The sequence below is a fragment of the Rousettus aegyptiacus genome, unplaced genomic scaffold, assembly GCF_014176215.1.
Source record: "Rousettus aegyptiacus isolate mRouAeg1 unplaced genomic scaffold, mRouAeg1.p scaffold_m13_p_17, whole genome shotgun sequence".
In the NCBI taxonomy this organism is placed as follows: Eukaryota; Metazoa; Chordata; class Mammalia; order Chiroptera; family Pteropodidae; genus Rousettus; species Rousettus aegyptiacus.
Window position 1 is genome coordinate 30,093,262 of NW_023416292.1, and position 67,967 is coordinate 30,161,228.

At 56.9% G+C, this 67,967-nt stretch overlaps 1 protein-coding gene across 2 annotated transcripts; it reads right to left on the reverse strand.

Annotated features, from left to right (window-relative positions):
• Window positions 1–21,449: 21,449 nt before the first annotated feature.
• On the reverse strand, window positions 21,450–42,222 carry TENT5C (terminal nucleotidyltransferase 5C). Of its 2 annotated transcripts, XM_016160892.2 has the most exons (3): window positions 42,101–42,186; window positions 40,494–40,609; window positions 21,450–26,878 (listed from the first exon to the last, which is right to left on the reverse strand). In XM_016160892.2, exon 3 carries the CDS (start codon window positions 26,852–26,854, stop codon window positions 25,679–25,681), a length of 1,176 nt encoding a protein of 391 aa, XP_016016378.1. In that variant the 5' UTR covers window positions 26,855–26,878; window positions 40,494–40,609; window positions 42,101–42,186; the 3' UTR covers window positions 21,450–25,678. The 2 variants fall into 2 exon arrangements, with proteins under 2 accessions (XP_016016378.1, XP_016016379.1); XM_016160893.2 differs by lacking the exon at window positions 40,494–40,609 and having other exon boundaries at window positions 42,101–42,222.
• Window positions 42,223–67,967: the final 25,745 nt, after the last annotated feature.

Sequence of the window (67,967 nt, forward strand, 5' to 3'; positions counted from 1 at the left end):
ACGAAAAAAAAAAAAAAAAGCCGAGAAAGCTCCTCCTTTGATTTATAAGGTCGTCTTCAAAGATCTATGCAACTGGCAATATTAACTTTCTCTGGGGTCTCAACCTATTAATGCAGTCACTCAAAGGTACATGCAGTGGCCAGTGCTGAGTTTTAAGAACCAAGCACAAGGAACTCTTGCTAGTCGGGTTCTCTGGAAATTCTTATCTAAGGATTGCATGCGTTGGGGCCAGAAAAACAGACCTGCCCAGTGGGTTTAGGGCGGGGCTGGGCGAGGGGAGAAGAGACAAGCCTGTAGATTTCAAGCCCTGAGGACCTTCTGCAGTCTTTATCTGCTCCTTCTGGAACTGCCAGGACTTAGCAAGACCCAGGGGGCTACCAGCTGATTGTCAGAAAGTGCTTCGAGTTCTCCACCAGCACACACAGATGTGAAGAGGAGAGGGTCCTGGCCCATCGGAGCTGCCAGCGTCCCCCGAGAAAACGAAGCGGCCTCAGGAAAAGCAGGGAGGAGAAGGAACCTGTCAGGATTGATAGCCTGGGGGGAAGGTTCCTGGGGGGCTGAGCAAGAAGGCTCCTGGCTAAGGATTTCTTCATCCAACCCCTCAGCTCCCCCAGGAAGCCAGCTTATGACCTGGAGCAGGACTTCTCTGACTTCCAGGACAGGGAGGGACGTCCCTTTCCACCTGCGAAGACAGCAAGGTACTGGACACTCTAGAGTAATTTTAGGTGGATTAACTGTAACTCGACAAACACATTTTGAGTTCCCACGACGCTGCATGTGTGGGTCCAGGTAGCCGGGAGACACAGCTGAGTCTTTGATTGTAAATCAGTGGATCGTCCAGGGCGGTCACCAATAATCGGTCACAGCCTCTATCCTGCAGGACCAAAGGCGGCCTGTGGACTGTCACTGCAAAGCCAGCCAGGTGGCCACTGCCCGGGACCAGAACCGGTGTGCAGAGTGGAACCTGCTTGGCATCCTGATAGTGGGTGTGTGCCCGGGCCCGGTTTCTGTGCTAACTTCGGTAAATAAGGCACACACGCGAAGCTCCCGCACCCTGAAAACCCATAAGTAGGGGAGAAACAAATGGCTGGGAGGGTGACGGGCCCCTTCCTGCCTGCCTCGCTGCCTCGGGCCCACCTGCCGCACGGTGCTGAGAACGAGGCGCATTTCAGCCCAGGAAACCAGAAAACCACAGCCGTACACACAGAACCACAAGAAATACCGAGGTTCTGATCCAGGGTCCCCACACGCCCCACAGCGAGACTCGGCTCGCTCAGGGCGCTGAGTCCCTTCCCGAGGTCCCTGTCCTTCTAGGCTGCGGCCCAGGCGCCTACCCTGGCCCTCCCCACAGCAGGAGGCCACGCCCTGGGCGCCCACCTCCCCATCCTCGCTCTGGTTTCGGTGACGACGCTCCTGAAACTCCTGAAAGCTGCAGCAGTCAGCGAGACGCAGGTGCTCCCCGCCGAGCTGCCACCCCGGGCTCGCGACATCAGCCATTCTCCCCAGGAGCATCCCAGAGGCGGGGCACACAGCAGGCTCCTCAGGCCCTGGAGTGGATGTGGGGGGCGCAGGGGCGGCCTGGGGGCGCTTGCCAAGAGCAGCCTCCCTGGGGATCTCGCATGGCCAGGCACAGAGTGGGCGGGGAGGCCAGCAGGGCACCGTCTCCGTTCACGCTGGCTGGGCCGTCACCACTGCCCCAAACGCTCTTTACTCTCTTTGGCATTGTCCCCAAACGTGCGACGAGCCCCTGCCTGGGGCACATGGCTTCCCTTTCACAACTGTGACCGTCCTGTGGAGGTCAGAGGTCGTCCACATAACGTGAGAAAAACAGTCCAACGGAGACCGGCCCAGACACTCCTCAGGTGCCATGCGTGTGGGGAAGCATGTTAAAAAATACAAATTAAATCAGCATCTCAATCGGATTTCCTTTTAAGTTACCCACATAGTTGGTATTTCTTATATTTTCCTTAAAAAGCTATATTGAGTCTTCTGGCCTCAGGGAACAAAGAATTACTAGGTAAGATTTTTCAATTTTCTCTTTAAAAAGGCAGCAAATCATTTTACAATTTGAACTAAAGGCTCCATTACAAATGTCAAATTTTAAGAGTTTGCCTTAAAAATAGCATTCTGTCTCCCGGAGCCTGTGATCTAGGTTTTCGGGAATGATGTGAGAGACTCGGCTCAGGGGTAAAACTGAAGAAACACATGGAAATTTTGCATGGTTTCACCCACCTCTGTGCCAGCTCACCAGCTCCCACAAAACGTCAGCTCCCTCCTCCTCCTCCCAGGACGGAGACTGGGCCACTCAGATTATGGGACGGGGGGGACCAACAGCCGGGTCCGTCTGCCCCTGGAAAAACCAGACGTTCTGATCGTCTAAACAAATCATGTTCACCCCCAAAGGGTCAAATTGGCAGCACACACACTCTCTGCAAACAGCTTTAAAAGTGTGTCACCGAGATGTCTTTCCCTGCGTCAATCATGTCCCGCCTTGGCCCTGCCGTCACTTGGATAATTCCCGGCCGCGCGTCTGGTCTTAGCTTAAAAGTCACTTCTTCCAGGAAGTCTTCCCAGCCCCCAGCGTTACACTCCTAGACATCGCCGACCACACTGGGCGCCCCGGGCTCAGCAGCGCTGTGTTCTCTGAGGGCAGGGACACGGCTGCCTGTCTCGCCGAGGCTCAGTGCAGTGTCTGCCACGCCGAGTGAGTGAATGAATGACCGAATGAATGAATGAGCAAGCGAGCAAGCAGTGCTCGAGGACTAGGCTCTCTGCTTACTTTTCAGGCATGAGGTTCTCAGGGGCCAAACCCTCGGGGCTCAAACACAGGCCTCCCCACGCACTCACGGCTCCTCTCCCCCGCGGAGCAAAGGCAAAGGGGCGTCTGCGCGGTGGAGGCCTTCAGTGCTCGGCCCTAGCGCGCCGCCCGCGGCCCCCTCCGCAGGCGCTCAGGGCAGCTTGGCTGCAGCGGCGTGGGTCCGGCCTGCGAAGCCTCAGGTAGTCACTCTCAGGCCCTTTACAGAAAGGGCGCGGGCCCCGCCTTAGGGCCTCGGAGCAAGTTGATTTCTTCTAGATCCAGGTTCGAATCCTGACTCTGCCTCTTGCTAGCTCTGGGGCCCTGGGACACGCTCAGCCCCGTGGCCCTGTGTCCTCACCCCATGCAAGAAGGGACAACGGTCCGCAGCAAGACCCTGCTGCAAGGAACAAACAGCGTACGCGAGGAGGAGTCGGCTCAAAACCTGGGCCCGGGAGGTTCTCCTTGCTGTGGCCGTGAAATCGTCAAGCACAGACTCCGATCCACGGTGGATGCTAAATAATTGACTTCTTTCCACCCTTCCTCCTGCACGTGGGCAGGACCTGGCACTGGGAACCCCCACGCTTGCCCTGCTGACAACCTGCTGTGTGACTTTGGGCGACTCAAGGGGACTCTCTGCGTCACTAAAACTGGGCTTACAAAATGAAGGCATCGGTAGTGATGTGTTTCCAAACTCTGCTGGCGATAAAAGTCTCTTGGGTGTCTCATCAAATGCCTAGTATCCCTGGCTTCTTCCTTAGAGATTCTGGGCCTGTGGCCTGGAATGGGGCCCAGGCTGGAATTTGTCATTTAAACAAGTGTTTTTTCTTTAAATGACATCAAAGTGGTTTGGCAATGAGCTCTAATGTCTTTTGGTTTGTAAAAGTCCCATAACCCATGGCGAGTGTGTGTGTGTGTGTGTGTGTGTGTGTGTGAGAGAGAGAGAGAGAGAGAGAGAGAGAGAGAGAGAGAGAGAGAGAGAGAGAAGGCATGTCTTCAGGCTAAAGAAACTGTCAACTAGGCATTAAATTTCAAAATGATATTAGGTTTGAGAACTAGTCACTGCGTTATCATTCTGAAGCCCAGGCGGGCAACGTGCAGATGTGACCTGCTTGTCTCTCTTTTCTGACTCTCATTTGCTTTCCCCCAGAGACCTCTGCTCCTTCTGAGAAGGTCACTGGACCAGGACCTGCAGCTGGGATGTCCCCGTCAGCCTGTCTCGAAAAAGGCACTTTCGTCTAGAAAACGTGCCATCCCCACAGCCCCCGTCAGCACAGATCGGGGCTCCAGGAGGCCACGTGTGAGGGCGGCGAGCATCTGCAGCCCGGATCCGGAGCCCCCAGAGGCAAGGGCCACGCTCCAGAGTGAGAGGCAGAGCTGGCGGGGGAGGTGAGGCAGAGCTGGCTGTGGAATCAGAAGCCCGCATCGGGGTCCCACGTCTGCCAATCGCAGCGGCGCGCCTTGGAGCAAGTCACTTTACCCAACCCGGTCTCTCTCGGTTTCCTCGCCTGCACGTACCTCCCACACAGGGTTGCTGGGAGGGTTAAAAGAGGTCGCCGCGCGGGTGAGCTGCTACGTGACGAAACTGCCCTGCCTCCCGCTTCCCTGTCCTCTCGAAAGCCACACCTGCAGCCCAAGCCTTCAGGACCAGGCCTGGTTTTTCTTAGCTCTTAGACTGTGGGGATGCAAATAACTGCACACCTGGAGGGTCATTTAACTTATTCTTCCTTCTCGCCCTGTTTTTGACCTCAAGGAGAAGGCGTGGACCCCACCTCCTCCCCGGGCCTGAGGACACAGCCTCGGGGTCTGCTGAGACAGGGAGGACCCAGAGGGGGACAAAGCCGATGGGGGAGGGACTCCCCCGGCTGCCGACGGTGCGCGGGGAGACCTCTGCGTGCTCGAGCGTTTGTCCTTGTAATGGCGAATCTGCGTTTGTCTGCATGCGATGGGGGTGGACGTGCGGGTCTGCGTTGACGAGGCCCCGCGCTTCCTTGCTCCCTAGAAACGGACTCAGCTCCTGGTCTAACAGGGCTGTTAGACCTACTACTCCTCACTGAACGGACGCCCAGGCACTGAAAACGCAAGGCCGCTGTTCTGATCGTGACTGTCCCCTCCCAGCTCCTGCCCGTCAGGTCACAAGTGGGCCCCGCGGGTGGGCAGGCCTCACCGTGGATGCTCCCCTCTTCGACCGCGGCCCCCCGGCCTCTTCCCAGTGCCCCAAGCCCTCCCACACGCACTGCGCAGTGACTCCTGGCAGTGAACCTGGACAGATCCTGGAGGTAGAGTAAATCACTGGCACTGAAGAAGGTCTTAGCCGCAGGCGGTCCTGCTCCCGCACTCCCGGGGAGGAAACCGGAGCCCGACAGCTCCAGTCGACTGTCCGAGGTCGGGCGGCCAGTGTCGCGTTTCACGCCTCACTTGGTCACGGACAAGTTTTCACCGAGTCCCCATTACTCGCCCGGAACTATGCCGGGCACTGGAGAGGATCGCGAGGGAGCCCGACTTAGGCCGGGGGGTCAGAGGACACGTTCGGAAGCGATCTTTGAGCCGTCACGTAGCGGAAGGGTAGATGAGGAGGAGACAGCCGGGCAGTGGGCGGGAGGGGCGTCCCACGCGGGGCAAACTCCTCGCGGACAGGTTTGTTCAAGGTGTGAGAGGCACCGGTGAGCATGGGGAGGTAAGCGGAAGCCGGGGGTCACGCTCTGAGCGGCTCCTCGCCGCGCGGTCACTGGCACCACCTCGTTTACTCCTCACACCAGCAGAGGTGGCGACGGCGACCCCTGTTCTTTGGGGGCTGTGGCGGCAACAAGGGAACAAGGCTCGGAGAGGCCGTGGCTCGCCCGGAGGCCGCCCGTCGGGTGAGCCTCACTGCCCTCTCTGTGAACTGCCTGCATGTGGCCATCATCCCCCATTTACTCTTCGACCCCCTGCCCTAGGGCTCTGTCCCTCTTTGCTCCCGGTAGCTGGCTCTGCAGTTACGGGGACACGCCATGTCCACGCCCCCGTCCAGCCGTGCTTTGACACGGCCACCCCTCCCCCACGGTGTCCCCCCCAGGGCCCTGTCCACCCGGTTCTCCGCCCGCCTCTCTCGCGGCTCCTTCTCAGCCCTCCAGGTGTTTCCTCCTTTTCACGCTCTCTGTCCTCGGATGGTCCTCCAGGGATCTGTCCTGGGCTGACCTGCTCGCTTGGGTGCTTTGAATGCACAGGGAGACTCCAGTTACCACCTTCCGACTCTGACTCCCATTCGTCCATCCCTCGCCCTCACCCTCACCCTCGTCCTGAGCTCGGACACTCTCCCGGCCGCTATAAACATCATCGTCTCAAAATCGGCATCGTCAAAGTCCCTAAACCTTCCACACACATTTCTTCTCTCCACCGATGATATCACCGTCTACCTGATTCTCTCCTCTGACGCCATTACACCTACATCCGATCAGTTGTGAGACCTTTAACATTACCTTCGAGACCCCACTCCAGACTTTCCCTAGAGCCACCGCACTGAAGGGTGTCCTCATCGCCCTCTTTGGCAAGGCGCACAGGGCCCCAAGGGTGAAACCGGGCGACAGGGCCTCGGCCCCTTCCTCACGGCCCCTGAGAACAGCAAGCCGCCGCCTAGCTCATGGGCGTCTGGCCTTTTCCCAGAGGTAACGCGTCGTCCCAGGGCAGGGGTGCACGAGAGAAGGCCAGTGCCCCCCACGCCCCCCGCACCAGCTGGGGGTTGTTCCAGTCTCTCCTGGGAAGGGCTCCCCGCCATCTTTCTCGCCCAGGACGGTGCTTCCCTCTGCAAAGGGAACCATCCCTGCCCACTCGCCCCGCACCTCACGCCCACACGACTTACGACTTACCGTTGCCTAGCGCAGTGGGCGGATGCTAACCCGGCTCCGGGGGCCCCGCCTCCTGGCACCCGTGTCCTGGTTTCATCCTCTCTCCTGAGTGCGGGCCAGACCTGTGACTCGCTTCTAACCCACACGCCACCGCGAAGGTGATGGGAAGGCCTCGCCATGACTAGATTACGTGCACCTGCGACTTTGGTGTTGCTAGAGGACTCGTTCGATTGCTGTCTTGGCTCGCCTGCCTCTGAGAACGAGTGACAGCTGTGGAGGGCTCCGCACCCAGGGAGCCGGGGCGGTCTCCAGCTGATGGGCGGCGAGTGTCCGAGGGCCTCGGTCCGACCGCCCGCGGGAGCTGAACTCTACCCGCAACCACACGCGTGACCTTGGAAGTGGATTCTTCCCCAGTCGAACCTCAGATGAGACCCCAGCCCTGGCCAGCCCTTCGACTGCAGCCTTGTAAGAGACCCCGCATCTGAGGACCCGGGCAAGCTTCACGACCTTCAGAAACCGTGTGATAACAATACATGTTGTTTTAAGGTGCTAAGTTTGTGCTAAATTTTCCATGGCAACAGGAAATGAATACATTTACAGTGTCTTCCTGTGTGAACAAACAGGGGCGATCTCTTTCTGCCGTAAGCAGGGGCGTACGGCAAGCAGACGCACCCCAAACCCGCTGGACCAGCCCAACCCACCCCACCGGCCTCTCCTCCTCGTCTCCCCGCCATACTAACTTTTCCATCACGCGCCGAACCTGTATTTTCTCTACCTAGAATATCTGCCCCCTTTTCTTGACCCGTGAACTCCCTTTTATCCATCCTGGACTAGCTCAAATGACACCTCCTCCATGAAACCCTCTGAGGTTGACCCCCGCTAGGGGACTTCACGACGCGCGAGGCGTCCCCCACTCTGCACCGGCCACAGCATCCTGTGGCCGCCTGCACGCAGGCCTTGCACACCGTACAGTGTCCCACACCTCATCTTATTTGTCATTTTACATCCAGGGACTATAAGTTACAGGGAAGCAGTAAGTGTGGACCGAACGCACGGTTAGTTCAGCCTGGCACGTCTCCTCGCCGCCAGCGAGGGGGCTCTGGAACCATCTCGGGTAGAGGACAAGGCCTCGCCGTCACCACGGCGGACCGCCTGAAGAGGGCTGGCATGTGACGTTTCCGTCGGCGGGGAGAACGGCCTTCGCAGAGCTGACGTGGAACAGAGTCGTCACTGCAAAAAGCCCCACCGAACAGTGCTCCTCTGGGGAAGCTTTAATTCATCAGGACTGCTGGTTTTAAGAAAAATAAGCCTGGGCTAAACCAGTACCCCTTGCCCCCAACCTCCTCCTAGCTGAAACGTTCTCCCAACCCAGCAGAAACTGCTGGGGGATGATTTAACGTCCATATGCGACACCAGGGAGGCTGCTGGAGCTCAGGGTGTGGCCCGGGATCTCTCTGGGCATTCTACGTATTCATGGCATTGTCCCGCCAAACCTAGCAAAGGGCCGTGACAACGAGAAGCCCTCGCGACTGCCCGGCTGAATGCTCAGGGAACAGGCGCTGTGGGCCATGGTGTGGTGACCGCAGGGCTTGGGGGATCGCCTGCTGAACAGGGAAGCTTGGAGCACTCGGGGGGAGGTAGACAGAGATGGTGGGTAAATGGGGTCATCGCAACCAAGTTCCAGTTCTATTCACTCCTTCAAACTGCACCCTCCCGTGGGGCACATGTCCAATTCCGGCTCTCTTAGGGGAGGTGTGGCTTCTAGAAGGTGGAGCGCCCCACGTCTGGGCTGGGCAGGGTGCATGGCTGGGCCGGAGGAGAAAGGAGTCCGGGCTGCGTTGCAGCCACCGCAGTCTGGACCCCGCGGGGCTGAGCCGAGTGCCGCCGGGTCTGACGTCTCTGTTCCAGACGCGTCTGCTGCGGGGCCTCCAGGGGCTCAGGACCTCTGGCCCCCTGTCCGACCCGCTGGCCCCAGAGCTGCTGACACAGCAGTCCTTCTCCATGCAGGCGGCCTGATCCCCGCTAGAGAGAGCTGGGCGCCGTGCGAGCCGGTCATGTGACAGCCTGGAGCCGAGCGTCAGCAAGCAGAGGTCCAGGCCGCTGGAGTGGACGGGCCGTGCCCAGCAGGGTGCGAACGTGAGTCGGAAGCTGGCTGAGCACCGGCACCGGCCCAGAGGACAGACTGGAGGCAGAGGGACTTGCCGTTTGCGGCTCCGAGACCAAGTTCAAAGTCACAGACAGTATGTGTTATGTAACCAAAGGCAATTGTTCCTCTCGGCCTCACTCCAGAACCTCATCGTTAAAAACGTCTAAAACCCTTTACTGAGTTGTTACTACATTCCAGACATTCTGCTAAGTGCCCCCCCCCACACACACACACATCTGGGTCAATCAACCCTACCTAAATGTAAGTATTTTCTCCCCATTTTATTGACTGTCAGCCAATACGGATCGGAATGGCTCCGTTCAATCTACCGAATTATCGACAGCGATCACACTGCTTCACGCTCAGGGCAAGCTCGCCGTGGCCGCCACCCGTCACCTCAACCTCCACCACCGCCCCACCAAGCTTCCCCCACACCCACCCTGCTTCCAGCTCCCCGCTCTCCCCTGCCCTCATCAACCTCCCCCCGATTCATTTTCTGGGAGGCCCCTGCATGGCTTGCATGGTGAGCAAAGGCTGCAACACAGGGTCCTTCGCGAGCCCCCAGAGAAGCTCAGTTTGGGGAACCCCAGGTCGGTTCTCAAACCGCGAGGGTCTTTCACATGTGTGTCCACATTCGTGGCAACAGTTCGATGTCTGATGATCCTACTGATAGCTCTGGGTTATCCAGAACAGGTAAAATTATGCTCGGTGATTGGCGTACCACGGACAAATAATCTCCCAGCACATGCTCCCTCATCTATGAAATAAGCGTAATACTTGAACACACCTCACAGGGTTTGTCGTGAGGATTAAACTAACTCATGCATGCAAAGCATTTAAAACCGTGCCGAACTCATTAACGGTTGTCGTTATTATTGGGATTGTCACTGTGTTACTATTACTAAGGCAGGAAAGTATGCGGTGCATTTTAGAAATAATTCTGTCAAGAAGGTCAGAGTTTTTGGAGTGCTGGCATTCGAGGGCTAATCTGGTATTTGAGAAGCAGGCCCAGCGACTCCCCGCGCCTGGGCTGCAGGATAAGTCAGGGGGACCGCACCATGGGCCACTGGAAAGAAGAGATAAAAAACCAGCGAGTCATCCCGTTAGCTTGGCCGTCTTTGGATTGCCAAAACAGATTCCCCATTGAACAACAACCCCCCTTCCAGACTCTTAGAGAGATTGAGTCGTCCGATGAAGCCTTGGAATCAGAAAAACAGCATCGATGTTTATGATCTCTTTCTCCATCGGCTTCACTGCTGCTCACCCTCTTTGCTGTACTTCCCAGAGACAGCGAGCGGCCTCTGGCCTTTGGGTGACATCAGCCTCTGCTGTTGATTCACCGGCTCCATCACTGCAGGTCCCATGCTCGGGGAGGGTGTGGGTAGATGACGTGGGCCTCCTGGGTGACTCAACCAAAGCTGAAACCAACCACAGACTGCAGAGTTGTGCTCGCTAGGTTTTATTTATTTCACGACCACAATGGCCGTAGATTCTACCCATTCTGAACACGGCATGAATAAAAGATCTATTTTTAGTAATAACTGGTTCAGTCGGAAAGAAATCTCCAATACATGAAGGAAACGACGGCAAAAAAAAAAAAAAAAATCCAGATCTACACAAAGGAATAAAGAGTAGTGGCAATGATAATTACATAGCTAAATAAAGATTTTTTCCTTTCTTATCATTTCAACCTCTTCAAAATAAATTTCCAGGGAGCCTGGCTAAAGAAGGTTAAGAGCATATACCGCTGCCTTCACTTCAGAAAAAAGGGTAAAAAAGGTAAACATTCAAAGTGCCAGCGAGGATGGAAGAAGGCGTGCACGACAGCTGTCGAGCGTGAGCCACACACTCTCACAGGTGGGGAGGCAGCTGGCCGAGTGGCTCGTGACCGCGCAGACTCGGGGAAGCTGAAATCAGAGCGAGGAAGATGCAGGTGCGAGCCTCGCAGCCTCAGCAAGGCGTGGGAATGGGAGGCTCTCGGTGTCTCTGCGAGTTGCCATTTGGGGTGGGCAGGAAGCCAGAGGATCTGTGAAAGGGCCTCCAGGAAGGGCGGCGGTACCCCATAGCTCCATCCTGAGCCTGTGCCGTCTCACCACGGTGGACGACTGGGAGTTTATTCCCTGCAAAAGGTGAGCTGGAAAGGCCCTGCACTGGGGGCCACCCGCCACTGCTAAGGGATTGGCCGAGTCACTCTTCTGACAATGAAGATCAAGTGAAAACCCACATACTTGACCTTGATTCAGGCTTGTGCCTCCAGACACATGTATGGCTGAAAGATTCCTTTTGGGAAAACTCACAGCTCAAGAGAAGATAGCTACAAATGGCCACATTGGGGGGCGGCGGGGGCAGGTGGGGAGAGGTTCTTTCAACACAGCATAGCTGAGTATCTGCCTTGTCCCTCTGCAGAGAAGGCTGCAAGCCCTAAGGAAGCCGCCCGCACTGACTGGAACTCCTCGTGAATATTTAAGTGACTCGTGTGAGGTATCGGCCTTCTGAAAAAGGCCTCTAAAATGAAAGATGGGATCAAGCACATAAACGGAGAAAAAGAGCTCGGAGGAAAGACGAGTACACGGAACGTGAGGCAAGGGCAGCAGAAATGTCAATAGTCTTAGGGCGACAGAAACGACGGCCTCTGCGAAGCAGGAAGAGGGGTGTTCTAGAAAGGAAGTTCGCAAAGCTGAGAACTCGATGGCGAAAATCGAAAACTTAAAGGAACGTTTAGATGGTATGTATGTTCAGGATGGCACTAGGTGAAGAAAAAGAGAGAGAGATGAAGGGAGGAGTGAAAAGGGGAGCGGGAAGGAGGGAGAGAGGGAGAGAGAGCGAGAGAGCGAGCGACCGATTTCGATTGAACATCTGAGAGAGGCAAGAGCATTCGAGGATTAACCCAGGAGTTTCAGTATCTGAATGATCGAAATAGAGAAAGGGAAAAGAAGAAAAACATTTTTAAGCAAACAATAAAACAAACATTTCCCATAACAAGGACATAACTTTCGGAGTGCCTAGCACATGGATATAAATTCACACACACAAGCACACACACACACACAGGTCACTTCGTCGTGGAATTTCAGAACCCCAGCAGTAAAAAGAAGACCCTAAAAGGGCAGGGAATGGGGGCAGGTCACACACAACGGATAAAAAGCTAGTGCGGCATCCAACGTCTCGACGGCGATACTGGGCCCTTAGTCGACCCTGATTTGAGGGCTAGTGACATGTCTCTGGATGGTCTTTTAGGGGATGGCGGAGAAGGAAAACACTGGCTTCCAGCTGCTGCCTGGGAGGCAGACCCGTGTGTAGGGGCGGGAGAAGCCATGGATGGAGGCCTGGTCCCCCAAGGGGAGCTGGGAAGCACAGGGGGGCCCTGTCTGCCCTGATTCACAGGGGATGCTACAGCCATCTAGTTCCCCAAGGGCCAGGATGGGAAGTGTCCTGCAGTGCACCGGGCAGCCCCTCCAGAAAGGAGTGTCCTCCCCATAGTCCCAAAAGCACACCCTTGAGAAGTGCTGAGTTAGACACCTTGGTTTTCACTCTGAGGCTGCTTATGCTGGAAGGGGGGCCGAGAGGGTGCAGAGGACTCTGGGGGTGGGTCGGGCGCAGTAGAGGAGGTAGCCGAGTTGGGACTATCCCGGAACAAATTCCATCGGATTGTCTGGATGAGGCTCACGCTTGTGAAGGGCCCTGTCGTTGTTCTGAGTCCGAGTTCAGGTCCGCGCCCGGGCCGTGTGCTCTCTGGACCACAGCTGCAGCCTCCCCGTGGGTCTCCTTGCTTCCTGGGTCACCTCTGCTCCTCTGGCCATCACAGCGATCCTCCTCAAACTCAAATCGGGTGGTGTCACCCCCCCTGCTCAAACGCCCCCTTCCCGGGGCACGGAAGCCAAACAGACCTGTCCCGCACAGCTCAGCTCCGAGCCCCGCGGTGGTGGGGCTTCTCCGGGTGACAAAGGCCACTGTGGCTCAGGCTCGGCTTGGAGCTGTGGGCTGAGAGCCCTGCAGATGGGCTCGCCCAACGTCTACATTTTGCAGATGAGGACATAGGCCTAGTGAGAGCCGGTGTCTTGCCTGAAGCTCCCTGGTCACAAATGCCGGGGCAGGACGTGGTTTGCCGGCCTCCAGGCCAGTGTCCCACCAGCTCCCGCCCGATGTGTGACAGGACCGGTGGGAAACTGGAGACCATGCCACAGAGGAAGCGAGTGCTTCGCCACCCTGCCTCCCTTCCCGCTGCTGTGGGAGCTTCGGCGGAGGCTGTGAGGACGGGGACCCCGGAGACAGAGCAGGAAGGTGACTTGTGGCCGCGGCTGCAGGATCATGAGCCTCGTGTACAGGAAATGAAGGCTTCTGAGAACAGGCTGACGTGACCGGAGAGGGGGCACAGGCCGGCCGCCGGGGGTCTGCGAGCGGAAGATGCTCCTGCCCCCAGCAGGACAGCAGGAAGTCTGTCCTGGGCTCGCGGGTGCCGCGGCCCGCAGTGCACAGCAAAGCAACAAGGTCTGTCTGACTCTGCGCCGGGAACTCTCTCAGCAGAGTGGAACACGGGAAGGGAGGTCCTCACACAGAGCGGCAGGGTGTCTGCCCCGGATTCTGTGACCCGAACCCAGGAGGGGTCAAGAGGTCAAGGAGGTGGCCCGAGCATAGTGGTGACGGCAATCTCATGCTCCGCCAGTGGAAGCTGGGGTGGAGAGCTAGGCCCTGGGCCTTGGGGGCGGCGTCGACGGCAGCCTGAGGCCCGGGTCACCTCGGGGGGCACCCAGGGACAAGACTCTGCAGCTGGTCCAAAGTTTAGAATTCCTGCTCTTTTATCTTTACTCTTGTTCTCCTTTACCCTTTAGCAAAATGTCCTCTTAAAACATTTGGCTTGCCCCGGCGGGCTTCAGGGAGCCTCAGGTGTGCGGTGGTGTCCCTGGGGGTGGGGTGGGGGACAGTCCTCGAAGAAGGCGCAGCGGGGCCCTGGGCCCGTGGCCTGGCAGGGTGAGCAGAGCGAGGGCTCCGCAGGGCGGGGCGGGGGGCAGTGCCGGATGGCTTTCCCTTCCCCCTGGAAGACCCGCCCTCTGGAGCTAAACCCCGGGCCTGGGGCCTTCGCCACGCCATGGGGAGCGCGAGCGCGGGAATCCCTCCACCACCCTCTGAGCTGACTTCCGTTCTTGGACTCGGCTTTGTTCTCTGAATCACTGACCCTCTGGGTTTCATCACCATCCGGGACAGAGCTCCTCCCCAAGCCCGATGACTTTCTTTTTCTTCTTTCCCAAAATCCGAAGTAAAAATGCGATGGTTTAAGTATGGTCAAGTAAAACCGCGGAAACCAAACCGTCCTTCTACGTTCCGATCTACTCATCGAAGAACATGGCAGCCACGCTGGTGTCTCTCGGCGACTGTGTGTGGGTGATTCGAAGTGTAGAGGTTGAGCGTGTCGTCGACCTGAGGTTTCTGGTCGCCTTTCATTCTCGCTGAAAACTGTGACACGTGCTCCCATCTTCAAGTATTCTGAGAGCCACTGGGACGTCCTCTTCTGAGGCTGAGCCTCATTTTCTAGCTCCTCAGGGCCCTGACTGCCCCTGCTCCGAGGGTCCACCTCCTCCTTACCCCTACGGCCGTGGGGTCCAAACTCCAGGACACAAGAGGACCATCTGTGGATGAGTCCCTGGCCCCACCCCGCGCCTACTAAATCAGAATCTCGGGGCGAGACCCTGGGACTCCGAATTTTTAACTAGAACTGAAGGAGATTTTGATCAGGAAATCTGAGGACCGAAATGAAGACCATTACTTTACCGAAGAATCACTCGGTTTACACACACACACACACACACACACACGCACGCACACGCACGCACACGCCAATGAGTTGTTAACGATCTGCTTAGGCAGAGGCTCTCTGCTAACTTTATCTCCTCTAATCCTATACTAACCAGAGCAGGCAAGCGTCCCCGTTTTGAAGGCCAAGGACACAGAGAGAGAGGTTAAAGAACTTAGCAAAGGTGGCGGAGTTGGGCAAAGGCCGTGCAGAGCCCACCCCGTCCTCAGCCTCGCCCGCAGCTCCCTCTCACTGCCTGTTCCCCCGGGAGTGGAAAAGACGGGCGCCCAGGGGTGTCCCTGTCCTTTTTAGTGAAGATTGGCATCTCTCCCCGTACTTTCCTCCTCTCCTGGCTTATTCTTGGCAGGGTGGAGCCTCCTCATTACGGCCCCACCTCCTTGTCCCTTGAATGCCTGTGTGGCCTGCTGAGTCCCCCTGATCTCGCTAGCACCCGCCCTGGCCCCCTCCTACGGCAGTGACGCATAGCTGCCACATTTGGACCCTCCACCCTGCTCGAGCAGGTGATCCGTCAGACCCTTGTGTCTCCACATCTCTGACCACCTGCATGCTCGCTGCAGACACAGAGCTCCCGGGGCAGGCGGGGCTGAGCCAGGTGGGGCAGACTCAGCCAGGCATGCCTGGCCAGGGGCTACAGTCAGCAATTAGCCGTCAGGCAGCCCAGGCGCCCGAGAGAAGTGGTAAAGGGCTCAGGGGTCAGGGAGTCAGCCCCCAGAGCACCAAAACCACACACTGCCGTGAGCCTTGGAGGCGTGCCTTGGGACCCGGGAGCTGTGGGCAGGCAGGACGCACTTGACTCAGCGCTGAGGGCTGTGCCTTGGAAGTCCGGAGCAAAACGTCCCGAGGTCTTCGAGAGGCGTTGTAAGGAGCAGAACCAGCCTCTCTCGTGTGAGGTGCAGTATTTGGGGGCTCTGTGAAGACCTGAGGCAGGGGTCACCCTTTCTGGGAACATAGAATCGACCCTGACAGGGAGAGGGGCTCCTCCAGCTGGGCGAGGGGGGTGGTGGAAGGAGAGCCAAGAGCACAGTGCTGTCCGTGTGGTTAGCACGTCCAGGCCCAGGTTCAGAGTCGCGGTGCCAGCAGGTGCAGCGGGAAGCATGCCACGACCCCGTGAGGTGGGGCGGGGGCAGCAGACGCAGGGAGCACGCAGTGACAGGCACTTCGTTCCACCTGGCGGTGGGGGTGGGCCAATAAAAGGAAGAATGTTCGACTGTGACATGGCCGATCGTCCAGCGCAGGGCCCGGCAAAGTCCAGTGCCTGTTCACCTACAGTCGGCAAGTAAGAACGGATTTTACACTTTAAATGATTGGGGAAATCAAAATCATAACATTTTATAGAATACGAAAATCATATGAAATTCAAATTTCAGGGTCCCTAAGTAAAATTTTATGGGAGCACGGTCATGCCCATTTATCTACCCGTTATCCGTGGCTGTTTTCGTGAGAATAGCAGAATCGTGTACCGCGACAGAGACCGTATGACCCCCAAAGCCAAATCAGTGACTCTTTGGTCCTGTAAGGAAAATATTTGCTGACCCCTGAGCTAGAAGGACCCTTCGAGCGTCCCCAGGACGTATCGTCTCTGATCGGCGCCCCCGACAGCTGGACGGGAGACTCGCCCGGGCTGACACGGCGTGGTCATCGGCAGCGGCTTCCCACCCGCCATTCCTCGCAGGTCCTGGCTGCTGACCCTGCCAGCGGGCGGCTGCCCCTCGGGGTGGGGGAGGCCCTTGGGGACGGTGCAGGCCCCGCCCCTGCCCCTTCCACCCCCAGGGCTGCCTGGTCCCCCGTCCCCGGGGTGCAGGCCCCGGTGAGGGACCCGGGACAGGGTAGGGGGGGGGGAGCTGGCTCCCAGGCTCGGGGCTGGAAGAACGTCTGAAACAGCAGCTTTGGAGAGAGAAACGCCCCTTCCATGCAAAGTCCTCTTTGTTCCTCATCGCCACTATTACAAATGTGCACACCCCAGCAAAACCAGCGGGTCACACACACTGACAAAAGAGCCAGCCGCACTGGGGCAGGAGGGTTCTGGGCTTTTTCGGCCTGTAGGTTCTAATTCCTGGTGTGGGGAAGCTGTTCAGCGAACGAGCAGAATGACTTCATTGTACTGTGAGCTCCCCGTGGTCCTCCAGAAGTTTCTCTCTAGGCTCACCCCCACAGGGGCCTGAAGTTCTGGGGAACTGCGTGAGCTGGCAGCGCCTCAGGGAGGAGGCTAATTGGCCGGTAGTGGGAATGACGATGGCATGGCAACCCCTGGGCCAATGGGCAAGGAGGCGGGCTGCCGGGACGGGGACCTGGCACGCACCCCAGACCGCCAGGCCGGCCACTGGGCCTGGTCCACACCATGGACCAGGCTTCAGGTATGAAACGGTTCAGCCCAGGCTGTGTGGCCTGGGGCACGTCGCCTAACCTCTCTGAGCCTCGGCTCCTCATCTGTCAAGTGGGAGGTGGGGCTGGGGGAGACACTACAAACTCGCCCGTCACCAGCATTAGCGATAGTGTGGGTGACACCCTTAACCAGCCTCACGGATTTCGGATTTCGATAAGCTGTAGCGAGTGTTACTGTTTGTCTCCCGAGGTCTGGCAGAGCCAAAGACTCTGTGGCAGCGAATGTTGATGTTTAACGCCACTTTGTTTCTCTTAGCTCCCCGAACCCATCTGGACCTCCTGGAGGGCGGAGGACTCCTCCCTGGTACCGGGCCTGCGGCGGCTTCAAGGCAAACGCCTTGCTTCTCGAATTGTCAGCAACCCGAAGTCGGCGAGGATCGCAGGGCAAGGAGCACACAGGGGTGAGGGCGGCCGCTGCGGCGGGAGCTCTGGCCCCAGACCTCCCGCCCTCCTCACCGGCTCAGGCCCCCTGCCCCTCTGAGCCATCGTGTCCGCGGACGCCCTGCTGGGTGCAAAACTGGCACTCAGGCGAGAGGCCGGAAGCGTGGCCCACGGAGCCTCGGAGCCGAGGACGGTGGCATCGAGCCTCTGGGTTGACGGTTCCCGAACCGGGCGGGGGCTGTGCCCAACTCAGCAGCAGCCCAAATTTCAAAAGGCAAAGAATCATTTTCCTTTCAGTAGCGTCTAAGGTCAGGTGGAAAATAAAGCTGCTGAAAAAAAAAGCGGCCTCTGCCGCCAGGGCGGGGGAGAGGGGCTCCTCTCTCCTCCCGTGCCGGTCACACGGGAAGGCCAAGGAAACCGATCCCTCACGCGGGGGCGGGGACAAAAGGCACGGGGACAGTCAGGTACACGGAGTCGACCTAAGAGGAGGGGAGAGGCCCAGAGGGACCCTAAAACAGCAGCGGGGGGCAGAGGAGCGAGAGGGCGAGAGGCGGCCTGGCCGCCGGCCTTCCCTGCCTCCGGCTTGCACAAGCCAATGTGAGGATTCTCAAAAATAAAAAATAAAAAAAAAGCCTGAGCGGGAGTGTTTATTTAAGGATAAGGCGACCGGACTGCCGCTATATTTAGCACATGGAAATCTGCAGGTGTTTGACTCTAGGAATGGCTTCGGGTCTTGCTATCAGTTTTGAGTCCCCGCCCTTCTCGGTTTCGTTTGTTCCGGAGCTGGGGACCAGCTGGCTTCCTGGCGGCCACAGTGTCCTCCCCAAACCCCCACTCGGGTCTCCAGCGCGCCCGGGGTTCAAGCGCCCCTCTACCACACAGCCGCGTGTTTGGGGAAACGAGGGGTGCTGTTTCCATTTCACTTCTAATTTAAAGTTTTATGCCGACCTCAGTCCCACTGAGGCTCCCGGTGTGAGCTTAGTCGGGCGGCTTGATTTTTGTTTTCAGCTGATCAGTTGAATGGCCCCCTTCGCCCCTTTGCCCACCCCCCCTCCATTTAACGTTCTGTTTATCAGCCACAGAGTGGGAGGCGTGTTCATTTCTCTTCAAGGGCCCCCGTCGGAAGGCGGGGGGTGTTTGTTCTCCTGTGCCCCATCCACGTGCCACCCTGTAAAAGAGCGAGTCTCAGAGGGGCCCACAGCTTGAGCCCCGAAGTCCGACGCCCCACAGCTCGGTCCTGGCTCTGTGTGGCATTTCGGTTTCCTCCGTGCACTTAATTGTCCTATCTCTGAGGCGTCGGAGGTCACATGCTAATGTGTAGCACAGGACCTGGCACTCTGCGATAGTCCCCAAACGTGTTCGTGAGCCCGGAGGTGTCCTCCACACGCCCAGCCCCTCCCCGATCGCCGAGGGAGGCTGTCCGAGAAAAGCTGCCGGCCCGTCCGAGGAATTCCGATCCTGTGTAAGGGGAGGCGGATCCATTACAAATAACTCAGCACCTCGTCGGCCCTCGGGAGCGGGCTGGCGTGGCGCTTGCATTCGCACGGGGATCGGTGGCCTACGCAGCCTTCGGCGTTGGAATCGTGGGCAGAACAGGGCCTTGGAGTCAGGCCGTGGGGCACAGGCTCTGCCCCTCACAAGCTATGGGATCTCGGGCGACTCTGGGGCGCTCGGAGGTTCTGGCCCCTTGTCTGTGAGGTGAGTCCGCTGCCGCCCGCTGCCCAGGCGTCGGAGGCCCGCGAGCTGGCTCCCCGTGTGACGCCCGAGGCCGATGCGAGCAGCTGCCCTTCCGCGTTCCCACGGCTTCGGCTTCCGACGGGCAAAGTCACCACACGTGCACACACATCACACATGCACACACACACACGCCGCACATGCACACACACACACGCCGCACATGCACACACACACCGCACATGCACACACACACCGCACGTGCACACACACACACCGCACATGCACACAGGCACACACCGCACATGCACACAGGCACACACCGCACATGCACACACACACACGCCGCACACGCACACACGCCGCACATGCACACACACACCGCACATGCACACACACACCACACATGCACACACACACACCGCACATGCACACACACACCGCACGTGCACACACACCAGCACACGCACACACGCCGCACACACACACACGCCGCACATGCACACACACACACGCCGCACATGCACACACACACCGCACATGCACACACACACCGCACGTGCACACACACACACCGCACATGCACACAGGCACACACCGCACATGCACACACACACATGCACACACTGCAGCTTCGGACCCCTCCTTCCCAGACGACCCTCTGAAAGAGGACAGTGACTTGCTTCTCACGCCTTCCCCTAGGGCCACTTCTAAGAAACGTGCCTCAGGAAAAGGCAGCCTGAGTTGGGACTGGCTTTGATGAGAAGCCCTGGCTTGACAGGCCCGTGACACAGCTGTGACCAGAACAGGGAGGCCGAGTGCTGCTGCGAGCTAGGCGAGGAGTTACGTACCGAGGCGTGACGCTGAGCCCCCCGACACGGCCCAGATCCCCCGGCTTCCTGATGGCGCTCACAGAAATCCGCGCGAGGGACGGATGCCAGCCAGGCGGCCGAGCGGCTGCGGTTCCCCCGCCAGGCCAGCACGTCCTTCCAGACGGCGTTTACCCCGGGAGAGGGACACAGCCCGGTGGTACAGGAGAAAGCACCGGGCCAGGCGGCAAGAAGCCGGCGCTGCGGGCCCTGCTCCGCTGCTGTCGCTTGGGGCAGGACGTCACCTGGTCTCGTCAACTCCCCCTCAGCTTTAGGGCAGGGGAGGGAGGAGGACGCTCGCTCGCCACGGTGTCACCCAGCTTCTCGCCTTGTCCCAGCTTGGGCTCCGCCCGTGACTTTGCTTCTCCCAGAGGTGGTTCCGAAAACCTTCCGGGGCTCTGTGAATCCTCTTTGCCCCTCCCAGTGGGTATTAATCCCAACTCGCAGCCAAGGCTGTCCCTGTCCCGCCCAAGGACGCGAGCGTGTACTTCTGGAGCCCCGGAGACGCTGGCGGCGATGAGTGTGACCCCGTGCAGCTGAGGAGCCGCCACGCGGGGTGACGTGGCCGGACTTCGACGCCAACGGCAGACGCGGGAGCTGTCGGGGGGTTAGGCGGGGAGTGGGGGCGGACACAGAGGAGTGTGTGCGACGACCGCCGTCGCCAAGTGTTGGCCTTGCTCGGGAGGTCGAGGGCTCGTGACCGCCGTGTTGGTGTCCCGGACGTGACTGCCCGTTCGGGGGCACCGAGCGCCGCCGCTTCCCACACACGCTGACCTGCGGGGAAGCCCTGGACAAGACGATGCCTGGGCTGCAGTGTTCCCTGGCATCGCGACACACACAGGTTCCTACCCGGGGTTCGGCCTCCTGGCTGCTCGTGCCCCAAGCCCGAGTCCTCCGGGGACAGAAACACCGAGATCAGCAACTGAAACACCAAGTCCATGTCCCTGGTGTGTGTGTGTGGGGGGGGGGGCATGAAACGCACAGATGTTTCCGATCCAGGTGAAGAACTGATACAACCAGTTAGTGTGTAACAGAACCAGCAGGCGGGGCAGGCGGGCTGGGAGGCTGGGGCAGGTGTAATGCCTCGGCCGAGGCTGCAGAGGCTCCCTGCACGGCAGGGGTGCATGGGAGGAGCTGTGCGGCCTGGAACGGGGCGGAAGTCTGCTTGGCAGAGCAGGTAAAGGGCTGGGAAGGGGGGGCGGGCGCTAGCCATGAACATGAACAGCCCCTTGCATTTCTAAGTCTGACACCTACTCCTGAGCAGTAGGGTCTTCAGCAGGTTTCGAGGCACGGGAGGGCAGAGGCGCATCTGTGCCCATGGATGAGTCAAGAGAAATGGAGGGGAAGCAAGTGATGAGACTCACGGAATAGCCCAGGCGAGCGCCAAAACTCCATTTAAATGAGTCAGGCGCCTCGGAGAAGTCCGGATACTTCAGGGATGAGGACTCCGGCGTGACCATAGACGCACCTACGGCAACTTTTGATAACCACCCACCACCCTACGGCACCTTTCCCGAAACTTAAAACAAGTTCACCACTGAGGAGACACAAAAAAATACGCATAACTGACTTTTTTTTTTCCAATATATCTTTATTTCTCAAACTCAAAGCTTTATCTCGGCAAGTTCTAACATTTTGCATTGACAAGTGATTTCACCTGCATCGCATAAGAAGGCCTGTGACCACTACACACCAGAGAGGAAACCTCACACACTAATTAACATTTCAGAGGCTGTGCAAATCTAGAGTAACAACAAAGCTTCCAATTTAGTCTAATGAGTATCTCTTTACCTGTATTAATTTAGAAATTGATGGATAAAAACTCTTGATTTCCCTAAAGCGGCTAGTTTTTTTAATCCATTGAAAAGAAAACCAAATGGCTTGAGTTTTAAAACACCCACAGACCCATGTTATTTAACGACTTCCTCTTTAGTGGCTGGCGCACTTGCCTTCCTATGCAAACACTCACAATTTGTACCAACTCTTACTAGCCCAGAAGAAACTCCAAGCATTTTCATTTATTGACACTTTTTTTTTTTTTTTAAATTAAGTGATAGGTAAACAAGATTTAGGACTGAACTCACAAAAAGGCATTTCCTTTCCTGGTCCTCACTTTGGGTGTCTCCACAGATAAGCCTGAGAAGTTGTCAGGCCTTTTAAAATATAACCCCCTTCGGTCCTCCTTGGTCCTATGAGTTTAATGGGCTGACCTGGAACATGTTCCAAAGTCAGCTGTGACATGCTGGTCTCTGCATTCAGCCTGGGCGGCTGGGAGTTCTTTCGCATTATGCAACCCGCCCCCCCCCCAAAGGGTTCTCCCTAGCGTGCGGCCCCAGTCGGGCAGATACCCCCGAAGTAATGGCCCCCGTGAGCACCAGGGCTCCTGTCTCAACTGGATGACTATCATTGATTCTCTGGAAGAGGACGTTTGAACTCAGAATCTAGCTGCATCTGAAAAGAAGTCACCAGCACCAGAAAGTTAACTAGGAAGGAGGCATTCTGAAAGTTGGGGAGTTGCTTTTGAGTGGCACCACCGCCCAGAGTTGAGGCAGCGATACCAGTGGAAAGTTGAGCCTACCGTGAAGGTGAGTCCTAGTGGAGAGGCTGAAGGACAGGCAGATTTTTAGCAATTTGCTTATTAACGTGTCACCACACACACACACACACGCACGCACACAGTTTCTCTCACACGGCTGGCTGTAACTCAAGGCTTCAGGGAAAAATCAAACTGGGGAGAAGAGGGGACAAAAACGGAAATGCCGAGCCACGTTTGTCACCGTGTATCAGGAATCCTGACTCCTCCGGGACCGAAGGTGTGAGTGGTACAGAGTTTAGGTTCAGAGTTGAAGCTCTTGAGTCAGGAATAGTAGAGGGGAGAGACTGAAGCTCAGAGCCCCCCCCGGCTCAGCGAGCACCCTCCCGCCACACGAGGAGAGAGGGTGCCGTGTTCATCCCGCTGCTGCTCGGCCGAGTCCGAGAGCCGGGGCGACGAGCTGCACACCTGCAGGAAGCATCGGAGAACCGAAGCAAATGAGTCCGCTTACATGTATATTAGAACTTGCACTTGAACTTCGGTGTCCTTGGTCACTGCCGAGTTTCATGTTACTCAACTCAGAGCAAAGAGGAACCACTGGACTCGGTACAAGTTCAGAGCAACTGGTGCTTGTGGGAGCAGAAGGCAAGGCAGGTTTCAGCTAGAATTCTAGACACCTCAAATTCAAGGTTACCTGGTCTATTCTAAGGCAGCCAAAAGGCACCACTGGACCAGGGAGGTGTTTCGAAAGTGCAACTTTTTACCCTGATGGGTGGAGAACACGTCTGTTCTTGAACTCCAAAACAGCTGGGCTAAGCATTTCAGGTGCAGAGAGTCTACCGAGCTGGCCATCATGAAGCGTGGTAAAGAACTTGGGGGGTGGATTTCTAGCAACTTCTGTGCCTCCCTTCACCCTCAAAGAAGGACCAATACCAGATCAGCTGGGTTGGGGGGAGGGGAGGGGGGCAGAAAGAGCTCTAAGGACAAACTGGAAGTTTAATTACTCGATGCGGTTCTGATCCCACCTTCGTCTGGAGCCTCGTCGCCCTGATCCCCAAGCCTTCCAGCAGGTGCGGCGTGCCTTCTGCGACCAAGTGCTTTTGTTGGCAACTTCGGCACATTGCAAAGCTTTGGTTCAACAGACCTGTCATTTCTGTGCAAACATGCTGCCATTTGACCACAATGGCAGTCTTTTAAAGTCATGGATGACCATGTCACTTTTAAAGTTGAGATTCACTTTTCATTGTCCCCCTTTTAATACTGAAGCACCCCATGCCACCCCATCCCTGCCCCCCCCCCCATGTAGAACTAGCCTTGACTCAAAGCCAGTGAATTCAAATGTAACTGGCTCACAGGGAAACAGGAGCTGGTCACACTGAGAAGTGGCTTCTAGTCACCTACTGCAGCACACCCTGGATACCAGCGAAGCCTTGGGGTTCGGCCATGCCCCCATCTGCTTTAAAGGGGACCAAGACATAACATCCTAGGAAAAAACCCTGAAAATATATAATCTTCAGAAAAAGGTAAGCCACTCATTTTCTATTAAGCATTTCTGCATTAAGGTAACTTCGCTGCTTAAAGCAGGAGAAAACACTTCACCCAGGGCTTGGGAGGTTTACGGCCACAGGAGAGATTTAAAATCGGGAGTATGGGCTTGATTAAATCACTTGAGACACCAAGCTGGCTGGCAATATGGAGTCTCTTTGCTTTTGACATCCTGAAGCGATGCTTTCTAAGAGATCCCACAAAAAGTTTCAAAACACGAAATCCCTTATTTAATCTATCGTCGAAGCAACAGACGCCTAGAAGTCTCCCGTTCATTCAGCTTGCTTTAGACTAGAGATTAACACTGTTTTTCTTCTAAAGTGCAGAATACAAACAAACATAGTCAAATCTACCAGAATGAGAAAGATTAGCCTTCATTCATTCACTCAAGTCTTCCCCCAAATACACCAGAATTGATCATTGCAAGGAGCCTCAGTCCTGCCGACGCACCTGAGGGCCGGCCAGACACTAAACTCGACCTCGCACAGGGCATCGGGGCAACAGTTTCCATCCTAAAGCAATTTTAAGCCAAAAAAAAAACTCTGCCCACAGGAGCAGATCATGCCACAGGTCACTGAGTTCCACTGAAAGCCCCGAATTTCACCTGCTGTCAAAAAAATCTGGAGGAGGAAGTTGCTGCTCAAACACACACACACACACACACATGCACACACGCACGCACAGCCAAAGGGCTCCAGAAAAACAGCTTGTCATACTTGGAATGTGACCAAAACGGGTTTCCAATTAAAGCACGGGAAGACCCTCCCTCGGCACCTGCTGCCGTGACTGCAGGCAGACTCAGCACAATCCTCAGGAAGCACAAAGCGAAAGTGATGAGCTGATGAGGAAAAAGGAAGTGTCATTCAATGATCATTCCTTAAAGGAAAAAAAAAAAATTTGGACATTCATGTCTCCTATTTACAATCACCCGCCACCACCACCACGATTCTATTCGAACATCATGTTCCACATTTTATTTTATTTTCAAGTTACATTTCAAGAAAAGTTTTTTTTTTTTTTTTTCTTCTCAGCAATATCTCACGCAATTCCTTGTGATAGCACAGCATCTAAACCATAAACCACTTGCAACCAGACCTCAATCCTCCAGCTATAGGCTTTGGTTTATTGATGAAAGAAATCCTCAGCTCTGCTGACAGGGAATAAACATCAGTGATGTCGTCCTTGGAACAAAAAGTCGGTCCCGGGGACGCGCCCTCGTGTCTACCATGCTCTGCCCGACTGAAGCCGACACAGCGAAACACACCATCAGCACAGCCTTCGCGTGACTGAGACTCCCAGGTGAGGGCCGGCGTCGCCACCCCAGGCTCAGGTGAGAAGCCCAGGAGCTGACGCGTCTGACACGCTGCCCGAGCACCCCCGCCCCCCCAATCTCAACTACCGCATGGAGCTCAAGTCCCCCTGTGCTGGTGTTCGGGACGCGCCACGTTCGTGTCTGTCTTGGAAAGGTGTGGAGAGGTCATACTTCCTTCGGCGTTTTCCAAAGTGGCACTGGAATAATGGGGTCCCCTTAGGGTTGGCTCATGATACACTGTAGACCCATTCCAATGGGTATACATACAAAGAAAAGAAAAAAAAAAAAAAAGCAGAATCAGAGCTGAGTTCCCCTTTAAAAGCCAAACACCTACATCTAGCAGGCGGCTCCCCTACCTGAGAGCCCTTGCCCTACAGGGGTTCCTGCTGCGGAACCCGCGGGTTCGAGGTCAGTTACAGGGCAGCCAGGTCGGGTACGGCTGGCTGTAGGCGGCCGGGGGCTGGGCGACGTAGTAGTTGCTGAAGTTGCCGTCGCTGACGTAGGGCGCGGGCTGGTAGTAGCAGGTGACGTTGGTGGCGCTGGGGATGATGTTCTGCTCGGCCAGCACGCGCAGGGCCAGCAGGGAGATGAGGTTCAGCGTCTGCCGGCGCTCGTGCCCCATGAGGCACACGGTGCTCTCGTTGACCACCCTGCGCAGGATCATGAGGTAGTCGTACTTGCTCCTCTCTTCCTCCGCAAAGTGGTTCTGGAGGTAGGTCTCCAGCTTCCTCTGCTGCTCCAGGATGTCCGGGAAGTCGATGAAGAACCTGGAGCACATGTAGCGCTCAAGGGTTTTGATTTCCTCCTGGTCTGTGGGCCTGAAGTCCCGCACGAGGAGGTTGCTGTACTTGAGCAGCCCCCCGCCCCTGATCTCTTCGGGGTTCTTGGTGGCGATCAGTCTGTTCTGCAGGTGGTCGAAGGCTTCCTCGAAGTCCCCGTACACGCTCTCCCCGATCACCGTGGGGTGCAGGTGCTCAGAGAGGGGGCCGCTGGAGCAGTCGTAGAAGAAGAGCAGAGAGTCCAGGATGATCTGGAAGGAATCCACGCTGAACTCGAACTGACGCCGGATGGAGTCGACGAACTTCAGCTCCACGTTCCTGCCGTTCTTGTTGGACAGCGAGATGAGGCTCCAGCGGTCGGCGTCCGTGCAGACCTTCACCAGCTTCTGCACATAGGCCTCCTTCAGGGTCACGGGGCTGATCTTGAGCTTGTTCACGCCCTCCGGCAGGAAGTTCAGAAGGGAGCACAGAACCACATCTCTGACCAGCTGAAACTCCGCCTCCGTGGGGAGGGCCACGTGGAAGATCAGGTCCAGGTCTTTGCAACCCAGGCCATTGTCTTTGACCAGGACGTGGCCAGCTGCAGAGCCATTCAGCCGGACGTCCTGAACCTTGATGCCCGCCTCCTCCAGCCGGCCGCGGACGGTCTGCACGATGTCCTTCAGAGTGATCTCCAGGGTTGGGAAGTTGCCTCGCCCGTGGACGGGCACGACCTCGGTCAGGACCTCGTGCAGCCGGCTGACCTGGTCCCAGTTGAGCACGCTGAAGGACACGCAGTCCCCGGTACTGCTGCTCTCCTCTGCCATCCTGGGCCGGCCTTGCCAGGGACACTGAAAGTGAGCGGGTGAGAAAGAGAGTTAGGACTCGCTTCTAACGACGAAGCAGGTCGAGGGGCTCGGGGAAGGTGCCGATCTTCCTGCGGACACTTTCCTGTGAGACAGCGAGAAATGACGCCTACTGCTGGGTGTTGCCGTGAGGATTAAATGAGATAAATACGTAAAGAGGAGAGCCTGGCCGAAGGAAGGCCAAAACACACGGGTTCACCCTGTATCAAATTCGGCACCTTCGTAAGTTTGTCCTGTGTGGGCTGAGGGGTTGGCTTGCTTGTGTTGTCTGCATGAGGTTGGGGGGGAGGGTTTGTGCGAGGGAGAAGCAGACGAACTTATTAAGTCAACTGCACGCAACACGATTCACTGGGGGGCCCACGGGTTTTGCTGATTTTCCTCTCCGGCTCTGGGCTCCCTGACTGCTGCACCCTGAACTCAACGCCCACACCCAGAACCTACACGGTCCACAAGAAAAGACTCCCTTCGCCCCGCGCATGGACGAATTCTCAACTCCCGGCTCCGACTGTCCCAAGAAGAGGAAGTCAGATGGGTCCCGCCAGGATCCAGCACACTGATGCCCTGTCAGCAAGAGCCCCGTCCTTTTCCCTGTGGGGGGCGGGGGAAGGGGTCTGTGCGACAACAAACACTTTCGTGAGGCAGGGTGAGAGCGAGCAGCTATCTGACCGAGTCCCCGGCTGACGCCAGGTGAGGCCAGCTCCGCGGTGGAGCAGCTGTGCCCAGCACGGAGGCCCCACAGGACACGGGACACTGCCTCAGGGCAGGGCGCTCTTTCGACCGCAGTTTGAAACGTGACTTGAAGCTGCCTCGAGAGAAGGAAGCCGGCGTGAGGTCCCAGGAGAAAAGCATCACTTCTCGCACTTCACCTGCTACAGACACAAAGTTACCAAAGTAATCTTCAACCGAGTCATGCTTTTCAGAAAATGAAACCAAAAGGTTCCTGGAAACCCTAATACATGAAAACAAATACTGACGTGTCAGCGAGCCAAGGGGCCTGTGGATCCACATGGGTCAAACATTAGCCAGCTGGATGCAGAGCCAAAGCAGCAGGTCAAGGTGCTGTCATCAGGCCACATGGGGGGCGGACAGTTCCCCCTTCCCCTCCCCCCTCTGACCTGCTGGACACACGCAAAACTCAGCCCAGGGGCCCCTGCAGCTCCATCCCTGGGAAGCCACTGCTTCTGAAAGCACACCCAGCATGTGCCATCCTGAGGTTCCAACTTAGCCTCCTAGCCCGCCCTGGTGCCAGGGGACGGTCCGTGAGCACTGAGCCACGAGGAAGGCGCGTGGGGACCCAGTATATCAATGTGAGGCAGCGTGCGGTGGAAAATGCCGTACAAAGGCAGGAGAAAGGAGTGTCCTTTGAGCGAGGTCAAGAGGAAGGCCACAGAAGAGCTCACTTTTGGGGAAGGACATAAGCCGACTGAAAGGGAACACGAGCTCTTGGCTGGAAGACAACATGTCACCAAGACCCGGCCAACTGGCTAGTCTGGCCATCGGGCACCTCTGCTGGAGCCGGTCACATGCTGAGCTCCCCTCAGCATGTAGGTCAAGGCATGGCATTTGCCGGGCTGGCAACGTGAAGGCCGGGTTCCAGGAAGACTGGTCTGGGGATGTGCGCGCCCCTGCTCGCTCAGGGAAAACACCTGCCAAGCGGAAGGGAAAAGTCTCCCTCCGAGCCACTTTGGATGATGGTGAAAAGCCCTGAGCCATGTCGATCATCCTGCCCAAGCACCCTGCGCTCAGGATGCCAGACACAGTTTGTGATAAAATACTCAGTGTTTGCTGTGGCTGGAGGCTGGCTGCAGGTCAGAATTGGGACAGCAGAGTTTTCTGTTTGACGTGCTCTGTGGACACCTGGCTCTTTGTGGCCCCTTTACGACGCGTCTGCAGTACACTTGTGTCTGTTACATAGGGCACTGCACGATTAAGTTCAAACGATGACAGAAAGGCACCACTCCAGCTTTGTTTTGAGCCACCGTTGAACTATGACTTGATAACAGGTTTCGGTCAGGTGTCCGAGCCACCTATGCACAGGCGGCTTGCTTTACTCTGTGCATCATTCGGTACTGTGCCTCCAGGGCTCACGCTCCCCATACAGGTATGAGAAGTCGCAGCAGATGCGGGGGTGGGGGGGGGACAGGAGAACAATTAATTTTACGAATATCTCCAGAAAGAAGCTCAGTAATGTTGCAGAGGGGAACAGCTACAGGAATGACTTTTGACTCACGCCTTTCTTTTTAAGGAACTATTAAAAAATAATAATAATAAAAGTCATCCGTAAGTAGAGTCTGGTCTACTCCTGCCTCTGGAATGGGGCTTCGCAAGGCTAGAGGAGGGACGTCCAGACCAGTGAGAATCTGGTGGAAGCGGTCACTCCTTCTCCTGGCGGAAAAAGCTCAGATGCATGAAAATTTTCACATATTTCTAAATCTCTGAACTTGTACTAGGTTCAAAGTTAGAATGTGTTTTAGACTGAAAATACGTAAGGTTCATACGGGAAGAAGGGAAGGAACAGGCAGAAAAGTTATGAAAAATAAGAATGACGTCCATTACCCCACGAGAGAGATGGTGAAGCCACACTTGAAACAGTGTGTGGTACTGACATGAAAAGCAGACAAATCGATGGGACCGAATTTTTTAAATCTAGCAATAAAATCTAATACGTATGGGGATTAAGTATATGATAAAGAGGCATACGAAATTGCAAACGGAAAAAATGGAGACATCTGGATAGTTATCTAGATTTTAAAAAAGTAAAGGTAAACTCCTTATCTTGTGCCAAACTAAGATCTAAAAGGATGAATCAAAGAGTTATGTATAAAAGATGAAACCCTAAAAGTACTAGAAAAAAACATGGAACTTATTATATACACTTACATAGAGTAAGTAGTCCTTTCTAAATCATGTAAAACCTAAAAGTCAAAATTAAAATATCTACATGGTAAAAAAAAAAAAAAAAAAGCCATAAAGAAGTCAGAATCCCAAGGAAAATATTTATAGCATTAGGCAAAGTCCCCACTTCCAGGTGAATAACGAGCTCCTACAGACCAGAAATACGAGAACTCTAACAGAAGGGTCAAAGGCCACGAACAGTGACTCAGGTGCATAATGCAGCCAACCTGATGCTAAAGGACAGGTGGATGAAAGCTTCGACGTGTCCTTTTCACCTACTGAACTGGCAAAGTCGCCTTGGGTGCACTGCCCATGGGTTCTCTCTGGAGAATAACATGGCACTCTAATTCCCAATGGACCTACCCTTGGAGATAGCAATTTTACTTCTAGGAAGCCTACTTTGGACTTTACCCCATGGGTATACTTTCGAGTGTGCGCAAGGCTATTCATTGGAGAATCACTTGTAAAGCTGCAAGTAGTCATTAAGAGAAGGTTAAGTGACTTGACACATGTAGACGGCAGCTCTATCCATATGAACGTGAAATACCCGTCAGGATTTGTTAATAGAAAAGCAAGTGCAAAACTGTGTGTAAAAGCACAAGTCTCTGCTTATGCAATCAGAAGCATCTCTGGTGGGATACACGGCAGTTCCCTACACCAACTATCACCTCTAGGCTGGGAGATAAAGGACAAAAAAAATGATTTTATCCTTTTTTTTTTTGGTTAGAACCTGTGCATGTTGAAAGATCTTAAAATCCTATGAACTGTGTTCTACGATATTTCCCCTATGAGCCTTCTACGCATCTGCCACCTCATCTGATTCCCTCCGTTCTTCCCGGCCCCCACCCCGCCATACCCGTATTCATGTGCCCAAATCAAATACACTTAGAAGCTCCCCCTCCAGACCTCAAATGCTGATCTCCAGAGGAGTGGGCAAGGGAGGAGGGACTATTTTTCCTCTAGAATGACTTTTAGTCAAATGCCTACTAAGGTGTTCATTGTGTGTATACAACCCAAAACTTTCGAAATAATGGATGAGCCATCCCATCTAGTCCCAGGCTACGTCTGTTATCCGAAAACGTTTTTTCATAGTTTTACAAGAATTGCTCTTTCTCATTCCAGGCATATCATCGCCACCCTCCTGTGATCCTCTTGATTATTAGATGCAGTCGCAAGAACCTTCACAAATGCCATCCCCGCTCTTTCGGGAGCGTAAGCTGCCTGTGGCTGCCTTCTCCCCACGCTGCCTTCTTCTGACACAGGTACAAATAATGGAGTCAACGTTTGGAAAACAGTCTACATAAAAGCACAGAGTGGGACATGGCAAGTGCCGAGCCCAAGGCATGGTTTCTAATTCTCCCAGTTTACCGTGATTTAGACGTAGGCGCTGAAGGCCCAGGGTTTGTATTTGGTACTTAGCTCCCTGGAAGAGCCCAAAGGAGGTTACTGATGCCTATTAGAAAAGAACCCTTTGTCTTCCCTTGCCCATCTGGACTACTTCAAATAGCAAAAGTACATTTTCCAGTTACTTAGACAAACATTGGTATTATGAGAATAAATCCAAGTCATAGGCCCTTAATGCTTAGAGAACACACCAGAGCTTGGCACATGCTTTTAATTTTAGTTAACCACTTGAAATCAACATTGATATAATCCTCCTATAAAAGAATCACACAAAACACACATTCCCAGCTCACGAAAGGCTCTGGCTAAAGGCAAATTCTAGTTTAAAAATAAAAAAAAAATTAACGAAATCATGACTAGAAAAAAAGTCGAAGCCTGGTAAATTAAAAAAAAAAAGTGTTTGACTTTCCTTTTACTGTCTCAGGAGGGAGAGTCATTGTATTTTACACAGAGGAAGCTGAGAAAGGTGGAAACCGTGATTTCTCATCGATTTGAAGATTCAGGCACCTTTTTACGAATAAGGTGACCGCTGTCCTGCTCAGTTCAAGCTAACCTTCCCCAGTGTCTGACTCGTGATGAACAAGTATCTTAGGTACCCTCGAATTCCTTTACCTCTAGCATCTGGCTATAACAGGAGGGTAGAATACACGTGTGAAAAGAACACAAGTTTGCAGAGACAGTAACCAGAGTGAGGAGGAAGAAACGAGCTGGGCCAGACGATTAAACCAAGCTCCCTGAGGACAGGCTGATGTCTAACTCACCTCTATTTCCCCACAGCCTGGGACAATGCCACTCAAGGCGGGAGGATCTGAAAACTTACGCTGGAGCCTATTTAGGGGGTGGGGGAAAAAAGCTATCTCTAGTCTTGCTTCATAGCTTATCTAAATGCCAGAAACAAGAGCGACAGAGGCCATGAAGGCGTGCGGGGACCCAGCTGGACAAGCGAGACGGACGAGCGCCTCCAGGTCTCAAGGTCAAAGGCTGAGGTCGAATCCACACTGATTCCTACTCGTAGCTGGCATTCGAGGGACACCGCCCGAGGTCCCAGTATACGCGGAGACGGACCTCCGTGGAGTTGAAGACGGTACGCACGAAGTCCAGGCCTGCGATATTTAACCTGAAGGCTCCAGAAGCTGTCACCCCACGGTTGCCCGGGGACACTCAGGCTGCGCTGTGCCTCTCCTCCAGGGCAGCCCCCCACGCGGCCCAGAGACCAGCGAGCAACACCCTGTGCCTCTGCCCCTGCCGCGGGCTTAAGTACACGAAAGAAACTCAAACCGTTTCAGCATTCCCGCGGCGACGGAACGCCCTTTCACTGTCCCTGGACGAAGCCTCAAAAGCCCAGACCTTCCTAGTGACCATTTCCAGCCAGCGTAAGAGACCAGGCCTGGGGAGCGAGGCTCGGGCAGGGTGCACGCAGGACAAGGACGCCTGCTGTCCCTGGCGCCCGGCCACAGGGGGACCCGTGCCCCCGAGGCTGGCCGCTTCCCCAAACTCTCCTCTGCCAACGACACAGAACGCCCTAAGCAAAGACGCTTCCTTGCACACAAGAGCCCAGAGAATTCAAGCGGAAGCGAAAGTGGACGGCAACGCGCGCCCGCCCCTTCCCTCTGCGGAGCGCACGAGAACCGCAGCCCGGGGTCCGTTTCCCTTTCTCCAGAAAAAAACAAAGGTGTAGACATGTGTGTACAAGCAAACGAAAGGGCTCTCAGTGTGAGCCGCTTCCCATCAGTCCTCATTTAATCCTCACAAGCACTCTGGGAGGCGACAGCCGTCCCTTTCCCACAGATCAGGGAGAGAGGTCAGGAAAGATGAAGCGACTTGACCCCAGCTCCCGGATTAGGGGTCTGCGTTCTCAGTTCTGGGAGCGGCGACGACTCCCACCAGGTCTCGCTGCTACTAGCGATCGCCTCTAAAACAGAGATTTTTGTGGTCCTGTCCCACCGAGGCGACAGCGGCCTTCTGCTGGCAGTGCGACAGTGGCCGCTTACCTGCCCTCTGCCCCCACCACGACACCTGGGTCGATCGCCTTCTGCTGCAGATTCCTGCTGAGCACAAAGGACAGGGGTCAGTGGTCACCTTCGAGGACACCGAGGTGGCTTCGCGGTGGCCCTCGGGCAGGCTCCGGAGGAGACAACGCGCCGGCCGCAGTGGGGGACACCGCATCTCTCAGTGGGGACGCCCACGACTGCTTCGTCATGTCAACATCTTACTAATCCTACCCACATCCTTTTCCCCCCGGGGCCGATTCTGCTGCTTCCTCAGATGCTCAGGCAGGTGCCGATCCACATGGAGCCCTCGGGCCTCTCTCTGTGGCCACGGCCGTGGTCAGGGGACACCAAATGTGACTGGATGCTTGGCCGGGTACCCTAATCTGAGCCTCAGAAAGCTACCTGACAGCATCTCCAATAGGCAGTGAGACAGAGCTGTAAGGGCTGTATCTGGGTAGCCCTATTTGACTCCTTCGGCACCCCTTGTGAGGGAGCTACTGTGACCCCTTTACAGATGAGGGAACTGGGGGACAAAGGATACCACACACCGCTGGCAGGTGATAGGAATGGGACCGAAGCGGCTCCAGGGAGGTGTCTGCCTGGGGGCTGTGCCGGGGTGGGGGTAGGGCTGTGAGGACGAGCGGGAGGAAGCAGCTGGCAGTAAGAGGAAGGAAGGGAGGAAGGAATAAGGGTTTTCTTATAAGATGGTGGGAAAGAAGTCGGTGAGACGCGCCAAGGCCCTGGAGTGGGGAGAGAGGCCACACGGCAGGCGCTGAAAACGAGGCAGGAAGAAGCGTCAGGAACTAAACTACCTAAGGACTGTCAGCACAGGGACACTTCCCCTCACCCCCCCCCCCCAGAGCCGCCAGGGATTTGGGGGCACAGGCAGCCTGGCAGAGCCCGGCACTGAATGTAATTAACGGGCAGCAATACTAATGTCTGTTTTAAAGGAACGATGGCTGGGAGACGAGGGCCAAGGGCCCTCTCTGGAGGGAGCTCCAGGGCGCTGGCTGGGCTGCAAGACAGTGGCGATCGGAGAGGAGAGAAAGCGCGTCCAGACGCGGGGGAGGGAGGACCCAGGAGCCGGAGAAGCTGGTGCAGTCGGCTGGCTGGGCCAGCCCGAGAGGGAAGGGTAATGGCACGAGAGGGAGATTTTAGGAATGGGCTGATCTTTGTCTGGGCAACTAAGGCACCAGGCTCCCTGCTCACGGAACGAAGGAGCAGCCGCCAGGATTCGCTCTGGTGGCTGGAAGATCAGGACTGACCATCTGTTGATAACGCGACAGAACAGGACACTCCCTGCAGACGAGGGGGCACCTCTATCAGCTCCAGGAAACAGACAGGCCGGCTGGAGCGGCAGAGGAGGCAGGTCCATTGCAAGCAGTGGCCAGGACCCCAGCGGCTGGCTGAGGAAGGAGAGCTGGAGCAGAACCAGAGGGGGCAGCAGCCAGGCCCAGGCCGACCCGCGCGCGCACGCTGGACCTGGGCCTGGACGCCGGCCACTTTTCCCACCTGTGTACGGTCTGACCCTTGAGATTCCTTCACCCTCGAGAAGAGAGCCCGGCGCTCTGAGTGACCGTGGGCCGGGTATATGCAGTGGCAGATAAGACGGCGGAAAGGTGGGCCTGGCCTTCTGAAGAGCGAGCCTCCCTCACTCCTCGAATTCCTGGAGGGGTGAAGGCCGGACATTATCTAGGACCAGGGGACAGCTTGAGAAGGCCTTTTGTCCGCGAGCTGCCAGCCCCCTCACCAGGGCCCCGGGCCCACCACCAGGGAGGCGGCTACATTCTGGAGCCTTCTCCACTGCCCCCAAACACACTGAAAAGTGACAGATAGCTGAGGCCCACACCTGTGTTTATTGTACACGGAATAAAAATTTAGATTAGTAGACGACCCAGAGCCATAGAACCAGATAAAATAAGACCTTGTTTGTTCAAAAAAAAAAAAAAAAAAAAAAAGACATATATTGTGTTTACTTTTTCCAAGTTGTGTTTACAGCTCCCTACTCAAACACCCACAAACACGTTCTACCTCAGTTCAAACAAATAACCACATGTCACAAAGCTGGGCCTAGAGGAAACACTTCCAAGTCAGCGACACAGCGAACCTCTCAGGTGGTCTTTTCTCTCGCTCTTGAGCACGTCTAGGTCTCAACCTATTTGCTCAGGGTCCTCAGCCTTCTCCTGGCCACTTCACACCGATGTTTACCAGAGCCCCCGAAACCTGGTTAGGTTCCCACTGCCTGTGCTCAAGGAAGAGAAGGTCCCAGACAGAAGTAGAAGCTGTGCCAGGCTTTTCGGGTCTGAGGGCCCCTCCCGAGCCCTCCCTCCCCACCGATGCTGACACAGTCCGCATGGTTATCGCTGACCGGCCCCATCCACAGACACCCGCCCCAAGGAGACGCCAAACAGAAAGCTCTTCTGAGCCGTCTTTCAAAATAGGATGTTTCAGCAAGTGTGGCTGGGGAGATAATGCTGGGGCTACGAATCAGAACCAAAACACTGGCCCACATGCCGTAAGGAGGACGCCACAGAAGTTCAAGTGCTTAAAGGAATAGCTGAGATCATTGCAGATGTAAACATTAGCAAGGTCAGGACACAGACGCCATCAGATGTGAGCTAAGCAGAGAAGCCTTGGGTTTGTTTTCCAAGGTGTCAGCAGTATTAAGTGCTAACTACACAACTTGAACTGGAAACAATCCTTGTTGTTACTGGGTGCCCCAGTCCCTCCCACCAAATGCTTCCTTTTAAATCAGAGACGTTACTGGCCTGAACACATTCAAAGATCCCCAGAGCCTGTCTGACAGATTGGCCAGACTGAGAAAAATAGGGCGATCCCTAGAAGGCGACCACTTACTGCAAGGGTCAGGGTCACACACGACCCACAGGGTTTAAGGGCTGACCACCGGGGTTTAAGGGTTGCTTCCACAAGCTACTCTGCCATTGAACGTGCCAGCTTAGAGCCCTGAACAGTCGTCAGCTGTCCAAACGAGGACCTCTGTCCGCCATGGTCCTGTCTAGTCACTAGCGACACCCCTGAACCTTCTCAGGACAGGCACGAGCAACTCCCGCCTGCTCGGACACCGCGCCTCCGACGCCGTGGCCACAGACGCACGCCCCGCTCGCGTGCGTCACGATGTTCGTCACCCGCACGGCTCCATCCAGGTTTCCGCTTGGCACACGTCCTTCCCCGGGGAGTTACCTTTGTGCAGCAGGTGCCTGACCTCCGGGTCTGCCGCCCGAGCGAAACAGCCCCAGGCTCAGCGGCCCCTCCGATGTGGTGAATGCGGCCGAGAGCGGAAACGTGGGCAGGCGGGCAGGGTGGAGGGGTGGGAGCAAAGCGAAGGGGCGACACTGCCGGATGGCCCCTGCTTCCGCACTCTCTGGGCCTGCGGTGGCCTCGCCACCGTCCCTGGTGTTCTAAGTCGGCGCTGGCCAAGTCCCGTGGCGCTGTCATGAGGCACCTCGCAGAGACACCTTTTACTTGTAAGTTATTTCCTACTACGTTTTCAAATTTTAATTGTTGAGAATGATGGCTGGAGTCCTTGTCCTCTGCCGGACTTAACCCGCAGTGTTTTTTAAACTCCATTACCTTATGATTGTTCTCTAAGAAGCTACAGCAAAACAAAAAAGCACGCATGGGATTAGAAATCAAACATCCAGGGTTCTAGGGTCAGGTCTGACTCATGGGGTGAAGGCGTATCAGTAAGTCAGCCCGATGACAGAATTCCCTTTCACTCTTTCACTTAGCTGAGTGGCTATGTTCCCAGGGCCGTTACAGGGACTTATGATCCATCGGAAATCAAGAGACAAGGGTCTCTGCCCTCGGAGAGGGCATGTCCTAGCCCACGCTTCCACAACATGTGTTGCTAGCTCTTGCCTCACACACACACACTATCAGAATTTTTCGAGAGTCAAACACCTGCAGAGATGGTCAAGACCTGTGCTGCCCACTCCTGCAGCTACAAACCTCACGGGAAATGGGACAAGTCCAAACTGACATGACCTGGGAACGTAAAATACACACTGGACTTCGCATCCTCAGTGCGAGAACGAAAGGAAAGTATCTCATTCATATTTTAAGATTGATCACAAATTGAAATGATATTTGATAGGATGAGTTAAGCAAAACTATTAAAATTATGTTTATTTTCACTTTCTACAATGACTACCAGGAACTTCTGTGGCTCCCATATTTTTATTGGACTACTGTCCTTATGACCATGAAGAAGCCGAAACCTTAAGAGGCAAAGGTGCTGCCTGGCCCAGACCCCGGGTGTCCTCGCAGCAGGGAGGCGGCGGGAACAGACCGCGAAGGGCCTGGGCACGGGAGGCGGCAGCCGCACAGCCCCGGGCCAGCGCCCGGACACGCGGCAGGTGCTGTCAGCGTCCCCCTCATCTCTGCCCCCGGATCAGCGCCCTTCGCACTTCTCACGGCCACTCTCTGTGAATGGCGGAGAGGCCGGCGCAACGCAGACCAGCTGGCTGCGGTGGTTCTAACGGCACCTGTTCCCTGTGGCGAGCACAGGTGAGGGGCAGACAAACAGGATGTGTTTCGGGGTCACGGGCAGCCAGCCAGGAGAGGTGGAGGACTGTTCCCTCTCCCATCAGCCTAAGGGCTAAGCAGAGGGAGTGGGACAGTTCGAGACTCATGGAAAATTTTCTTCTTGAAAGGTGTTCACACAGAGCTAACATGGAGACAGAGACGGGACTTTTTGTGCTCATCCAATTGAACATAAAATTTGAAAAACTAGAAGACAGGCACAAGGCAGAAGCGTAAAGAAGCACTGGGGAGGGGAGGCACGGGCTAAGGAGATCCTCAGGCAGGTGAGGCTGAGGCCTCTGAGAAGGGTCCAAAGACGAACTAAAGGGTGGTGAGGAAGGAGTTCGAATCTCTGAGTATGTGTCCCTTGAGGCAAGGCAGGGCCTTGGCAAGACTCCTTCGCAGGAGGTCAAGAATAAACAGGAGGTCAGGAGGCACAGGTCCTGACAAGACACTCGGCTTCTCGAGGGACAGGCAGCTCCCTTAAGTTAGGGTGGTGGTGTTCCAGGCAGGGGAGGAGCCGGCTACTGCTCTCACCCAGTGGCTGTCTGCAGGGCGCTAAACCAGGTCAGTGATGGCAGTGGAAAACAAAAAATTGAAAAGACCGAGAATCAGCAGAACTGGCGACCGAGTGGGTGTGCAGAGAGAAAGGCTGAGCGAGCGTGTGTGTGTGAGGCTGGGACGGGTGGGCAGCACGGGCAGGACCGGAAGTGCTTGAAGGGAGCGGGTCACCGGCTTCAGGGGTTTCGGCCGCTGACCAAATTAGTCATCACTGCCCCTCAGCTCCAAACCTACACCCCTGAGGCCTCCACTTAGAGAAAGGCCCAGAAACCACCCTGCACTTTGGGCTAGGAGCTTTTGATCTAAAATGCTCCAGCACCCGGGCCCACCAGACACCTACTTAAGGAAGGCCTCCGTCTCTGAGAGGATGACAGTCGAATGCCAGCGGGGTGCTGTGTCCAATTCACAGGAGCACCTCCCACGTGGCAGGCCCTGCCTGCTCTAGGTGCTGGGGGCTCAGCAGTAAGCACGGAGTCACCTTCCAGGGGCTCAGGAGCAGGCTCAGGAGCAGGCGGCCGGGACAAACAGAGAAAACTGAGTGCCTGGAGGACGCTGTGACGCTGACCTGGCTCCCCCTGCAGCCAGAGCACCTCCTCAGGCCTTTTCACATACCATTCCCTTGGCCTCCTCAGCACCTGGCACAGACCAGTGCCTGGGAAGCACTTAACTCCTTACTGACTCAATCAGTGCTCTCCAGGAAGTAAACAGCTTACGCCGTTTAGTGGCCAAGACCCCAGGAGGCTCCAAGACTAAACACATCCTACACCGACTGCTGCTTAACACCAACAATTAGTTATCTCTTTATAGTACTTTTCTTCTCTTGTTTCAAGAAGCTCTGTAGTCGGTTCTAGAGCACGCTATAGGGGCCAGCTGTAGAAAATCTATTAATTCTAAACAATTCATAAAACTCTTTTTACACGGTTGGGTCACACAAACACACAGATACTTCCTCTAAACCATTTAAACTGCAAATATAAGCTTCCTTATAATGCATGTACTGAAAAGATAAAAAAAAAATAAAATAAAAAAAAAAAAAAGGCCTGAGACCAGGAGTCCTGGAAGCCTCACAAGAGGTCAGCACCTCTGCCGCGCCCCGGTGGTTTTAAACACACGACCATTTCTTTAAACGCAGAGGAGTCCGCTCCACCATAACACAACCTACGCCAATTTAACGTCCTACGGTCAAAACACCGAGACAGCAGCCACGCTCTTGCAATATTGCCTTGTTTACCGCAGTGACAACACACAAAAAAGCAATGAACCTTATCTAACCAGAGTAATGCTTTATCTCAAGCAACACCTAAGACGCTGCGCTGCTTCCCCTTAACCCCGCGCCCCCCACCACACACACCGCCACAAAACAACAGATAAAGGCCAGAGTCCAAGAAACCCAGAGACAACACGCGCTTAACTTAACTTGCAAAACTAGTCTTGGCTTCCACAACTTCTCTCGGTACCACAAAAATGGTTGACCACATCCATTCAGGGCTCTTGGATTGTCACTTTTTAGTGACAACACAGACAAGGTGCTACCTACTCGGGCAGTTAAAAAAAAAAAATAATGTCATTTTCTAAATTTGTATCCAATGTGTCCGGTTACGGCACCTAGAGAACAAGGGCACTGCAGTTCACGCGAAGTTATCTTTATTGCTAGGCAGTCCCTTGGACAGCCACAAGTACGAGGACTTCTGTTCTCTGGGGCACAGTCTGCACCGGCCTTGGACACTGGGGAAGTAGGCTAAGTGGGGCGCTATCGGAAGATGTGGGGTGAGCTTCTGCGACTCGGGATGGGATCTGGGTGAGCTCCTTGTTTACACTGGCAGTAGAGCAGAGAAAATAAACAGGGGAGACACCGGAGCTCGGCTAAATCTAAATCGCATCCATTCTGACAAACGGGCCCAGAGCCAAATCCTCCCCTTCAGAGTTACCCGGCTGAAGCCACGGATACAAGGTAGCTTGTTGCAGAAGAAACGCAACGTAAAATGTGTTGGTATTAGTGCTATGAACACACACTGACACACTGACGTTCCCTATGAAATCAGGAACCTTTGTTTGGGGTAACAATTTAGAATCCTGGCAGAGAAAAAGTAGCTTTTGGATGTTTTGGGACTTTCCCCACCACTCTCTGGACAATTACATGCAACATATCTAAACCTTTCTAAAAACTCCTTATTGAGAATAAGGGTATGCTAAAGACGTGGGTATACCTTAAGACATAAGGTTTCAGTTATCTCAAGTAAAAGCTTGACTCCAGAGATATTAAGTTTTCCATCTTCACCAGCAATGGCAAAGGACAGATGCTGGTCCAGCTCACACGGCCTCCCTGAAAGCCAAGAGAAAAGTCAGCATTCTCCAGTCCCCACCCGACTCTTCAACTGCATGGCTGCGTGTGCAGGTCTCACCCCCTCAGAAATACCTCTGGGCACAATTCCTGGTAAGAGCTCCTACCGCCCTCACCTTGCTTCCTGGCCCAGTCACACACGTTGAAAGGTTAGCGTAGCCAACAATGGCCACTCTCATCCCCACCCCTGAGAGCAGCTGGGCCGCCAGGAGTCGACTTCAGGAGGACTGACGGATCTTTACTTGATTTCCGCGAGAGATCAAGGATCCTAACCCACCTACCGAATACCCTGAAAACCAACTGTCACAATACACAGGATGAATCTTCATAGCAATAGGTGCACTTGAAGCACTCAATCGTTTGCATGTTATAACTCCATTAAAAAAAAAAAAAGTTAAAAAGGCAGTAGGTCCCCCAGGAAGGGGACTGAGCTGACCCCTCCCGCGGGGTCCGGCCCTAACAGTCCGTTCTAGTGAGGATGGGTCAACTCGTGATCTCCGGGGAAACCGGCCAGCCGTTTTCCCCGAAGTCCCCCCTTGCCTCGAGGAAGCGCACTCCAGTTTTGCCGCCCGCCGGCGTTCTGGGTTTAGGCGTACCGCCCACCCGCAGGTCGCGGTCGGGCTCGTCACCCGCCAACGACTCCCCTGCCACCGTCGCGATCCGTACTGCGCCACGGCCCGGGCGAGCGGCGCCTCTGCGCCACCCGCGGCACCGCTAGCCGAGTCAACTGACTGTCATGGCTTGCAGTCGACGCGGTAAGCAAGTTTCATTTCTGAAAGGGGAGGGACCAGGTCGCGGGCTCCGTATCCCCGAGAAGTTTCCAAGAGAAGCGCGCAGCACGCAAGGCCCTCGCTCGGACCCCTTTGCTGCTCACGCCGTCCACAGTTCGGGGTGAGTCTGAGAAAAGTTAGGGTCCTCCGCCCTCTCCTCGCAACCCCGGCCCCGGGCGCCCCCCTGCGAGGCGCCCTGCGCTCCCCGGCCTGACCCCGGCCCCTGACCGCCGCGCCTCCACAGCGCGCCCCGAAACCGCCGCACTGGAATCCGGGGTGGGCGTGCCGGTGGGGGCGCCGGTGCGGCCCGAGGGGCCCCCCGGGCAGGACGCGGCGGCGGGGGCCGGCGGACGCGGGCCCGCACCGCGCGCTCTCCGGCCGGCGCGCGGCCGGGGATGGGGGTGGGGGGACGCGCGGGGCAGGAACTCGCTCAAGTTTGCCAAGCCCCGGCCGAAGTCTCTGGAAAGTTGCAGCTCCCTCTCGGAGCGTCTCGCCGGGCCCACGGCGGCGGAGGGGCGCCCGTCGTCGCGCGAGCAGCCGGGGAAGGGAGCACCGGGTCCCGCACCTGTCCGCGCCGCCCCTCGCGGCCCCCGCCCACCCGGCTCGGCCGGGACCGGAGCGGGCAGCCCCCCGAGGGCAGAGCGCGGGGCCCCCCGGGGCGGCCGCATCCTCGCACCTTTGGAGGAGGGGGCCCTGGACTCACCTGGGCGGCGGAAGGGGAGGCGACAGAGGCAGGTGCTCGGCGTGGGCAGCCCCCAGCAGGAGCGGCGCGGTCCCTGCAGCCCCCGGGCAGCGGCACGGAGTCAGCCGTCCCGCCGCCGCCCCCTCCGCTCTTATACTGCCCGACCCCGCCCCGCCGCCACCTCCCGGCCCCCGCCCCTCAGCCGGCCTCCCGCGGGAGGGCGCAGCGGGGCGGAGCCGGCGCCCGCGGGATCCCTCCGCCCGCGCGCGCGCGGCGGGGGCCGGCCGGGCGCCGCCCGCTGATTGGCTCCTCGGGTGAATGGTTGCCAAGAGACGCGTAAACCTGCGGCGGTGGGCGGGGCGGGGGCGGGGCGCCGGAGGGGGCCGCGCGGCGCAGGCGCAACAGAGAGGGGCTGCGTCCCACCCCCCCTCCCCTTAACTTGGGACTGGGTCGGCCTCCCTTACTCTGCTACCCGCGACGATCGCATAACTTTTCCTCTTGGCTTTTCCCATCTCTCAGGCCTGTTTTGCTTCTGCTTCTCTGGGAAGTTTCGCGTTAGTTCTCTCTTTCTTGGAGTGGGGAGTGAAACCCCCACGTCTACCTCCGGCTTGTGTTTTGAATTGGGGGGAGTGGGGGGCACGGGGGAAAGTATGGTTTCACAACCTTCCCGATTCTCCAAGCAAATTGGCTGGAGGTCACTGGGGAAAGGGCCGACGCAGTTGGTTCTCCAGCCGCCGTTAACCACCTGTGTGCAGTTAGCGGGGCGAAGGGTCTTGAAGAATCCGTCGCCAGTCCCGGCCACCGCGACAGCTTGAGCCGTACTTGGAATGTCACAGGGCTCAGTGGTGTGTGATATAACATTCAGGCGGGACCTGGACACCACCCATTTATTCCATAGCAAATGACTTAGAATTCAGGTTCTAAATTCAGATAACCTGGGTTGGGATCTGCATCCACCACCCAACTATCCGCAGGGCCTTGGGCAAGTAACTTAACCGACGTTCCATAAATCTCCCAGCTCCTCACCTGTATGATGTGCCTAAAAATGGAAGCGCTTTGCAGAGTTATATAAGTGTTAAATAAGAACACGGAAAGCTATTAGCACCTAGTATAAGGTGTGTGGTAAATGTTATATCAAACAGTGACTGTTGTTACTCATAAACATTTATTGAGATTGTACTGCTTCTCTGCTGGGTGGCAGGGAACAGGATTACTTCCCAGATGCAGTATTTCCCTACCTCAGCCCTCCCATTCTTCCCTTAAGTAAGTATGGTTCTCGGTGTCTGCCAGGATGCAGAGTACTCAAATATATGCCTTGCCCGGGGAGGGGAAGGTCTGCTGGGGCATAATGAGATAGGAGGGCTGTATGAGTGCCTGCAGGGAAAGCCAAGTGACTTTATTTATAGTTGGGCATAAAATCAGGATACGCTTTTCTTTTTTAAAAAAAACCTTTTGCTTTTGAGGTATAAATTCAGTATAATACACAAAGCTTATGTGTATGGAATGAATTTCTACATATGTGCCCACGCAGGTAACTGCCACCCAGATCAAGTCACGGAACATCTCCAGCTTCCTCATGTCCCTTCGCATTCAGCGGCCCACAAGGGGAGCCACTGTTCTGACTTCTATCACCGTAGATTAGTTTACCAGTGTTTGAACCTGATACGGATGAATTATGTAGTGTGTGCACTTTTGTGTCTGGCTTCTTTCACTCAGTAGTGTGTCTGTGAAACTCGATCACGTTGCATAAAACAATGGTTCATTCTTTCCTGATGCTGTAAATTATTTTATTATATAAATAGTCAATAATTTATGTATTCATCCTGTTGGTGGATGTTGGGGTTGCATTAAATTTTTGCCTGTCACAAATGAAGCTGCTTACAAATAATCTTTCCCGGTTTTATGGAGGCATCCTTGAAAAATAAAAATTGTATACATTTGAAGTGTACCATGTGGTGTTTTGATATACATATACCATGTGAAATGATCACTACGACTAAGCTCATTAACATGTTCATCACCTCGCTCGTGTGTGTGGGGTGGGGGAGCATAAGGTCAACTCTCTTAGTCAATTTCCAATATATAGCCCAGTGCTATTAGCTCTGGTTGTCATGCTCTACATTAGAGCCCCAGAACTTATCCTGCGTAACTGACCCTTTGTACCCTCTGAGCTACGAACATTCTTATGTGTGTCTTTTGGTGGACATAGCATTCATTTACTTCGGGTTTATACTCAGGGTGGGGATTGCGGGATCATAGAGTATACACTTATCAAGCTTTAAATAGACTGCCAAGCAGTTTTCCACAGCGGTACAGTGACTTATGTTCTAGCCAGCGATGGGGGATGCCTGGTTGCTCCACATTTTCACCTATATCCCTGTTGTCGGTCTTTTTAGCTAAAGAGAGAGAGAGAGAGAGAGAGAGAGAGAGAGAGAGAGAGAGAGAGAGAGGGAGGTGTGCATTTCATTGTGATTTAAATGTATATTTCTCTGATGATAATGTTGAGAAACTTTTTATATGCTTATTGGCCATTTGGTACCCTTTTAGTGAAGTGTCTGTTGAAGTCTTTTGACTATTTGTAGGCATTTGTCTGTCTTCCTGCCCTATAAGAGTTCTTTACAGATTCTGGTTATGAGTCCCTTGTCCAGTGTGAGTGTCACAGATGTCTTCTCCCTGTTGGCAGTTTTCTTTTCATTCTCTTAACGTTATCTTTTGATGAACAGAAATTCTTAATTTTAAAGAGGCCTAATGTTTTAATCTTATTTTTATGACTAGTGCTTTTTAGATCCTGTTTAAGAAATCTCTGCCCAGCCTAAGGAAGGCCACAGAGGTCATCTCCTTTGTCGTCTTCTAGATACTTGAGGTTTTAGCATTTACATTTAGGTCTACGATTCATCTCAAATTAATTTTTGGTGCCTTTTCGGATCAAAATTTGTTTTTCCAACTAGCTCAGCACTCCATTGGCTAAGGAATGAATGAATGAATGAATGAATGAATACTTGTTGAATAAAAAATTCAGTTAAGAAAGTGACTGGTTACTCAAAGTCCAGATTGTCCATAAAAATCCAGGACACATGATCACATTAAAATAAATGCAAATTGTTATAGTATATTGGCCCTTGGACCATTTCTACCTCTTCAGTACCTCATGGATACCATTAGCGCAAGCAGATTCAGGGCAGAACACAGGTCAGAAATCCTCACCTAGAGTTTGATCTAGCATGGTTTGGTTCTGCCCTCTCTCAGCTAAAATTTTGTTCAGCTTCCTGACCATTACACAATTTTGTAATGGGAAGGAGGGGAGAGCCAAGACCCAGAAAAGAAATTCATTATTCATATATTACGCATATACTTTAGGGTCCCTTTTTATTTCTGGGGCATGACTTGACTCTTCTAGAACTTCGTTTCCATTTTGTTTTGTTTTTTAAAAAAACACTGTGTTCTTTCTACCTCATAAAGCTGTGGCACTCTAGAAATAAAAGGAGTCTCAGGAAGTCGCCAGGTACTGCCTACTGGACATGGAACCGCATATTGAAGTTGTCCTTCCAAGATTATCAGAGCCTCTTCCTTGCCAAATTCCGGCCTCTGCTGGAGCACATCCAATCAAAATGGTTCGAAGACCTTTGCATTCTGAGTGATTCACTGATCTGCACCTAGGAGAGCCGAGGAGAAGGAAGCAAAGGAAGGAAATGGTCTTTAAAGTGCAGGTGTGCCTCACCGGTGGTCATGACCCTGAACAAGTTTATGTCTCAATAGAATTTCATTTTAAATACTTAAGGAAGCGAAGAAATTCTATCATTAATCCTTTTCGTGAGACAAGAAAAAAAATCTTTTGTTTAATGCCCAGTTATCCTAATTTGTCAGTTTCTTCCGTCTGGAGTTTTTGTATTACTTTATCCCAAGGTGGATCATCAGGATAAGCATTTATTAAAATGCCCAGCTCTAAATACCTTATCTTTCTTGAAATGATTTTTAAGCAAAGTTTGTTTGTTTTTTTTTATTGTTGTATGTTGGCATATAGAGAAGTACGCAGAATGTAAGGGGACAGCTTAATAAATTTTCACAAACTGAACAAACCTGTGTCACCAGCTCCCAGACTGAGAAACAAAGAAGCGCAATGGCACTTGGGGGCTTATTTTAAAGCCACCACAGTGGCACTGACTGCATCCTAGTGAGGCCCTGGCAGGGCCAAGGCGTGACCTGGCTCTCCGCGTCCCACTTCAAACTCTCGCCAGTAAAAGCCCCGTCTTTTTTCAGTCTTCTTCAAGCCATTATTAGTTGGGGGGGGGGGGGAAAGGGGGGTGCAGGGAGGGTTGTCCCAGAAGGAGAACTAGGTTTGGAGTAAAAAATGTGTAAGTTTTATTCGGAGCAAAGCACAGGAGGGCTGAACTAAGGACCGGTCAGATCTGATGGGCGGGGGGCGGAGGGGGCATGGCTCAGGTTGCTGGCTCGAGCTCAGCACGGCAGTGGGGGACTGGAGCACGAGTACGGCAGGAAGGCAGCAAGCTGGGGGCCCTGCCAGAGAGAAGAGGACGGGGCCAGAGATGAGGGACGTCCTCCCTCTGAGCGACGTCTCTAGACACCCTTCCTGCCCACCTTCCTCGCGGTGTCCCTGGGGCGAGGGTGTAGGGTGGGGTCAGACGGCTTGCGTCCCTGCCTTATGGGTTCTCCTCTCTGAGTCTCAGCCTCCTAACCCCAAACTGGACATGAACGCGAGCCTGGCCGCTCCGTGGAGGTGTGTGCCGATCAGCCGAGGAAGCGAGTGCGTGTGTCGGCTGTGGCCCAGCTCACGGGGTTTCCCTCTGTGCCAGCCCGGGGCCCTTTCTCACGTCACGGACAGGACAGCCTGGCAAGCAGGTCAGACGGGAGCAGAGGGTGCGCGAACACTCCGTGCTTCACCGTAGGGACCTTCACTCCTGGGGCCTCAGCTCCCTTATCTGAGGATTAACATTTTCAAATCTCCCTTCGGGGAAAAGGGATTCTGTGAAAGTATAAATTGTTAACTGATCATCTCATATCTCACGACCAACCCCTGGGTCCACTCTGAACCGGCCTTACATTTAGGCCCTGGACGTCTCTGTCACTAGCTGTCATAATGCCTCAAACTCCTAGCACTGGAGTCCATGCCTATGGGAGGAGAGACTCCGCCATTCCTACGTAGCTTGCCAGAGGAAAAGGGCCCCCGCCTGCTGGGCACGGCTAACCCACCTACCAGGTATCCTCCTCAATGTTCAAACGTTGATGTTCCAGTCCTCACGTCAGTCTAGATTTTTTAGTTGCTAGTAATCGAAAATAACTCTGGACGATTTAAGCAAAATAGAATTTCTTTAGAAGAGATTTGGGAGCCCACAGAATCAGCAGGATGGCTGGAGAACTTGGCCAACTGGCTCTGCTACAAGGAACAAGGCTTAAAAATCACACTGTAGGATTGGTCCGGGGACAGTGTCATAAAGTCGCCGTAGACGTAGCAGCGCCTGTCGCCACCGCTGCCTCTGGAGACTGGACGTGATTGGCACCGCCACCGTGGCTGCCACCCGTTGATAGGCAGAGTCTTTGTGTCCCTGCTGCTTCTCCTCAGCATCAGCTTCTGATTCAAAATCTGAGTGAGGACATCTGATCGACAGAGCCCAGATGGTGCGCCCAAGCCCCGTCTGCAAGGAAGGCTCAGAAACGGACTGTCTGGTATTTTCAGCTTTAGCTCTGGGACGTGAGCTATACCTATTAAGGCTGGGGATTCTCCCAACTGCGAAGCAGGTTCGGACGCCGGATGACCGGAACATGCACCTCTTCCTTCCGGCCTTTGCATCTATCTCTTGCTTGAATGAATCGGCATCTAGCTCTGGGTCACAGCTGCAGACAAGTTTCTGAAGCCTACAACCTGGAAGACCAAGACATGGATTCTTGAGAAGCTTCAAGGACGGAGGCCATCCAGCTGGGCCCTCTCTGACAATACTCTCTGCTCTTGGTCAGGTGACTCTTTTCCTCTTCAAAATTTTTAGAAGTGGATATGTGATGGAAGGAAAACAAAAAAGGGAGGCCTTGGATCATGTGACCACTCCCCCCACCCACCCAAGTCTCAGGTTTCATTTCCAGCCCTGTGTTGTATTAGCCACTGCTCTGAGCCTCAGTTTCCCCATCTGTTTTTTTTAAAAAAAAAAAAAAAGTAAAGGGCCCGACCTGGCCTCACTCTGGCACCTTCGGCTCCAGCGGCGACAGGAAGGAGGGGAAAGGGGGCGTGGCTGTGGTGCCCAGCACATCATGGGGTTGGCCGCTCCTAATGACAGTGTCCCAGAGCCGGTGCTTGTGTAACAGGCGGATATACCGAGAGGGCACAACTGTTTGCTCAGCAGCCGAGAAGTCTGTAATTAGACTGTCAGAACGTCAGCACAAGTACGGGACCGATGTAATCAGAGAAGAAGTGGAAAAGCACACGGCCTCGGTCAAAGCCGCCAGCGGGTCCCTGCGGTTTCCGGAGGACTTATCGCCGAGGCGGGTTCCCGGTCCCGCTCGGGTTTCCTCCTGGTGATGCCCCGGGCACTTCGGGCCTGCCCCGACGCCCGGCCCGGCCTCCCGCTCTCCTCCTCTCCCCCTTCTCCCTGCCTCTGCTCGACGAGTCTTAGGGATGAGAGGTCGAAGGGGGCAGGACTGCGCCCAAAGCTCAGGGCCCGAGACGCCTCTCTGCTGGGTGTGGAGGAGGGCCAGCTGCTGTAAAAACCAGATTCCTGGGCCCCGTCTTGGCCCGCGGAGCGGGTGGCCTGGAATCTCCTGCTAGCACGCCCTCCCATGAGTCCGTGCGCGCCGAAGCTTGGGGACCCGGCCGAGTGCCCTCCTGTGCCGCCATCCACCTGCCCTGCTGCTGCTGCTCCGCACGTGGCACCTGGCGTGTGAAGCATCAGGACGGCAGCCGGACCCAGGCAGCCAAGGTTGAAGGGCCCTTCCCAAGGCCAAGGGACAATAATGGGCCTCTTATTTTCCTTTTAATCACGTTAAGAATTCCAAGCCGCAGACGCCTTTATCTCATTAATCCTCACGATATCTGATCCAGGGGGTAACGGCCAGTGTCTTTACTTTCCTTCAGCCAGAGTGGATCAGGGCCCAGGTCTGCCCCCCGCCCCCCAGAGGCTCTGGATCTGAGGCCCTCTAGAACCCGCCCCCGACTCCAGCTCGATCCTCCTAATAGAAACTACTGGATTTCACAAGCCTGTGAACCTTTATGTCCTACACAATTTCATTACATAAATCATACATGTTGCATGGCATATAAATCAGGAGATGCAGAGAAAGTAGAAGGAAGAAATAAATCATTACTAATCCCACCGCATCGGTTCTGTTAATACCGTGGCGTTTATCCGTTCACACCAGTGTGCGTGTGTGCACAGACACACTCACACACACACATTCCGTTTCTGCCTCAGTCAGAGTCCCAGAGAAAACTATGGCACACACGGGCAGGAAGGCTGATGAAGGGACCATTTGCCTAGGTGCGGGCGAAGTTAAAGGAAGCTTGAATAAGGGATGGGGCAGCCCCAAGGGACTGAGGACAAGCAGGAAGTCTTCTCCGCCCTAGGCCTGAAGGCGGGAGAAAAAGGAGGCCACCTGACGGGAGCTGTAGCCTCTGGGTGAGCAATGAGCTCCCGGCGGGGAGGGAGCCGAGTGAGAAACACCTGACTGCTCGCCCAGTGCCCCTGCTCCCCCACCTGTGCCTCCCTGTGGCCCTGCGCCACCGGAAGGCAGGTGAGGGAGTCCCTGGAGGTCAGCCTCCCGAGACAGAGGGGGGGCGGTTAGACAGGTCAAGAGGGGGTCTGGATGGGCAAATGGAGAGGACCCAGTGCACTTTTTTCCTTACGAGCATTTATCAATCGGCACAATGACTGGTCTAAAATTTTTAGAATTCCAGACCGAGAACATGCAGTGTTCTGTCTTAAGTTAATTCTCTCCTCGATCGCAGCACAGCGACCAAGTTACTTCGTGGTGTTGGCTTCAACATGGTGCGTTCGGAGCCCTAGATGCTAGCTCGGACCACCCTTCTTTGCTCACTCGAGGCAGAGCCAGCCGTTGAGCTACTCAGTCAACGTGGCCTCCTCCACGATGCTGGGTACCAAGGGGAAGGCAGAGCAGAGTGGCCCCCAGGAGGGGCTCAGGGCACAACACCAGTGTCCCCGAACCAGGCAGGGGCACGAGCCAGTGAGGGAGGCACAAAACGCTGCAGGAACAACGGTGATTCATTAACAAGAGCTACTATTTCGGGCCAGTAGTGATTGATAGTGATTAACAATAGGTAATGTTTACTCTCCCGGTGCCGTCCCAAGAGCTTGATAGATATTTATGTGGCCAATCCGACAGCCCCATGAGACAAGGCATCATTATCATCACCTGCTCTTCGTAGCTAAAGACGCAGGCATGGGAAGGCTAAACGATGCAGCCAGAATTTGAACCCAGATAGTCTGATTCAAAAACCCACTTTCTCAAATCCGTGTGCTACTACAGCGAGCCTTGGGTTTCGACAAAAACTCTAAATCATGATGGCATTCCGAATTCTCTTCGTCCCACACAGTGACGTTTCCAGAGGCTCTGACGTGTGATGACATCACCCCGAGGCTAATGGAATGGGGACTGTGTGTCCCTGTGTTTTAAAACCTTCTCAGTTTGCATTTCTAATACAGCAAATCCCCACAGAAATATCTCACATAAACCAAAGCTCCTTGGTGGCGGTGTGGGGGGGGGGGGGTCTTGCAGAGGGGTCTTGAGACCAAAAAGTTTGAGAACCACGGCACTACCCTTTTCCTGTGGGGTTTCAAAGGAAGGGACCCCACCTACTTATGGCATCGAATTTACTATCAGTAGTTTCCTTGCTTAAATCATAGGACAGTGTAAGGCAGATTCTACACTAGAAAATTATAGAGCACAAAGTGGCCCAGAGAGGTTTTCTAGCCCATTCTCCTGGCTCCAGGCGAGCCGTGGGTTCCCCTGCCACTGGCTGCCTCATGGGCTTGCTGATGGCCAGGGCGGCCCTCCTGGTCTTGTCCACAGGACCCCTGGACGGTGTCAGGTCAGGGTTCGAAATTCGCCAGGGGGAATTGAGAGTATCCATTTTAAAGACAACACTACTAGTATCTGTCATCTCATTTGTGAGAAAGAGTAGGCGTTTACGGCTTTGTGATTTTCAGAAGAGCGTCATTTTAACTATCTGTCAAGATTTATAGAACAGGACTGCAATGTGCCCTAGCCTTTTCAGTCCGCGAAATGGGGAGTAAGTAATAGTAATTGCTTTTTAACGAATGGATATGGGGAATGGTAGCTAATGAGCTTCCGCCGATCAGGGAGAAAGACTGGGACCTAATACTAGGGACGATATCAAGTAATTGATATTCTTTACTTAAAAGTGAAAAGATAGAAAAACGTAGGTAGTGGCAATTATGGGCTGGTGCCCAGCATGCATTTCTCCTTCCCTGGCTGGGGAACAGCCATGCTACTTGGAGATGAGGGGCTCCCAGGGTCCTGCTGCCTGGCCTCTGCCCGTCACTGCAGCTCCATCCTGTGCCCGGGGGTCGTTCAGGGATGAGAAGTTGCCTCGTGTCCCCGTGTTCGGTGGCTGGAGAAAGGGAGGGAGTGAATGCTCGTCTCCGGACAGGATGACGTGCCGACGTGAGCCCTGGGATGGTTGCTGTCATTTAGCTGCCGTGGGAGAAGCCACCTGTGATGAAGCCCACACAGTGGCAAGGGCAGAGCCGAAGACTCAAGGACAACGAGGCCGGAGGGCCACAGTGCCACCGGCTCCTCTCTCCCGGGAGCCCCACGACTCCCCGCGTTTGAGCCGACCGCACTGTATTTTCTGATATTGATCAGCTCAGAGCATCTGATAGAATTAATAACTACCGGATAAAGGTCTGCCATGTGGACCAAATGAAAAGCATCGAATCTGGCCATCGAAGGGCGACCCAGATTTTACCACGCCTCGCCCCAGCCAGCCTTCAAGTACGTCTTCATCGTCCCAAAGTCCCCTGGTCCACCTTACACGGAGGCATTTTCTATACCAGTTTTGTTTTCCTTTCCAGATAAAACTCTCCTCCCCTGTTGCATTACGCGGGGACCGAACAGCAGAAACTTCAGCCTCTGCAACCGCAGTTTCTCGGGTGTCAGGGAAGAACGAGGCCCAGGAAGGCAGCTGCGCACACGTCACGATGACCGCTTTCCGGGCGCCCTGAGCTCCAGGTCTCCGCGGCAGAGCAAACGCAGCCGGGCGAAGGGCAGGATGCAAACGGGGGGTGCGGGGACAGGCTCCCCGATCGGACCTGCTGCGATCAAGTCCCAGCGGCCTCTCCTCTCTGGGAGAGTTATCCGACTTTGCTACACGCGGACTTCCTTACCTCAGGAGAGTGGGATGGTGATGATAAGAGCTCCTCTCTCGTCTGGGTGTCGTGAGGGTCAAACGAGCTCGTTCACGTCCCGTGTGCTGCGCGTGTGTGTGGCAGACGGGAAGTTTTCAAAAAGGGTCGTCCAGAGACCATCCGAGGGACTCGCTCTCCTGGGACGCAGTCTCCCTGCTGACAACGGAAGATGAAGACGAGGTCTTGGGAAGCTGCAGGAGACGGGAGTCTCACAGAGACCCCAGACGGAGAGCTGGCCTCGCGGTGCCTGGTGCCTGGGACCTGAGGGGTCGTGGCAGACCTAGCGGCTCGTGTCCTGCTTGTCCCCTCAGCGGCGTGTGAGTGACATCTGGTCATTCATGAGACCCGGCTGTGCTCCTCTACAGTCTCCTCCAACCACAAACCCCAGCTCTCCCGCTCTCTGAAATTCGCACTCCCGGAGAGGGACTCTGACGGGGAGGTCAGCCGGCAGCAGCGAAGCTCCCCAGGGGCTCCGAGGTCGGCCTCCCTGGGCCAGAGGCACTCAGTCGTCGCGGTCTCGGGGTGGGGTCACGGAGTACAGGTGCTCAAGGGACGTCAGAGAGGGGGTCAAGAGCCTGAGGCCTCAGAGCAGCGTGACACAGCTGTAACCAGGCCCCTTTCTCACTGTCTTGTTCTGGAAAGAGCCATCCTAGGCCAAAGATCCTTTCCCACTGAGCTGGGGCCGTGCCCAAAGCAAGAGGGATGACTGTCCTGTCAGGGCCCGGGAGCTGTCACAGCCTCTCTCCCAGAGGGCTTGTTTGTGCATGAAAAAGCCTAAAATAACCACAGGACTGGACTGGCAGACCACAGAGGTTCCGTAACCTGTTTCTGAGCCGCCTTGTCCATGGCCACCTGGGCGAGGTGACGCCTGTCCCTTGTCCTGCCTAGTGGGGGCTGGGATGGCAGAGGCAGCTGAGTGTCACAGCAGTGATGGAATGAGCCACCATAACTGCATCCAGAGACACTCTGGTCCCACAGGACTCCCACTGGGGAAAAGGCTGCCTGCAAGGACAGGGACGAGCCACCGCGGGGTTGGGTCAGCCTGCCGTCGGTCACCGGGGGAGACACGTGTCCCTCAGACTGGAAACGGCTCAGCCCCCAGGAGGCCGCCCTTCCCCAGGGACGTGGCCCTTCCCAAGTGGCAATAAAGGGTCACTTACGAACACCTAGTTCCTTCATTGAGGACATGGATCTTCAAACTTTGAGACATTCGGAACCACATGGGGTACTAGTGAAAGGGGCACGCTCCCGCACCCCAACCCTGGAGGGTGCTGTCCCATGGTCCTGGCTGGAGCCAGGCATCTTTGGCGCTGACGGGCACCCTGGTCATCCTGACCTGGCTGACCAAGGACCGCACCCAAAGAAACCTGGCCTGAGAGGAAGATCCGGGGGCCTGGGAGGCCCAGAGTCTCAGCCCGGCTCTGCCTCCTGCTGTCCGTGTGGCCCTTGGCAAGCTCTTTACTCTCTCTGTGCCTCGGTCTCCTCTCCGGAGGAGTGGGAACAATAGTTTCAATCTCGCCAGGGCGATGGGAAGAATGAACAATGAGAGAGGCTTGCACGGCGGGGGTGGAGATGGGCCACGGCCTGACCAAAAACCCCTCGCAGGCCTGTGCCTGCAGGAGCGGACGTGGCCCCTGGTGTCCTGAAGAAGGGCCAGCCCGGGCCGGCCGCTCCGTCTTCGTGATGAGCGCGTCGACCCCACGCCGCCCCCAGCCAGCACCCGCACTCCTCCCCTTTCCCTTTCCAGGGCACAGGCCCTCCGCCCCGAAGCCCCCATGCTCCAGGCCCGTCCCACCCCCCAACACACGCGCCCATCAGCGGGAGCCGTGCGGAGACCTCGTGCAGCCACCGGGAGTGCGCTCACGTCCTGGACCTCTGCTTTCTTCACGCGGCAGTCCAAAAAGTGGTGCCCGGCCGCTGGAGAACCACGAGAGTCCACGTGGTCAAGCAAGCAAGCGGGCTCACTGAGCGCGGCAGCCGTCAGCCCTCGGGCCGGCTTTACGCACGTGGCTCTTTAAAGATGGCCCCTTTATACAGGGCATCTGGCAACGTCCAACCTCCGCTGCACGTAATCTTCAAGGATTAGAAAGGGACTTTAAAATCTCGCAAAGCTCTGTTGTCCTTATTATGAAGAAGGATTGTCATTGTATCTGTGAATCCCCAAACTGGCCTTTCTACTTGCTAGGATTCAGGGTAATTAGGCTTCTACCTCACTGAGCTGCAAGCCTTGGCAAACATCCAGGGACGTCTACCCCACACAAACCAGCGGGAGACCTGGGCGGGGCTTGGCCAGAGACCTGGGGTGCAGGCGCGGCTCTCTTGAGCTGGCTGTGTGACCTTGGTCAAGGCACTTCTGAGCTCTGGGGTGCCCATGCACAGAGCAGGGGGTGTCCCTGGGCCCCAAGCCCTCCGAACCTGAAGCCTGCATGTCGGGGTGAGGGAACTTGGTCCGTATTTTTCTGTAGAACAACGCTTGGTCTTGGTTCCGGTTTACGGCCCCGAGGGCAGTTAGAACCCATCCTTGCTGCCAGCAATCCAATACCAAATACATCTCTATTTGTTTTGCTGAACAAATTCCCCCGGGCGGCCATCCAGGCAGAGCGGCAGTGGTGGTGATGGAGAAAACCCAAGGCGAGGCAGAGTTCCCAGCACCGAGAACCTGAGCTGAGTCCTCCGGGCGCCAGGGCACCGAGGAGCAGCGCGGACGGCTCCGCCGGGCGCCCACTCGTTTGGCCTGGCCAAACCTCGCCACCTCGCCGGCAGGGTCCCCGCTTCCCCGGCATCGTGTAAGGGGCCACGGCTCAGAGGGGTGGCCGGACAGCCGCGTGTCCGGTGGCGCGCGCCCGGGAGAGCAAGGCCAGCTCCCGAGTGGCCGTCGTTTCCAAGGTGGTACTCGGCAAGGCCGGGCAGAGGGTGGGGCTCGGCCCCGCATGTCCCCCCGTCCGGCCGGCGTTCCGTGGGCCCCTGGTCACACCGACCGGAGGGAGGCGCCCGGGGGGGATTACGGAGCTTTGGAGCAGAGCCGACGTGACTTCCGTGGGGTCCGCCTCATGTCCATACTCGTCCCTGCGCGAGTCTCTTCCTGGCGGGGTCCGGCCGTGAGCTGTGGGGAAGTGGCGGCAGTCACGAGAGTCACCCACAGCGAGAGCTGCTCACTGCGCACCACGGGCTCTTTCCTGGGGGCGGGATCCTTTGTGTCACATGGGAAAATGGAGGCAAGAGAGATTAAATGCCCTCCAAAGCTGCAGGGCTAGGAAGCCGGGGAGAAAGGGTTCGAGTCTGGGGCATCCAGCTCCAGAGCTGGGCACTCTTGAAGAGCAAAGTCTTTCCAGAATATTCTGAGGGCAGGGGGACACCTCCTGGCCACGCTCCCCGCTACCTCCTTCCCTGGAGCTTCGTGCTGTGGTCTGGAAAGAAGCTGGCTTCTCCTGTGACCACTGCTGGTGCAGGGCAGCCTGGCTCGTTCCTTATGTCGTGAGGGACCGGAGTGTCACGGCCTCGGCTCGGAGCTGCAGGCAGAAGGCAGAGCCTCTGCCTCCCAGCTCCTTAAGCGATCCTCAGCTTGCTGGTAAAAAGATCATTAACCGAAGCCGCCTCACACCTGCTAACTCAGAACCTTAAGCAGCCACGGGGTTCTCGGGGACCCCTGGCCCAGGAAACAGAGCGCCGGCTTCCAGGGGGAAAGGCCTGGGCTTGTGTGCCGGCGACATGACCTCTGCGAACCTCTGTGTCCTCTGCAAAACATGGGCGAGAACGACCACCTCGCCCGTGCCACAGCTTTATCGCGAGGGGAGAATGGGATCGTGCACGTGGCAGCTTTTTCACGAACGTTAATAACTAGCCCGCATTCACTGAACTTCCCAGCTAAGCCCCGTCGAGCGCGATCTCCGCAGTCTCCGCAGTCTGTGGACGTGCGGAGGGAAATGCAGAGACGCCTGGGAAGGCCGAGGGCCCACTGCTCAGAGGCGGCAGGGCCCAGGCTCGCTCCCGGCTCCGTCGGAGTCAGAGCCGCCGGTCCCTTTCCAGGTGCTGGCGTCAGACCAGCGCACGTCCTGGTGACCCGGCGTCCACCGCGAGGTGAGCCGGGTTCCGGAACCGGGGCGGGTCAGACGCTCTGCAGAAGCGAGAGCGCTGCTCCGCCTGCGGGAGGGCCTGGACCGGCGGCTGCCCCCCACGGAGCGGCCGCTGCGTGTGCCTGGGCCGCTGCAGACAGGGAGCACAGCTCGCGAGAACCTCCGGCCACACCTGAGGCCGCACCGGGAGTGCGGCTTCAGCTGCTGCCTCCGCCACACGTCTCCAGGGAGTCGGGAGGCGCCGAATTGGAATGCGGGCCCTGGCGGCAGCGCCCTCTGCCACCTCTGCCTGCTACCTCTGTCCCCTGCTCCTCGAAGCCGAGTCAAGTTCACCGCCAACAGGCTTAGCCACTCCGGTCCCTCAGCCAGGCTGGCCCGAGAGGTGCCTCAGCCTCCACCGAGGGCTCAGGGACCTTCCGAGAGCCCAGGCTCAGGCCTGGGTGTTCCCAAGGCCGGCTCGTGCTCTCTTGGAAACCCCACCCGGCAGCTGAGCTCTCGCGCCTAAATCCTCACGCACGAGCCCGTCCTGGTCCCCGGTTTGCGGGGTTAATGCTACCATTCTGTCCATAGCATTAGTTACAAGTCGTCACTCTTTAACCCGGGGCTGACGACCCATTGGGTCGTGCGTGGTGCCCTCCGCCTGCACCACCTTGGGGACCCATTGCAATAGGACGTCATTATTCCCACGAGGCAGATAAGGAAACTGAGGTGCGGCGTGAATAAGTAATCCGCCGAGTTCCACAAGCCGGCGGGTGACAGAACAGGGGCTCAGGCCGGGCTCACGCGGCCACTGCCCCGGGCTCTCAGTCTGGTCCCCCGCCCCCTGCCCCAGGCCCTGCCACTCCGCCCGCCTTCCAGAAATCGGGGCGTGGCAGGAGCCCGTGGAGCGACCCCGCGACCCCGAGTAGAGACTCGGTTCTGTCTCTACTCAACCAGCAGGTCCCGCGGGCCCCCGGCCCCGACCTCGAGGCCTCCGCACTCACCCACCCTCACGGGCCCCACCCCGCCCACGTGCCTCCCCGGCCGGCCCCGGGTGGTCCCGAAGGCGCCAAACCTGCCGCCTGGCTCCCAGGTGTCCCGCGCTCTCGCCTGTCCCACCGGCGCCTCCTGCCGCGTCCCTCCTGCTCCTTCCCCAGCCCCGGCTGCGGGTCGCGGGTCGCGGGTCCCGCCCAGCCTCCGGGCCTGGCCTCCAGCCTCCCGGTCTGACCGGAAACCCCCCAGCCCGTCCCTACCACGCCCGCTTCAGTCTGGCCCGCCCGCCTCGCTCACTCGATCACTCAGAAATGTTCACCGAACACCTGCACGTGCTGAGCTCCGTCCCGAAGGCCAGCCGCTGCCGCATGGACCTTGCGGGTTGGCCGAGGAGACAGAGAGTTTGGTGTCTCTGAGGAACCGAAAAGCCGAGCTCAGATGCAGTGTGGGAGTGGGGTGCCGGGCAGGCTGGGGAGTGTGGCTCGAGAGAGGGTTGACGAGGTCAGCGGGGACCGGGTCATGCGGGCACCGGCAGGCCACACGGAGGGCTCCCTGTGACTCCTGGTACACATAGAAAGCACTAGAAGGTTTTAAGCAAAGCAGTAACGTGATCCGATTTCACAAATACCACGGTTGGTGTTGAATCATGCTCGGTTCCTGTCTGAGCCCCCGCCGGACGGAGCGCTCCTGCGTCCTTCCTCTCTGTGCCGGCGGAGGCCGTCCCACGGGGGGGGGGGACGCGGGACCGTTAGCGGGGTGCCGCGGTGCCGAGGACTGACACCCGCGTCGGCCCCGCCGAGGAGCGGGGTGGTGACCGCACACGGACAATAGTGCCGGGCACACCGCGGGCCAGGGCCAGGCCTCTCGGCAGGAAGGAAAGGCCCCTGGAAGGGAAGAGGCCCTGAAGGAAAGGGAAGGGCTGGAGCGGCTGGGCAGGCCCTAGGGCGGGGGGCAGGAAGACGGGGTGCGGGGGGGGGGTCTCTGCACGGGGTGACAGGGGCGTGCGTGAAGTGCTGCCCCGTTGGAGGCACTGTGCATGCTGAGCGGCAGCGGGAGGGAGGCGGGCTGGTCTGCAGCGGGTAGACAGTGCCACTGTTGAATCGTGGGGGCCCGACGCAGTCGGGTGCTGTCAGACGGCTGGAGAGTCCGCGAGCGCCCCCCGCACCCACACCGCCTTCTGAGCAGAGAGCGGCCAGCGGCGGGTCCCCCTCCGCTGGTGGCCCTGCTTTGGCTCGTGTGGCCATGCAGCTGGCCGTGAACGACCAGTTCGTCTGGGGCTCGGCGCCTGACTCAAAGAGAGCCACGCACGTCTGATGACGAGGACACCGGCGACCTGCAAGGTGGCCCGGCGCAGAGCTCCGTCCAGCCAGGACTAGAGGCCGGCAATGCCCCGACCACATCCTCCCGGGGAGTCCCGATAGCAGCCACGCAGCGGAGAGGCCCCCCGGGGAATGGCCGTAAGCAGAAGCCACGGAGCACCAGACGTCACGAGCGAGCAGAAGCGAGTGGGGTGAGAGGAGAGAGGCCGTGTCTGAGGGGGCGCCGACCGCTCGCCGTGCAGAGCGGCGAGGAGCCGAGACGGAGTCTCCACGAATCCCGCTGAGGCAGCCGGAGCCTCGTTCCTGCTCCACGTGCCCGCCCCTGGTCCTTGCGCTCTCACACGGGGACGCACGGGGACGAGGCTGGGCAGGGGGCTGGGGCGCTGCTGGGCAGCAGAGGCGGCTTCTCCAAGGCCCCCTGTGACGACCGCCCGCGCAGCCACACCGGACCAAGGTTCACTCGGAACGTCCGCCGCGCACAGAGCGCCTGCAAGCGCTGGGCGGCAGAGTGCAGGCCCGAGCCCACAGAAAGCCACAGGAAAATTCCCGTCAGGGCCGGGGGCAGACGCGGGCGGAGGGAGGGAGGCTGCGAATGGCTCCGCGGCTGGGAGGGGAGACAGAGGCAGCCAAGGCCCAGCCAGGAGGCATGGAAAGGAAACGGGAAACGGTGGGTCCCCCAGGGGGGTGGCTGGCAGGGGACGGGGAGCTGAGCGACCAGATGTTTGCTCTGCCCCCTGGGCGGAAGGCACGCTCAACAGAAAACTTCCCCAGACCAGTGAGGTCAGAATCCGAGCAGCCCCTCTTCCCACAAGCAAGACGGCCATGTCCCTGAGCCCCTCCGTGCCCCCTTGGGAGGCCTGGCAACGGGGCGGACGCCTCGGGCCTCTCCCCTCGGGGACGAACCCCTCTGGGCAGGAGGGAGGCAGGTAACGAACCACGTGCTCCCGCAGTTATAGACCTGGCTCTGGAGGGAAGACCCACAGCGAGGAAACCACAACCCACCCGGAGGCCGGGGGAGGTTTGCCTTGGCCCGCGGCAGGGGCCGAGGCTGGCGGGCTTCCTTCTCGTCCACAACGGGATGGCACAGGCGAACGCAAACACAACGGAAGCCAAGGCCAAGGGCTTCGCGGCTTTCTCTCGATGAGCGTGACCCGGGAGCCAAGGGCGGGAAAAGGGAGGAGCCGCTGGGGTGGGGAGGCCGTGGGGGGGCCCCGCGGGCCTCCGGGGACGCGCCCAGGAGGACGTCACGGAAACGAGGGCCGGACCACGCGGAGGGAGCCCTTGTGAGTCACGCGTGTGCGTGCACACCTGCCCGTGCACGTGCTTGGTCCACGCCCATCGGCTCCTTGACTTCGGCTTCCAAGACCGGGCTTCGCGCCTCTGCGGTAGGTCGTGGGACACCTACCCGAGACGCGCTTCCTTCTCCTCCTGAACGATGTCTGTCCCGGTCAGTGTGGCTCTGGCGACAAGCAGCTCCCAAATCCCAGGGGCCCCCGACGGCGAGCATTTCCTTCTCGCTCGCAGCGCATGCGGGTGGCCGTCACCTGCGCCGCCCGTGACTCTGCCCCGTGGCTCCTCGCCCCGGGGCCCAGGCCGCAGGAGTCCCCCTGTCCGAGTCAAAGCCCCCCGCGACCTGGGGGACGGCAAACGCGCCGCTGGAAACGCTCCCGGTTCATTCGTTCCATTTCCAGCTCCGCTGAGACCCGGGCGACCTCGCCACGGCGTCGCCCTCCAGAGGCTGATGCCTGTCGCACGGCCACGTCCGCGGGCAACCGGGTGAGGATATCCGGCCCCCTCAAAGGGGAGGAGGCCACGAGTGACCGCGCACTGAACCACGACCTGCGCCCTGCCGGCGGACCTTCCCGCCGCCGGGCGGCCTCTGCCTGAGCCCGCGCCGTGCTCCCGACAGCCGTGTGAGATACGGGGGTCACCTCTGAGCCTGACCTGCTCGTCGGCGACAGAGCCCCGCGAGGCCCGGAGCTCGGGGCGCGCGCCCGGTGCCGAGCACTCGCTGGGGCCTCCGCGCCGCGTCCTGCTGCGATGTGTTCCTCTCCTTCGCCTTCCATCTGGCCTCTCGTCTCCTCCTGGGGCGCGGGCCGCTCCCACGGCCCACCCGCCGACATGGCCCCTCCTGCTCGTCAACAGAGAACCAAATAGGCGCCTTCTGCACCCTCCGCCTGGACACGCATGCACACGTGTGCACACGCACACACATGCGTAGTCGTGTGTACACACACACACAACACATACGCGTGCACACTCATACACATATACACATCGCTCTACACACATACGTATACACGTACACACAGGCATGCGCCGGCACACACGTATGCACACACATCTACCCACGTGTTTGCATGCACACATGCCCGCAGACACACGCACATGCGTCAGCCACACACGCACACGCGCGCACACACTCCATGCAAACCTGGCCGCTGGCGGGCGCGAGGCCGTGGCGCGTGGCTGTGGCACGTGTGGTGCTGTCCGTCTGGCCCGCTCCTCCCCCAGGGGGCGGGTGCTCTCCGTGGGGCAGGGCCGAGCTCACCGCCAGAGGACACGGCATGAAGACGGCCCTCGCGGGCCCCGTCCCGCCCCAGCCGCATCTTGCCGGCGAGGGAACCGAGGCCCAGAGAACACCGGCCGGCACACAGGGCGTGCCATGCCCCAGGCGCGGTTCTTGACACGTGCCGACCCGCTCAATGCTCATGACCGCCTGACGAGGTGCCCAGGGAGGCCTTTTCCCGGTGCGGAAACCGAGGCCCCGAGGGTCAGCGGTCAGCGGTCACGCAGCAGGTGCGGAGTCAGGCGCAGGCACGCCGGCCCCAGAGCTCGTGCTCCCCGCCGCCAAGCGGGGCTGCTTCTCCGCCCCCGACTGTAGCCGTGTGACTCCAGGCTTACGACAGCAGCGGAGTCGAGCTGGACGCCAGAGCTTCTGACTCCGGGCTGCCTCGCTCCGCTCCCCGGCTGGGGTGCCTGCTACCCGCCTGCGTGGAGGTTTACGAGGGGCAGGTCCCGACGGGGGGGGGCGAGGGTGGGAGGATGCGCAGGGGCCCAGTGGGTGCTCTGTTCTCTCCCCCTCCTGCCCTCCGGGCACAGGGTGTGAATGGCCCACATTTCCTGAGAAGCGAGACCATAGATCCGAGCAGGCTGGATGCCTGGTTTCATTGGCAAGTTGCTCACATTCGCCTGGCTGTGCTTTTTGGGTTTGACTTAAGTTTAATTCCAGCCAGAATGACTGGAAATACCAAATATTTTGCTAGGATTAAAGCCCAGCTGGAAGGGCCAACTGCCTCCACCACAGCCAGGTACCATGGGCCTCAGAAGACCCTTAATCCCAAGAAGATCTCTGTGACTCAGCTCCGGGTGGCTTCTCGGCCCCAGGAAGGCCAACCCGATTTACAGACGCCCCAGCCTCTGCTCCGCCAGGGGAGCGGAGAGGGCGGGACAGGGTGGCTCAGCTCAGCGCAGCCGCGTCCTCCCGCCCACGACGGCGACGCGGAGGTGGGAGTCGGGGCGAGGGGCGGCGGGGCTGGCGCACGGCGCGGGCGCGGCTCCGTCCTCCCCGCTCCGTGCCCCGAGGACGAGGGAGCACCGTGCAGGGCTGAGGGGCTCCGCTCCTAGCGGCAGTCCACGGCCTCGGCCGTGTTGCGTAACTGCCCTGTGTACGGCTTCTCGTCTCCAAGTAGAAATGGTAACAGCACCTCCCACGCAGAGCGAGTACGGAGATTAAACGAGGCGATGTTTTCAAAACACATAGCACGGTGCCTGGCACAGGGAAAGCCCCGAATAAATAGTAGGCACCAGTGTGAAACATGAGGCTGGTCACACCTCCGACACTCTGCGAGGAAAACAATGAAACGGGCCACCCGCCTCCTCCCCCAGGCACAGGGCACCGGGCCGGTCTGCCTTCCGACCTGTCAGCCCCCACCTTTCGAAAGTCTCATCGCAGGGCGGTGTCTCCTGGAACGCGGGGCCGCGCCTGCTCCCACGCTGCGCCCCGAGCCGCCGTGCTGCTGCTGCTGCCGCTGCCCGGGGCGGGCACCCCTGACCCGTGCTGCGGCCCCACGCCCTGGCGCGGCCCCCTCCTCTCTGCCCTGCTTCTCATGCCCGGTTCGGACGAGCCGCCTTGCCGGTGCCCCAGGCGCCCTCCGAGGCGGGGCCCCGCTTGGGGATCGGCGGGCGGGGGTGTGCTGGGGTGAGGCTGCCCTTCCTCCCCCCTGCCCACCTGCACACCCACAGACAGAGTCCCGGGTCGCCTGGGCTTCGATCGCCCCCGGGCCCTTTTCCTGCGCCTCTTTGTCAGCGGCCGGAGCAGCTCCCGCCCCCGCCGTGTGGCCGTGAAAGCCCCTCGCACCCAGCGCCAGACCATCACGGGGGGGGGGGGGGCACACTCAGAGGGGGACGCGGACTTAGAGGGCGAACGAGGGAGGGTCACGGGGGAAGGGCGGCATGATGCCCTCTGCCAGGGGACGCCGCGCACACGTGGCTCGAGGCTGCAAAACGATCAGTGAAGGGCGGCTCGCACTGTTCTCCAGGATGAACGCCCTGCCGCCCGGTCACCCTTGGTCACCCCGGCACCGCAGCAAGGACTTCAGCAAGGATCACAGCTCTGCAGCGTCATGCCCTTCGGTCCTGCCAGGCCCTGCAGAAGCGACTCCCGCTGCTGAACGCGGGCCGGGCCGACCTTCCCTCTGTGCGCCGCGAATGAGTTCCTATTCACCCTTCGAAGCCCAGCTCAAACGTCACCTCCTCCAGAAGGCCTTCCCTGAACACTCCCTCCCGGAGCCAATCGCACCCTCGTGTGGTGCCCCCCAGTGAGCTCCGCAGCCACGAATCTCTCCGTGGCGGGGTGCGTTGGCTCATCCGACATCTCCCCTCGCTCTGCTCGGGGCAGGGAGCGTCTTCTCCATCCCAGCTCCTGTCACAGAGCTTGGCACTGAGCGAAGGCTTGGCTAAAATCTGCTTAAATTAAAAGCAAGAACAACGACATCTTTTGACCGATCCTTCAGGCACCCCCGTCATCCCCCGCCCCCAGCTCCAAATTCCCAGGCCACGCCCTCCACAGGGCTCGACTTCTAAGATGGTCATCAAGACAGGGCCCCAAACATCACACAGCCCCAGGGAGGTATGTGGACGTGCCTGCCCTCGGGAAGGGCGCGTCAGAAGGAAGCTTCCGGGGGGTCTCGAAAGTCCCCCACTGGGGTCCTGCACTGACAAAGGCGCCCCAGCAGGCGGAGGTGCCAGCAGCATGAAGAAGGAAAAAGCCCAAGTGTGACCAGAACCAAGAGGCTGAACTTGCAGGCGGGGAGCAGCAGGAGGGGCGGCCCTGGGGCGGGGACCGAGCCAGGCAGGACCCTGTCCTGTGGGTCTCCGGGCGGGCGGAACGGCCCAGCCATGCAGCCCCTGGATGTCGATTCACGCCGGTGCCTCCCAAGTCCCTTTGGGGTGCGCGGCCCTTATCGGCCTGGGACGCCAGCTGCCATGGAACTCACTGGGAATCAACGGTGCCAGAGAAACTTCCTACCTGGGGCTCCCATTTCCCACGAGGGGTCAAGCGCGCAGGGCTTTGCACGCACACCTGCAGGCTCTCAGACCAAAGCGCTTTGTCCAAAGAGGCGTTTTTGAGTGTGCATCATGGAAAGTAGCTTTTGTGTTCCCTTATTCGACAAATATTTATCGAGCTCCTTTATTGCCTTTCCCTTTGGTAAATAATTGCTTCATGTGTACTTTGCAGCTGGAGCCACGGGAGGCAAGCGTTTCCCACCAGAACCGGCGCATTCCCGAGCCTGTGGCCCTTCCCTCAGTGCCCCTTCGTGGGGCTGGAAGAAAGTTCCGGAAAAGGGGCCCTGGCCAAACACAGAGCAGAGCAAGAAAAGCCACAGGCCGGGGGGGGTGTGTCTGTGGGGGCAGGGGGAGTGGGGGGCTGGAGGCCTGTGAAAATGAGGCCGAGTGGGCCTTGATTCTGGGGAGTCGATAAAGGGGCAGCCATGGTCGTTAGCTCCCACCGGCTCCCGTGAGAATAGGAGTAGCCTTCCCTTTGAGCAAGAAGGAACACAGAGCCCAGAGCAGAGAGGTAACCAGCTGATCGGGGCCACAGGCTGAAACAAACAGACCCCGCGGTCTCAGGGGACGCGGGTGTGGGCGTGACTCCCCCGGACGACTCCTCTCACCAGCCAGCAGGACACCCCGCTTTGCACAGCGTCTTTGGGTTCTTGGCGCACACTCACGACGTTGTTGCTGCAAACCTCTCGGCAACCCCGTGGCCGTGACCGGGCTGGGCAGACACTAACCAACGTGCCCAGCCTGACGCAAACGGGTTCCAATCCGGACACCACCGCCGAGCGGCTGCGTGAACCGCGGCGAGCCGACCGCGCAGGACCTCAGATTTCACCTTCGTAGCTTTAGCCTCTCCCTGGGGAGGCTGCGAGCAGCAGGTGCAGAAGCGTCCTCCCCACCGCGCTCAGCAACGCGGCGCCATGGACCATGATGTTCACGCGAGGATGCCGAGGCCCGAAGGTGTTAAAAACGACCTTGCTCGTGGCCCTGGGGTTAGGCGAAGACCAAGCTGGGAAGCGCTTCCAAAGTCCCAAGCTTTCTTTTTTTTTTGATTTTTTTAAAAGAGTTTCCTGGAATATAATTTACATGCCAGAAAATTTGCCCCTATTTAGTTCAGTGATTTTTATTTAGTATATTCACAGAATTGTACCACCACCGAGAGAATTTCATTTTATTGCCCCAGAAAGAAACCCCGTACCCATCAGCAGTCACTCCCCATACCCGCCTCGCAACCCCCTCTGCCCCAGGCGACCCCTGATCTACTTCCCGTCTCCATAGTTTTGCCTAATCTGGGCAATGTGGTCTTTCGCGCCTGGCTTCTTTCATGCAGCATAACGTTTTCCAGGTTTGTTTAAGCGGAGCATGAACCGGTCCTTCATTCCTTTTCGTGACTGAATAACGTTCCATCGTGTGGCTGGCCACTCTGTTTATCTGGTCATCAGATCTCATGGACGTTGGGTCACGTCCCCCTCTCGACCGTGATGAATGATGCCCCTATGACCGTTCGCGTGAGTTCCGGGCGGATGGAGGTTTTCCGTTTTCATGGGCACGTACCCAGGAGGGGAACTGCCATGTCACCCTGGGAGAAAGTCTGATTTAGCCCAAGGCCCTCACGACGACCCCGCGACCCGGGCGGGGTCAACATTAAGTAACAGGCGAAGCCGTCGCAGGAAGGCCGAGGAAACGTGTGACGATTTGAATGGTAAAGAAGTTCCTGAACACGAAGAATACCGAAGAAATCACATCGAAGAAGAAAGGTAAACACAGCTGTGCACACAGGCGTTTAAACTTCTGAACCTCAAGCTGTATATAAACAAAATTAGCAAGCAAATGACGATATTAAAATAGACCACTGTAACTCAACTCCGGCTACACAAGGAGACGCGCTAACAATCCTCAAGGCCAGGCCTCACCCACAAGGCCGATTTAAGTTTCACAGCCTCCAAGTAGTTCTAGTACGTATCTAGTATTAAAAGCGAGAGGACCGAAAGTTAATATAATTAATACTCATTAAAAGATCAGTAAGAAAAAGTCCCATAGTCCATAAAAGAGTGGGCAAAAAAACCCAAACATGTTATTGGTTGGAGAAGACGAGAAATAGGCAAGCAAGTTCAACTTCACTGCCGGCCAAAGACACGAAAATGGTACATTTATTAAGCATTTTCCACGCTCCACATAGCTCTTCCATGGTCCTGTTTAAACCTCATAGCAATTCCACGACGAATCCCCATTCCACAGATGAAAAAAACCGAGGCCTCGGAGCACGCCCGAGGTCGCACAGCCTGTCCCCGCCAGTCTGCGCTCCCATCCCGCGCCCGCCCCCACCCCCGAACCGGCTCTCAAACCCGCACACCAGGCTCAACCTCCGCGGCGGGGGGTCTTTTTCACTCACCGAATTGCAAGCGGCCTGGATGCTGACTCTCGCATTGAGGACGCAGGGGAGGAAGGGGTGCTTTTGCCCGCTGCCGGTGGCATTCTCGGCTGGCCCGGTCCCTCTGGACACCCACCAGGGTGCGGTCCGCGGCACCCAGCTTAAAAGCGCCGACGCCTTTGGACCCAGGACTTTCCGCTTCCACCCGTCTGTTCTGAGGGATAAGGCCAGAGGAAGACATAGGACGTTCCAGGCGAAGGGGCATCCTCGCCCCACGTCACATGACGAGAACAGGAATTCGCCACGGCGTCTTGGGCCACGGAGCAGGAGACAGTGAGACACAGGGCGCAGGCCCCGAGCCAAGGCTGGGGCTGTGGACAGGCCCCCCTCTCCCTGCAGCCGAGGACTGAGCGGGCTGTCCAGGGGCCCCACACGGTTCTCGGCGCAGACGCTGTGGACACCTGACCGCTCCGTGACGACACCCGCCTGAGAGCCTGTGGGTGCTCGGGCAGAGCTGGGCAGTGTCCCCACACTGGTGCCCCTTCTCCCTGAGGCCCTACTGGCCTCCACCTCTACCTTCCTCCTGCACACCCTCACCTCAACTTCAACCCCCGCCTCCCCACAAGGCGGGGTAACGCCGACCCCTCCTGGAGGCTCATTCCTTATTGGCTTCGTTCCCACCGCGTGTATGGAAACCGTGCATGTGACACAAAACAGGCCCCCGTGGAAGGAAAAGGGCCACACACCAAACCTCGGGGGAGGCCTGCGTGGCGGGGGCCCCGCCAGCTCAGAGACCAAGAGCGGCCGCACGGGGCGGTCTGCACACAGACGTCCCCAACGGCAACAGGTCACGGTGCTAGTCTCGTCCTAGGCCTGTCGCTTCCCTGACAAAGTCGGTCTTTACCTTAAGCGAGGCCGTCTAGTGTCTTCTTGCATCTAAGATAACACACCCCGGGGATGTCTGGGAATGTCAGAGTAAGCCCTCTTGTTTCCAGACGTCTCAAGGCAAACCTCCACGCCGGAGGCCACAGAACCCCTCGTAGTCATTTTCGCTCCTGCTCCCCTCAAACCTGCCCTATGTGCCGTGAGTGGTCGTTAGTAACTGTCCTGCACCCGCCGATGTCACAGAAGCTTGTGTCCCTCCGTTTTGCTTTTTATCAATCCCAGAGGATTCCCCACTTTGCTTCCCCCCGCCCTTGGTCT

What these genes read in the sequence shown, in the direction of transcription:
- TENT5C (XM_016160893.2), bottom strand. Translation starts at nt 26,854, where the DNA reads ATGGCAGAGGAGAGCAGCAGTACCGGGGACTGCGTGTCCTTCAGCGTG.